This window comes from Acinonyx jubatus, chromosome X (assembly GCF_027475565.1).
Source record: "Acinonyx jubatus isolate Ajub_Pintada_27869175 chromosome X, VMU_Ajub_asm_v1.0, whole genome shotgun sequence".
In the NCBI taxonomy this organism is placed as follows: domain Eukaryota; kingdom Metazoa; phylum Chordata; class Mammalia; order Carnivora; family Felidae; genus Acinonyx; species Acinonyx jubatus.
The window spans coordinates 64,288,696-64,354,277 of record NC_069389.1 but is presented as its reverse complement, the minus strand read 5'-3'; the positions used below and the strand labels follow the sequence as shown (position 1 = coordinate 64,354,277).

At 35.7% G+C, this 65,582-nt stretch overlaps 1 protein-coding gene and 1 long non-coding RNA gene across 2 annotated transcripts; one reads left to right on the top strand and one right to left on the bottom strand.

Moving 5' to 3' along the window:
- Positions 1–18,852: 18,852 nt before the first annotated feature.
- LOC128311410 (uncharacterized) lies at positions 18,853–43,076 on the bottom strand. Its single transcript, XR_008289790.1, has 4 exons — positions 42,883–43,076; positions 41,676–41,750; positions 33,474–33,544; positions 18,853–19,024 (listed from the first exon to the last, which is right to left on the bottom strand). It is a non-coding gene; the product is annotated as an uncharacterized LOC128311410 (long non-coding RNA).
- HMGN5 (high mobility group nucleosome binding domain 5) lies at positions 42,403–56,156 on the top strand. The gene is made up of 6 exons (XM_053201418.1): positions 42,403–42,585; positions 44,482–44,511; positions 45,056–45,085; positions 45,364–45,417; positions 47,642–47,770; positions 55,207–56,156. Exons 1-6 carry the CDS (start codon positions 42,571–42,573, stop codon positions 55,933–55,935), a joined length of 987 nt encoding a protein of 328 aa, XP_053057393.1. The 5' UTR covers positions 42,403–42,570; the 3' UTR covers positions 55,936–56,156.
- Positions 56,157–65,582: the final 9,426 nt, after the last annotated feature.

Sequence of the window (65,582 nt, the reverse complement as noted above, 5' to 3'; positions counted from 1 at the left end):
AAGGAAATCAAAGGCATCAAAATTGGCAAAGATGAATTTAAGCTTTCACTTTTTGCAGATGACAGGATATTAGACATGGAAAATCCGATAGACTCCACAAAAGTCTGCTAGAACTGATACATGAATTTAGCAAAGTTGCAGGATACAAAATCAACATACAGAAACCGTTGCATTCTTATACACTAATAATGAAGCCAGAGAAAGACAAATAAAGACTGATCCTATTCACAATTGCACCAAGAAGCATAAAATACCTAGGAATAAACCTAACCAAAGATGTACAAGATCTGTATGCTGAAAACTATAGAAAGGTTATGAAGGAAATTGAAGAAGGTAAAGAAATGGAAAAACATTCCATGCTCATGGATTAGAAGAATAAATATTGTCAAAATGTCAATACTACCCAAAGCTATCTACCCATTCAATGCAATCCCAATAAAAATAGCACCAGCATTCTTCTCAAAACTAGAACAAGCAATCCTAAAATTCATATGGAACCACAAAAGGCCCCGAATAGCCAAAGTAATTTTGAAGCAGAAGACCAAAGCAGGAGGCATCAGAATCCCAGACTTTAGCCTCTACTACAAAGCTGTAATCATCAAGACAACATGGTATTGGCACAAAAACAGACACATAGACCAATAGGATAGAATAGAAACCCCAGAACTAGACCCACAAATGTACGGCCAACTCATCTTTGACAAAGCAGGAAAGAACATCCAATGGAAAAAAGACAGTCTCTTTAACAAATGGTGCTGGGAGAACTGGACAGCAACATGCAGAAGATTGAAACCAGACCACTTTCTCACACCATTCACAAGAATAAACTCAAAATGGATAAAGGACCTGAATGTGAGACAGGAAACCATCAAAACCCTAGAAGAGAAAGCAGGAAAAGACCTCTCTGACCTCAGCCGCAGCAATTTCTTACTTGACACTTCCCCAAATGCAAGGGAACTAAAAGCAAAAATGAACTATTGGGACCTCATGAAGATAAAAAGCTTCTGTACAGCAAAGGAAACAACCAACAAAAGTAAAAGGCAACCAACAGAATGGGAAAAGATATTTGCAAATGACATATCGGACAAAGGGCTAGTATCCAAAATCTATAAAGAGCTCAACAAACTCCACACCTGAAAAACAAATAACCCAGTGAAGAAATGGGCAGAAAACATGAGTAGACACTTCTCTAAAGAAGACATCCAGATGGCCAACAGGCACATGAAATGATGCTCAACGTCGCTCCTCCTCAGGGAAATACAAATCAAAACCACACTCAGATATCACCTCGTGCCAGTCCGAGTGGCCAAAATGAACAAATCAGGAGACTATAGATGCTGGAGAGGATGTGGAGAAACCAGAACCCTCTTGCACTGTTGGTAGGAATGCAAATTGGTGCAGCCACTCTGGAAAAGAGTGTGGAGGTTCCTCAAAAAATTAAAAATAGACCTACCCTATGACCCAGCAATAGCACTGCTAGGAATTTACCCAAGGGATACAGGAGTACTGATGTATAGGGGCACTTGTACCCCAATGTTTATAGCAGCACTCTCAACAATAACCAAATTATGGAAAGAGCCTAAATGTCCATCAACTGATGAATGGATAAAGAAATTGTGGTTTATATACACAATGGAATACTACGTGGCAATGAGAAAGAATGAAATATGGCCCTTTGTAGCAACGTGGATGGAACTGGAGAGTGTGATGCTAAGTGAAATAAGCCATATAGAGAAAGAAAGATACCATATGTTTTCACTCTTATGTGGATCCTGAGAAACTTAACAGAAACCCATGGGGGAGGGGAAGGAAAAAAAAAAGAGGTTAGAGTGGGAGAGAGCCAAAGCATAAGAGACTCTTCAAAACTGATAACAAACTGAGGGTTGATGGGGGGTGGGAGGGAGGGGAGGGTGGGTAATGGGTATTGAGGATGGCACCTTTTGGGATGAGCACTGGGTGTTGTATGGAATCTAATTTGACAATAAATTTCATATATTGAAAATAAAATAAAATAAAATAAAATAAAATAAAATAAAATAAAATAAAATAAAATAAAATAAAGTAAAATAAAATAAAATAAAATGAAATAAAATAAAATATAGTGAAGCAAATGAAAATGAAAGCACAACACTCCAAACAGTTTGAGATGCAGCAAAACCAGTCCTAAGCGGAAAATACATTGCAATTAAGGCCTATCTCAAGAAGCAAGAAAGTTCCCTAATACACAACATAACCTTACACCTAAAGGAGCTAGGTTTTATTCCTGGGCTGCAGGGCTGGTTAAATATTCATAAATCAATCAACATGAAACATCACATCAACAGAAGAAATGATAAGAAACATATAATCCTGTCAATAGATGTAGAATGAGCATTTAACAAAATACAGCATCCTTTCTTAATAAAAACCTTCAAGAAAGTTGGAATAGAAGTAATATACCTCAAAGTCATAAAAGCCATATATGAAAGGCCCACAACTAATAACACCCTCAATGGGAAAAACTGGGAGCTTTCCCCCTGAGATCATGAACACAACAGGGATGTCCACTCTCACTACTGTTGTTTAACATAGCGTTGGAAGTCCTAGCCTCAGCAATCAGATAACAAAATAAAATAAAAGGCATCCAAATTGGCAAAGAAGAAGTCAAACTTTCACTCTTCACAGATGACATGATACTGTACATTGAAAACCTGAAAGACTCCACCAAAAAAACTGCTAGACCTGATACATGAATTCAGCAAAGTCGCAGGATTAAAATCAATGTACAGAAATTGGTTAAATTTCTATATCCAAGAATAAATCAAGAGAAAGAGATATCAGGAAATTGATCCCATTTACAATTGCAAGTAAAACCATAAAAATACCTGGGAATGAAACTAACCAAAGCAGTGAAAGATTTATATGCTGAAAACTATAGAAAGCTTATGAAAGAAATTGAAGAAGACACAAAGAAATGGAAAAATATCCCATGCTCATGGATTAGAAGAACAAATATTGTTAAAATGTTGATACTATCCAAAGCAATATATATATTCAATGCAATCCCTATCAAAATAACACTAGCATTCTTCTCAGAACTAGAAGAAACAACCCTAAAATTTATTTGGAACCAAAAAAGACCCGGATAGCCAAAGTAATGTTGAAATAGAAAACCAAAGCTGGAGGCATCACAATCCTAGACTTAACCTGTATTACAAAGCTGCAATCATCAATAAAGTATGGTACTGGCACAAAAACAGACACATAGATCAGTGGAATAAAACAGAGAATCCAGCAAGGGACCCACAAATATATGGCCAACTAATCTTCGACAAAGCAGGAAAGAATATCCAATGGGAAAAAAAAACAGTCTCTTTAGCAAATGGTCATGGGAGAACTGGACAGCAACATGCAGAAGAATGAACCTGGACCACTTTCTTATACAATACACAAAGATAAATTCAAAATGGATGAAAGACCTAAATGTGAGAGAGTAAACTATAAAAATCCTACAGGAGAAAACAGGCAGCAACCTCTTTGACCTTGGCCACAGCAATCTCTTACTTGACATGTCTCGGAAGGCAAGGGAAATAAAAGCAAAACTTAACCACTGGGATGTCATCAAGATAAAAAGCTTCTGCAAAGCAAAGGAAACAGTCAAGAAAACTAAAAGGCAACCTATGGAATGAATGAAGATATTTGCAAATCTTCTCAATCTTCTTCATGATATTTGTAAAATTACATATCAGATAACAGGTTAATATGCAAAATCTATAAAGAACTTAATAAAAACAAACACCCCCCTAAAAAAAACAAATAATGCAGTAAAGAAATGGGCAGAAGACATGAACAGACAATTTTCCAAAGAAGATATCCAGATAGCAGACACATGAAAAGATGCTCATCACTCATCATTAGGGAAATACAAATTAAAACCACAATGAGATACAATTTCACACCAATCAGAGTGGCTACAATTAACAACTCAGGAAACAACAGATGTTGGTGAGGATGTGGAAAAAGGGGAACACTCTTGCACTGTTGGTGGGAATGCAAAGTGGTGTAGCTGTTCTGGAAAACAGTGTGGAGGTTCCTCAAAAAATTGTGTGTATATATAACATATATATAATTGTGTATATATATGTATATGTATATATGTATACATATATACATGTACATATATGTATATATGTATATATATTGTGTATATATATATATATATACACACACACACACACCAATACATTGTACACATAATGGAATACTACTTGGTGATGAAAAAGAACGAAATCTTGCTATTTGCAACAACATGGATGGAACTGGAGGATATTATGCTAAGCAAAATAAGTCAGAGTAAGAAAAATATCACATGATTTCACTCATATGTCAAATTTGATAAACTTAACATATAATCATAGGGTAAGGGAGAAACTTCCCCTAAAAGACTTTTAAATATGAGAACAAACTGAGGGTCAATAGGGTGGGAAAAGAGTTCAATGTGCATTAAGGAGGGCACTTGTTGTGGTGACCACTGGGTGTTACATTTAAGTGATAAATCACTGGATTCTATTCCTGAAGCCAAGACTACACTCTATGTTAACTAACTTGAGAATAATAATAAAAATATATAAAGTGATTAGCGCAGGATATTACATTTAGGAAGTACCCAATAAATAGGGTATTAGTATCACACTAACTTGGCCCTAGGAAGTTGTTACTAGGTCCTTTTGTTTCCTTTAATAAGGAGGGAATTAGAAAAGTAATTTTTAGAAAGAAAGTTGAAAAGAGAAGTTTGGATGCATAAGAAATGTATTCCTCCTGGAGTGCCTGTGTGGCTTGGTTAAGTGCCCCACCTCGGCTCAGGTCATGATCTCACCGTTTGTGAGTTCAAGCCCCACATTGGGCTCTGTGTTGATAGCTCAGAGCCTGGAGCCTGCTTCAGATTGTGTCTCCCTGGCTCTCTGACACTCCCCCGCTCACACTCTGTCTTTCTCTCAAAAATAAACATGAAAAAATGTAAATTAAAAAAATTTTAAAAAGAAATGTATTCCTTCCAGTTGTGAAAGAAATGCCTGATGTACCAGAGATGTGACACAGGCTGATACTGTCAGAATGCCAGACTTCACATGACTTAAGACTTGAGCACACTTAGAGCACACTTATAACACAGAAAATTTAAGTACCTCCAGCAGGTTTAGAAAAAAGACTGGGATGCAAAATACTATGCCTTTTAGAAATTTGGCAGATAGATTGTATGGGGAACACAGGAAAATGTTAAAGAACATAATCTAGGGCAAGATAGACTTAACTTTGAGTCCCGACTCTGTAACTTAAGCTTTATCTGTAAAATGAGAATAATACTAATGACTATACCCGAATTGTGAAGATAATGTAACTACACAATTGGATAGACTAAATCTCAATATGCTGTATTAACTTTTAAAAAATATTATTTATTTATATTGTTTGGAATATGTAACACACAAAAATGAGTCAAAATAAGACAATAGGGACACCTGGGTGGCTCAGTTGATTAAGCATCGGACTTCGGCTCAGGTCATGATCTCACGGTTGGTAAGTTCGAGCCCAGTGTTGGGCTCTGTGCTGACAGCTTGGAGTCTGCTTTGGATTCTGTGTCTCCCCCTCTCACTGCCCCTCCCCCACCTGTGCTCTGACTCTCTGTATCTCTCTGAAAAAATAAACATTAAAAATTTCTTTTTAAAAAGGCAACAAATCAAGGTTTATATTGAAGAGTCCCATTTCTATCCCGCCCCCGTCTGCACCACTCTATCCTACTCCCTACAAGTAACTGCTTTTATTAGTTCTTGTGGATAATTTCCAGTGTTTCTCTATGTAAATACACAGAAATAAAGATACATATCATTATCACTTCCATCCTTTATTTATTTAAAATGTATTATACTCTTCCTTTTTTTTTTACTTTTTTTTTTTCACTTGACTATATATCCTGGAAATCTTCCCATATCAGTATATATAGAGAGGTTCCCTATTGTTTTTTAAAGATATAAATAGTACTCCATTGTATGGAAGTACCATAATTTACTTAACCAGTTCTTTAGTGATGGCTGTTTGGGTTATTTCCAATATTTTATTACTACACACAGTACACCAATAAATAGCTTTGTACACATATGCAGGTATATCTGTAAACATAAATTCTCATTAGGATTGCTGTGTCAAAAGATAAATTCACTTGTATTTTTGATAAATGTTACCAAATTATCCTCCATAGGCATTTTTCTACCAAAATAAATGAGAATGCTTATTTCCCAAAGCTGATCGGTGAAAATTCTTTCTCAGTGTAGCTTACTGCTTATTTTTTCCATTATTAGTTCTTGCCTGTGATATGAGCTGGAAATATTTTCCAACTTTTCATTACTTATTTTTAAATGTTTGTGATTTTTTTAAAGTCATTTAGAAGTAGTTATTTTTAAGTAGTTCACATTATCAATCTTTTCTTTTTTGGCTTCCATATTTTAAAAGGCATTTCCTATCCTTTGGTTATAAAAAAAAAATTCACCCATGTTTTCTTCTCATCCTCTTGTAGCTTTTTTTTTTAACATTTGGAGTTTATTCTGGGTGTTCAGTGTACATTATGTTCTGATAATCTCTTTGTACCTATCTCTTTGCTTTTTGCTGTAATTTTTAAAGCAAATTACAGACATCAAGTCTGTTCACTCCTAAATAATTCAGTATACATATCAAACTGATAGGACTTATTTTTCCATAAAACTAAAATGCCATTATCATACTCATCCAAATTAACAGTAATTCCTTCATATCCAGGATATATTAAACTTTTCCTGATTACTTCAAAGATGTCTATTTACAAACATTTATTTTTTTCTTTCATCAGTATCCAAATATGGGCCACATATCACATCTGGTTATTATGTCTCAAGTTTTTTTTTTTCAATCTACATCCCCCTGATTTTCTCTATATTATGTATATACATTTAAGGAGCAGAAACAGGAGAACCATAAGAGTGCAGTATCACTCTTTAAAAATGGATTTAGAGACTTCTCAAATACTTTTGAGAAAGAAACAGGATTTAAAGAAACAAATAGCATTTAGCTTTGCCCAGCATACTTAATTTTATCAAGGCATGCAATTCATAAAACATAACTTCTTTTTGATAAATCCAAGCTTTTTGCATTAATTTAGAATTCTTCAAACAGTTCCTTGTGAGTATACTTATCAGTTCTCATTTTATATACGTATTGTTATATTTGAAATATTTCCTAATGGGAAAACAAAATAATTTCAGTAATGTATCATAATTTGGGTACAATACGTACAATGACCCTGAAGCACTATGGCAGGAGTGTAGTGAGCAAGTGTTTAAGTAACTTGGAGATAAAGTGCAGAGAGGCAGATGTCAAACCATTCAGGGCTCTTTAAGGCCATTAAGGATTTTGTTTTTTTCTTGAGAACAAGTCATTGAAAAGTTTTAATTGTTTAGTTGTATACCATAAATTCCAGAAAACTCTGAATATTTCTATGTTGATTAACTAGCTCACACTAAAAATATATAAGGGGGGGTGCCTGGGTGGCTCAGTTGGTTAACTGTCCAATTCTTGATTTCAGCTCAGGTCATGATCTCATAGTTCATGAGATTGAGCCCTGCTGGTGCTGCAGAGCCTACTTGGGATTCTCTCCCTCTCTCTCTGCCCATCCTCTGTTCTCTCTCTCTCTCTCTCTCTCTCTCTCTCTCTCTCAAAATAAATACATAAACATTTAAAGATATATACAAAGAAATGTAAACTATTCAGCTGTCATACACCAACATGAGTTAGAACTCAGTAAATTATGTTGTCAGGTCTAGAAACATGCCATTGCATTTCTGTTTACATTCCCACCATTATTCAGAACTAAAACTGACCTGCCATCTGAGATATAAGAATTCAGGGTTCAAATTTTCTCCATTTGAAAAGAAAATAAATATTTGTAAAAACAGAAAATATTTAGTCACTAATTACCTTTTCAGAAGTTACTTCATTGTCATTTATTTTCCTGACTATTTACATAAAATGCGTGGACTTTTTTTGCAACAAAAGTTGCAATTTTACCACTTTTGGTTGGTCCATTTATAAAATCCCTATTTCTTATAAGCAGATCTCCAAAACGCATTTTATCAGTCACTTAATATTTTTACCAAATGGGACTAAAGTTACTTGTAATATACAAATTGGTTGTTAAAAGCAGATTCCTGAGTAATAACAATGTGCTATTCTTGTAACAGTGCTATATATTTTCCTATGCTCATTTCAATCTCTTAAAATCAACTTTCTTGGAAAACAGCATATTGTAGCAGAGGAAACATCATGTTTGAAGTCAATCAGAAGAATATCAAGATCCCAATTTTACCACATATTTGTAGTATGTGTTGGCCAAGTCACAGTCCCCATAAGTCTCAGTGTTTTTTTTTGAATCTGCATAATGGGAATAATAGTATCTAACAAGCAAAATTACTCTGAGAATTGAGTGAAATAATTTTTATAAAGCTTGTGGCACACACTAAATGCTCAATATAATTAGGATGCCTTATCATGATATTTAATATATTCTTAGTGGTAGATTTAGGGGATTTGAGATGTATTAGCATTTCTCAGTATGATATATATATATATATATATATATATATATATATATAATATATATATTATAGTTATATAACCAGTTAGCTGATAATATCTCATTTATAATTGCTACATATCATTGATATATTTCATTGGTAGTCTCTCATTGATAGTATTTGAGGGACTATTGATTTTACTCTTTATGCCCCTAGTGCATCCACTTACAATTTTACAAATTAGGCCATTAACATTACTAGGAAAAGTGATCTTGTCTTATTTTGCTTTAATTTCTTTTTTTTAAAAAGTTTATTTATATATTTTGAAAGAGAGATAGCATGAGCAGGGGAGGAGCAGCGAGAGAGAGAGACAATCCCAAGCAGGCTCCACACTGTCAGCATAGAGCCTGATGTGGGCCTCAAACTCACGAACTGTGAGATCATGACCTCAGCTGAAGCCAGATGCTTAATTGACTGAGTCACCCAGGCACCCTTTCTTTTCTTTTCCAAGATTGCTTTGGCTATTCAGGGTCTTTTGTGGTCCCATACAAATTTTAGAATTGTTTGTTCTATCTTTGTGAAAGATACTATTTTCATTTTGATGGGGATTGCATTAAGTGTGTAGATTGCTTTGGGCAATATAGACATTTTAACAGTATTTGTTCTTTGAATCTGTGAGCATGGGATGTTTTCCCATTTGTGTCCTCTTCAATTTCTTTCATAAGTGCTGTATAGTTTACAGAGTACAGATCTTTTATGTCTTTGTTTAGGTTTATTCCTAGGTATCTGATGGTCTCTAATGCAATTGTAAATGGAATAAATTCATGGATATCTATTTCTGCTGCTTCATTATTGGTGTATAGAAATGAGACAGATCTTTGTTGTTGATTTTATATCCTGTAAATTTGCTGAATTCTTGTGTCTGTTCTAGCAATTCTTTATGGAATCTTTCAGTTTTCTACATAGAAAGAGCATCATGACATCTGTGAATAGTGAAAATTTGATTTCTTCCTTGGTGATTTGGATACGTTTTATTTATAGATTTTTGTCTGATTGCTGAGACAAAAACTTCCAGCACTATGTTAAGTAGTACTGGTGACAGTGGACATCCCTGTCTTATTCCTGAACATAGAGGATAAGCTCTGCATTTTTACCCATTGAGGATTATATTAGCTGTAGGTCTTTCATATATGGTCTTTATGATGTTGAAGTATGTTCCATATATGCCTACTTTGTTAAGGGTTTTTATCAAGAATGGATTCTGTATTTTGTCAAAAATCTTTTCTTCATATAGAGAGGACAATATGGTTCTTATGCTTTCTTTTATTAATGTGGTGTATCACATTGATTGATTTGAAAATATTGAACCACACCTGCACCCAGGAATAAATCCCATTTTATTGTGGTGAATAATTCTTTTAATGTATTGTCAGATTCAATATGCTAGTCTCTTATTCAGAATTTTTGCATCCATGTTCATCAGGCATATTGGTCTGTAATTGTCCTTTTTACTGGGATCTTTGTCTGGTTTTGGAATCAAAGTAATGCTGGCCTCATTGAATGAGTATGGAAGTATTCCTTCCATTTCTATATTTTGGAACAGTTTGAGAATAGGTATTACATCTTCTTGTAATATCTGGTAGAATTCCTCTGGGTACCCATCTATCCCTGGACTTTTGTTTCTTGGGAGATTTTTTAATTACTGATTCAATTTCTTTGCTAGTTAAGTCTATTCAAATTATCTATTTATTCCTGTTTCTCTTGTGGTACCTTGTATGTTTCTAGGAATTTGCCAATTTCTTCCCCATTGCCCAGTCTGTTGCCATATAATATTCTCTCATAATTGCTTGTATTTCTGTGTATTTCTGTGATGTTGGCTGTGATCTCTCCTCTTTCACTCATGGTTTTATTTATTTGTATCCTTTCTATTTTCTTTTTGATAAGTCTGGATAGGGGGTTATCAATTTTATTAATTCCTTCAAAGAACCAGCTCTTACTTTTGTTGATCTGTTCTACTGTTTTTGTTTGTTTGTTTCTATATTACTTATTTCTCCTCCAATCTTTATTATTTCCCTTCTGCTGGCTTTAGGCTTTATTTGTTATTACTTTCTAGATCCTTTAGGTGTAAGGTTAGGCTATGTATTTGATATTTTTCCGATTTCTCAAAGTAGGCCTGTATTGTAATATACTTCTCTCCTAGGACTGTCTTTGCTGCATCCACAGGTTCTGGATGGTCATATTTTCATTTTCATTTGCTTCCATATATTTTTTTAATTTCTTCTTTAATTTTTGGGTTAACCTATTCACTGTTTAGTAAAATGTTCTTTAACCTCCACATATTTGTGGTTTTTCCAAATTTTTTCTTGTGATTGTCTTCAAGTTCACAGTGTTGTGATCTGAAAATATGCCCGGTATGATCTCAATCTTTTTGTACTTCTTGAGGCCTGATGTGTGACCCAGTATGTGACCTATCCTGGAGAACGTCCCATGAGCCCTTGAAAAGAATTTGTATTCTGTTGCTTTATGATGAAATGCTCTATATAAATCTCTTAATTCCATCTGGTCCAGTGTGTCATTCAAAGTCATTGTTTCCTTGTGATTTCCTGCTTAGATGATCTGCCTATTGATGTAGGTGGGGTGTTAAGTCCTCCACTATTATTGTATTATCAATGTTTCTTTGTGTTTGTTATTAATTAATTTATATATTTGGATCCTCCCACATGGGGGTGTAAATATTTACAATTTTTAGATCTTGTTGGGTAGATCCCTTAATTATGATACAGTTCCCTTCTTAATCTATTATAGGCTCTGTTTTAAATTCTAGTTTGTCTAATATAAATATGGCTACTTCAGCTTTCTTTTGATGTCCCTTAGCATAATAAATTATTCTCAATTTCCTCACTTTCAATTTGCAGGTGTCCTTTAGTCTAAAAGGAGTCTCTTGTAAGCAGCATATATTTTGGGTCTTTTTTATATATTTGGATGTACTATGTCTTTTCATTGGAACACTTAGCCCATTTATATTTAGAGTGATTATTAATAGATATGAATTTAGTGCTATTATATTACTTATAAAGTTGGTGTTTCTGGAGATATTTTATGTTCCTTTCTAGTCTTTTTTTCTTTTGGTTCTTCTTTCCCATTCTAAGAGGCCCCTTTAATATTTCTTCCAGGGCTGGTTTACTGTTCACCTACTCCTTCAGTTTTCATCTGGGAAACTCTTTAGCTCTCCTACTCTGAATGACTGCCTTGGTGGATAAAGTATTCTTGGCTGCATATTTTCCTTTTCAGCACATTGAATATATCATGCCACTCCCTTCTGGCCTACCAGGTTTCTGTGGGGATATCTGCTGCAAACTTTGTCATCCCTTGTAGGTTAAAGACTTTTTCCCCTTACTGCTTTCAGGATTCTTTCCTTGTCTGTGCATTATGTAAATTTACTATGACACATCTTGGTGTTAGCCAGTTTGTGTTGATTTTGATAGTAGCTTTCTGTACCTCTTGCATCTTGTCTATTTCCTTCCTCAGGTTAGGAAAGTTTTCATCTATAATTTGCTCAAATAAAATGTCTGTCCTTTTTCCTGTCTCTTCTGGAATTCCTGTGGTAGGAATGTTATGATTTATGGGTTAAGAGTTCTCTAAGTCTACATTCATGATCCAATATTTTTCTTTCCCTCTTCTTGTTTGCTTCATTATTGTCCATAATTTTATCTTCTATATCACTGATTTGTTCCTCTGCTTTTTCCATCCCTGTTGTCAATACACCCAATTGGCTTTGAATCTTGATTGTAGCATTTTATATTTTGTACTAGCTTTTAGTTTGTTTATATCTTCCTAGTGTCTGTATGCTTTTCTCAAGCCTAGTTAGTATCCATATGTTTATTCTTTTAAATTCTGGTTCAGGCATATTACTTATATCTGTTTTGATTAGGTCCCTGGTCATGACCTCTTCTTGTTCTTTCGTTTGGGATGAATTCCTATGCCTTGTTATTTTGCCTACACCTCTTTCTTCTGTGTGTTAGGAAAACCTGTTACATTTTCTGCTCCTGAGTGTGATGGTTATATTAAGAAGAGGTCATATACTCTCCAGAGCCTGGCACTTCAGGAAGTTCTTTTTGTGTATGCTGTGTGCACTCTGCTACTGTGTTTTGGTTGTTCTTTCCTTCCAATCAGTCCTCTACAAAGTTTCTTCTTGCCTGCAGTGGGAAGTATTTGGACCTGGTCCAGTGTGTGGTGGGTTTTAACAAGGTGTGTTTTGGCCTGTTTGTTAGAAAAGGCTAGATCTTGTATCCCCTAGAGCTGAAGCTTTGCAGCACTCTATAATCAGTAGACTTATGTGTGCGAGGGGTTTGTGCTGGTCTTCTGGGAGATGGACCTGCTACACCATTTCACAGGCTGACTTGCCCTTGTAAAGATGCCCCTGCAGGGTGCTATTGGGCAGGGCTTGGTGTAAGTGACTCCAGCTTCCACTGTGCGTGCTGTGTTGCTCACTGAATATATGTTTCCTTGCCCAGATTAGGGATGTTTCAGCTATAATTTCCTCAAATAAACTTACCTCTTTTTCCTACTGTTTTTCTTCTGGGACTCATTATATGAATGCTATTATGCACTATAGAGTCGCTAAGTTACCTACATCTGTATTTCTGATCCAATATTGTTCTTTCCCTCTTCTTTTCAACTTCATTACTTTACATAATTTTTATCTTCTATATCACTTATTCATTCCTCTGCTTCTTCCATCCTTGTGGTTATTATATCCAGTTGGCTTCCCATCTCAGTTATTGAATTTTTCATTTTGGCATGTCTAGTTTTCAACTCTTTTTTCTGTGTGCTTAGGGACTGCCTCATGTCTTCTATGCTTTTATTAAGCCCAGCTAGTATCCTTTTGATTGGTGTTTTAAATTCAGTTTCAGGCATATTATATGTATTTCAATTAGATCCCTAGCTGTGACCTTTTCTTATTCTTTCTTTGGGATGAAATCCACAGTCCTGGCATTTTGTCTAGATCTCTATCTTTTTCTCTGTGTTAAACACACCTGTTATGTTTCCTGATCCTGAGAGTAATTGCTCTAGGAAAAAGAGGTCATATACTGTCCAGGGCCTGGAACTTCAGGAAGTGTCTCTAGTGTATCATATGTGCACTCTGCTGCTGTGTTTTGGCTGCTCTTTCTCTTAGGTCAGTCTTCTGCAGAGTTCTTCCTTCCCTACAGGGCAGAATGTTTGGACCTTGGCAGAATTTGGCAAGTTTTAAGTATGTGTGCTCTGGTCTGCTTGTTAAAAGAAGGCCTGATGCTATTTCCACTAGAGCTGAAGCTTTGTAGAACTCTTGTCAGTAGATGTGGTGCATTCAGAGGGTTTGTGCTGGTCTTCTGGAAGAGAGGGCCACTCTGATGGTTCTCAGGCTCACTTTTGTAAGAAAAATAGCACCAGCAGAGCACGGTGGGGCAGGACTTGGTTTAAGTGGTTCAGGCAACCAGTGTGGCACTGTGCTGCTTACTGAAGTTAGTTTATGCTCAGGAATGGTGGCACGGGAAAGAAATGGCATAAGCCAACTCCCTTGTCCCTAGAGAGGGGAGTTTCTGCCCACCACTGTCTGGAAAGCCCCACCAGATGAGCCAACAATCACCCCTTATGTATCCCAGGTGTCCCTCAGATCATTGCCTTCACCCCGTATGTACCCCAGTCACCTATCCACTGGGCAGCACAACACACATTGGGCTCTATTGCAGGCAGGTCAGCTGAGTTTTAAAACTCCAAACTTTAGGGATCTGGCATGGCACCAACCTGTGCTGGTCCTCTGGATAAGGGTCTCGCCACTCTGTGAATGATTCAGCTTTTTTCAAGAATGGCAGTCACACAAGCACAGGGCATTGAGTTTAGAGTAAAGTACAGCAAAGAGCCAGTGTCTAGTTTAGCCACCCTCAGCAGGTGTCTCTGCATCTATGTTGAGGAGTGTTGGAGGGAAATGGCAGCAGCTGGCTCTTTTGTCCCTGGAGAGGCAATGCCACCTCTCTCAGATACGCTCCAAACAGGGGGTACCATCTCTCCCAGTGAATCCCAGAGGATCCTCAGATCATGCTGTCTGTCCCTAGGATATCTGTCCTCCTTCTCCACGGGAGCACTATAGTGCCCAGAGGGCTCCAAACCAGCCATGCTATGGACCTCTAAAACCAGTAGTTGAGCACAACTGGTTGTAAAACCTCATGAAAATCTGCCTGTCTCATTTTTCCAGTCAATGGCTTTGGGGAAGTGTTTTCCTTGTGCTATCCCCTGTGTGTTCCTTTCTTTCTTGTCTCTTGTCCATGACCAGCACTCCCTTCCCTCCACAGTACCTGTGATCCGTTTATCCTCCAAACCACATCTCTGTACTTCCTACCTTCCTCGAAGTACCCTCTTCTTTCCCTCTAGTGCAGTTTGTTCTGTCAGTCCTCAGATCAATTTCTTGGGTATTAAGAATGATTTAATATATATCTAGCTGTGTTTGAGGGAGGAGGCAAGTCTAGGGTCCTCCTACTACTTCATCATCTTAGCCCCTCCCTTAGGATATTTTTGAAACAGCAGATCATAGCCTATTAAGTAGTGAGATCAAATCATTGTGTCACAAATAGCATTTTTGTAAAATTATGTAGAATAGGGTGGAGAAAGGCATATAAGAACATAAGTCATTTAGAAAAAATAATTATTTTACGAAACTTTTGTTTCAATTACATATTTATGTGTGTGTGTGTATGTGTGTGTGTGTGTGTGTATATATATATATATATATACATATATATATATATATATATATATATATATATATATACATGCTTATGGATAGAGCCATAAAACCTATTTCAGACTGTGGATACTAGACACAAAAATATTTGTCATAGAAGTCACCAATCCTCTCATCTGGATGGAAATTTTCTTTCAGTGATCATGGTCTATATCTTTCCTTTACCCTGTAAATTGAAGCAACATGGATTTATGTAGCACAACATAGCTACTACAGATATTTCCTGGAGGCATGCACAAGTTTTCAGACACGTTTGCTAAAAGAGGGTATCAGGTACTCTGGTAATTCCAAATAGACCTATATTCCTCCATAGGGATAGTTTCCTTTTCTTATAGGTTGAATACCTGAGATGGCATATTTTTGTTGCTAATCATGTCCCTGTAGCATAGACTGAAACCTTTAAATTATAATCTAAAAAATTTACCACCCACTTATTTCTAGTAACATCTAATGTGAAAGTATTATTCAGTCTCTTATCTGAGATAAGCAAAAGGTTGGAGACAGTAAAAGCCAAGGCAAGGTATGGTATCCTAGGTATCAGTGCCAGCAATAATACAGAAATGACTATTTGGGATTTTGTTGCTCATGCAGTTGGGTTGGCTGAGGCCAAAAATGTGTAAACTGTTGGCTGGACTTCTTTGAGATTCTTCTTTTCACGATTCCCTCTTTAATAGCATCATCACAGAACTAGGGCTTTTCTAGATATCTGTTCAGATACACTATTCTCAGGTTGCTTGAGACATTAAATAGCTAGCATCCATGTTCTTCCAGTGTTTTGAAAAAGGCAATGCTGTCATTTAGAACCACCAATATTTCTAGGTAGTTCATATAATCCATCACCTTCCTATTAGATGTTATGAGGTGGCAGAGTCTTCTCTTTTTCTCTAAAGTACCCTCTTAAAACTTTACCTTCACCAATTATTGGGGTTTCATAATTCATGTTCTACAAATATTACTAAGTAATTTACTGGTTTCCTAATAAGCGATACTGACTTGTATTTGGTCATAATAACTGTGACTATGATAACACATGTCCATTCATAATTTTCAGACATTTTCTCATTATCATAATTGGTAAGGTATATGGACAGAAGGATTTCATGATTCCATTAGTTGATAGTTCTTCAATATGATTTCTGAGATAATTAATCTCTGATAAACCAAACCTCCTAGATCAATAGCTATCAATGGAGGAAAACTTTGTCACTCAGGGGACAATTAGAAATGTCTGAAGACATTTTTTTTTGTCAAAATGGTAGGTATGTCTTTTGGGTAGAGGGCAAGGGTGCTACTAAACATTATACAATGTCCATGGAAGTCCTTCCCCACCCAAAACACAGAATTATTTGTTCAAAATGTCAGTAGTGCCAATGTTGATGTTGAAAACTCCTGACCATGATGTTTGACCCTAACGTTTCCTTGAGTCATTCAAAGTTATAGTGAGCTATTTCCTTTATATACCCCTTCATTTACATAGATACTGTATCATAGCTTAAATTTCTATCTTCCTTCCCAACATTCTTCTTCTACATCTTAGAACTTGAATAGCTATCAAACTCAAAATTAAGTTAACTCAGACCTTAAACTTGGAATTTTCTAAGATGATAGGAAGAATAGAGATTGAGAGGTTTGTGGTTGTTGTTTTTTTCTTTTTTTCACTTGTCATACTTTTTTTTTAAAATTAAGTATGGTTGACACACACAATATTACATTATTTTAGGGGTACAGCATAGTGATTTGACAAGTTTATATGTTATGTTATGCTCACCACAAGTGTAGCTACCATCTGTCACCATACAATACTATTACAATATTGACTATATTCCTTAAATTTTGCCCTTTATTCCTGTGACTTATTAATTCCATAATTTCAATACTGTATCTTCTACTCACCTTTAACATTTTGTCCATCCTCCCACCCCACCCCCCACATACCCATCAGTTTGTTTTTGTATTTATAGGTCTGATTCTGCTTTTTGCTTATTTAATCATTTTTTTTTTTAGGTTTCACAGAGTTTTTTTGTTTCTGTTTATCTTTAATTCTGGTGAACTAGTGTGCATAAGAAATAGAGTTTTGTTTATTAAAACTGAAAACTGATATATCATCAGTCTGCTGTTGGAAATAATATACTAGGATTTAAAAAGACTAAAATTAGGCTCAATGAATGCCATGTACACAACAACAGTGTTAATTCAACTCATCTCAGTGGCTAATATGGAGGAAATATAATGACCTCAATTTTAAATATGATATTTTAAGGTGTCCATGGGTCACTCAAGCAGATGTGTCAAGTAGGTCATTAAATATATGGAATTGGAAGTAAAACTAGACATGTAGATGTTATCATTTCATAGATGGTAACTGAAGCCTTAGGAGTGTAATGTAACAGCTAAGGACATAATATAGACTTAGAAGAGGAAGTAGTCCATAACTATATTCTTACGCAATTCCAATGTTTAATGTCATATAAAGGAAAAATTCAGAGCCAATGATCTTTCCACTATATAAAGCTCTCCCAGAAAAAAGAAGAATTGATTTAATCATTTGATAAAATTTTATATTAAGTACCTATTATATGGAGGAACTATTGTAGGCTCTTGGATACATCAGTAAATAAAACTGAAAAAAATCTCAAACCTTAGGGGAGCTTATCTTATAGTTTCTTTATAAATAAACAGGGGTTCCAGAGGTGTTCCCTATTATAAAGCCAGTGGTTCTCTGAAAACCTCAATCCCCCATCTTCAATATTAGAAAGAAAAAACAGATGCCACCCTACTCTCCCATTTCCCCTAATCCACCTTTGTTCAATATTGCACATGACTTTAGCTTTCTGACAAAATTGCTGGTTGTTTTGAGGAAGTGAAATAGATAATGGGGCAATCCAGAAATTAGGCATTGACCTTGAGCAAAAGGAAAGAGAAAGAATATCACATAAAAAAAGAATGATAGGCATTCATAATGAAATAGCGAACATTATAGACCCAAGTTAAGATAAGTGGACAAAGAATTCTCAGTTCTTAGGTTGACAAAATATAACAAAGATAGGATAACATAGTTACACAGTATTGGAGGTAGTAAGAGTAAAGGGATGGGTCTGATTTGAAAATGCCATTTTCAAAGGCAAAATTAGAGGGAAGAGAAGTAAACTCAAACAATCATCTTTCTGATTGTATCTTTGCTCTTATTATCTTGGACTGAGCTTTACTTCCATCAGGCAACAAATTGATGTCAGTCAGACAACATAAAAATGCATTGAATTAAAATTTGATGATAAAACTTTAGACTTTCTCAGTGATTTTTAATATTGTTAAAATAATACATACAATAGTCTATTGATCATGTGTGCAACATAATGATTCAACATTTGTATACACTGTATACATTTCAAAAATGAATATTCTGTAGGATATGTTTTATAACAAAGGAAAAGTGCCACTTTTTAATTCATATACTAAAAGTTGTGCTTTTATCATAAATACACTTTTTAAACTCTTAAAACTGATAGCATTTCAAAAGTGAGTTAGATAATAACCATGAAAGCAAAATTATCCTAGAATCTTTGCTTACCACCTTGAACACTATTCGAATTCTCCCTCTACCTCAGGTCACCCTTGGTTCATCCTAAACGCAAGACCCTCCAGTTGGCACTCTCGCTGGAATCTCCACAACCTGAAGTATAAGACATGACGATAATTATATGAAACCCATAGCTCCAGAAGCACTACACATATGGACATAGATGATCTGACAGTAATCCTGAAGTTCTTCCATTAATTTTTTGGAGGAAAACAATTACAGAACTATTGGCTCTGTAATCAAAGGTCTTACTCTTATACATCAAGGCTCCATATCTACATAATTGTTTGAGTATCTAGAACCTTTTAAAAACAGTTTCTGATATCTGGGTCAGTTGATGAAGTCCTTTATATAACTCCATGAAAACTCAGGCCTCACACTTCTTATCAAGACAGAACATTTTAGATATCCTGCTGAAAGAATAATATAAAAATAGATCATTCTGTACACTCAAAAAAAGTCATGCCTTATGCCAAACCTATGTTAGATTAGCACCCTGGATGGTATGTGACTTCTTGCTTATGAGGAGATGCCAATACTTCCAGAGAAGGAAGCAGACACTGTGGAAGAGTTCCAGTTGCTGGAAAGGATACACTATGGAATAATGCTTCCCTGAACATAATATTTCAAAAAAGGTTTTCCACTCTTTCATGTGGAAAACTGATTTAGATAGCTAAGGCTGGAAGTTTGGACCTGTGTGTATAACTGAAAGGCTACCTGGACACTTAGATCCATCTCCTAGCCATCCTGGTTCAATCTATCACCAGAAATAACGAGTAAATGGACCTGCATGAAAAGTCAGCCATTTTATGTGTGCCAGGCCCACCAGCAAGAAATTCTGCAGCTATCTAATAATGATAAAAATCAGCCAGGTTATCTTCCTCTAGCTGTGTCTTATGTCAGGGAAATCTTGGCTGCCAATATAACCTACCTATAGACCCACATAATGACAGATTTCAGGGTAATGGGGAAATCATTAATGGTCCAGTAGGCCCAGATTCACTCCAAGCTTCAGCAAGACTTAACACATGTAATGGACATCTGCTACTGAGACCTATCATCCATTAGAACTTGTTAGGGTAGAAATTTATATAGGGCTAATCATACCAATGTTGGCATTTAAGCTCAAATGGTCTAGGCCCATAACTAAACTATCATCTGGAGCATCCTGAACTACTGCTGAGCTACTATTAGCATGTGTGCCTCCTGAAAATGTCAATAATCATAAACTTTCCAGGTGTGTCTGCTTTATCAATCACATGGACAGCCAGAGTGCCCAAGAAAAAGTCAATCTACAGAGAAGTCTTCTCAGAAGAAAGTGCAAGGGAGATACCTGTTAATTTACTTGTTGAATAGGGGTGCAGTGGTGCACTGCACTTGGGGGTGCAGTGGTAATCAAAACAGACAAAAATATTTTCCCTATGAGGCTTACATAATAGCTTGGAGGACAGAAAATAAGAAAAGAAATAAGTAAATTAAATAGCATATTAGAAACTAATAAGTGCTATGGAGATAAATAAAGAAAGAAGAAGGGTTATGGAGATTAGCTTTAAATGTGGTCATCAGAGAAGGTCTCCTTGGGAAAGTTATATTTAACTAAATATAGATAAATATAATATAGATAAATATATCTTCTTTGGGAAGAAACTAAAGAAGCAAACCATGTACAGACATACAATAGACACGCTGCAGGTATGGTTCCAGACCACTGCGATAAAATAAATATTGCAATAAAGCAAGTCAACTGAACTCTTTGGCTTCCAAGTGCATATAAAACTTATTTTTACACTATGCTGCAACCTATTAAGTGTGCAATAGTATTATGTCTAAAAAATATATGTCTTAATTTAAAAATACTTTACTGCTAAAATATGCTAACCATAATCTGAGCTTTCAGTAATAATCTTTTTGCCAGTGGAGGGTCTTGACTCAAAGTTGATGGCTGTTGACTGATCAGAATGGTGGTTGCTGAAGGCTGAGGACATGGCTGTGGCAATTTCTTAAAATAAGAAAACAAGTTTGCTCCATTGACTGACTCTTCCTTCCAAGAACTATTTCTCTATAGAATGTGATACTGTTTGATAGCATTTTACCCACTATAGAACTTTCTTCAAATTTGGAGTCAATCCTATCAAACCCTGTCCCTGTTTTATCAATTAAGTTGAGATAATATGTTAAATCCTTTGTTGTCATTTAAACAATATTTACAACATCTTCACCAGGAGTAGATTCTATGTCAAGAAACTACTTTATTTTCCCATCCATAAGAAGCAATTACTTATCCATTAAAGTTTTGTTAAGAAATTGCAGCCACTCAGTCATGTATTCATGCTTCACTTCTAATTTTAGTTCATTTGCTATTTCCACCATTTCTGCAGTTACTTCCTCCACTGAGGTTTTGAACCCCTCAAAATCATCCATAATGGTTGGAATCAACTTCTTCCAATCTCCTGTTAATGTTGGTATTTTGATCTCTTCCTATGAATCACAAGTATTCTTAATAATATCTAGAATGGTAAATCTTTTCCAGAAGGTTATCAATTAACTGCACAGATCCATCAAAGAAATTACTATCTAGGGAAGCTATAGCTTTACAAAATGTATTCCTTAAATAATAAAACTTAAAAGTTGAACTTACTCCTTCATCCATGAACTGCAGAATGGATGCTGTGACAGTAGACATGAAAAACAATTTTAATATCATTGTACATCTCCATCAGAGCTCTTGGATGACCAGGTGCATTGTCAATGGGCAGTCATATTTTGAAAGGTATCTTTTTCTCAGAAGTAGGTGTCAATAGTGGGCTTCAACATTCAGTAAACTATGTTGTCAACAAATGTGCTGTCATTCAGGCTTTGCTGTTCCATTTATAGAGCACAAGGAGAGTAGATTTAACATAATTTTTTAAAATGTCTAAGAGTTGGGGGGGGGGTAAATATCTAGTAGTACAATTGCTGGATTGTAGTATAGTTCTACTTTTAACTTTTCCAGGAACCCTTATTCTGTTTTCCAGAGTGTCTGCACCAGTTTGCACCCTACCAGCACTGAAAGAGGGTTCCCCTTTCCCAATTCACACCAATACTTGTGGTTTCTTGTGTTATTGATTTTACCCATTCTGACAGGAGTGAGGTGGTATCTCATTGTAGTTTGGATATTCATTTCCCTGATGATCAGTGATGTTGAGCATCTTTTCATGTGTCTGTTGGCCATCTGTAAGTCTTTTTGGGAAAAATATCTATTCATGTCTTCTACCCATTTCTTCACTGGATTATTTGTATTTTTGGTGTTGAGTTTGCTATGTTCTTTATAGATTTTTGATACCAATCTATTCTATATGTAATTTGAAAATACTTTCTCCCATTCTGTAAGTTGCCTCTTACTTTTTTGTTCATTACTTCCTTCTCTGTGCAGAAGCTTTTTATCTTGATGAGGTCGCAATAGTTCATTTTTTTCTTTTATTTCCCTTGCCTCTGGAGACATGTCAAGTAAGAAGTTGTTGCAGAAGGTCATACAGGTTGCTGCCTGTTTTCTCCTCTAGGATTTTGATGGTCTCCTGTCTCACACTTAGGTCTTTCATCCATTTTGAATTTATATTTGTGTATGGTGTAATAAAATGGTCCAGGTTCATTCTTCTGCATGTTGCTGTCCTGTTCTCCCAGCACCATTTGCTGAAGAGACTGTCTTTTTTCCATTGGATACTCATTCCTGCTTTCTTGATGATTAGTTGGCCATATACTTGTGGGTCCATTTCTGGGTTCTCTATTCTATTCCATTGATCTATGTGTCTGTTTTTGTGCTAATACCATACTGTCTTGAGAATTACAGCTTTGTAATAAAGGTCAAAGTCTGGAATTGTGATGCCTTCAACTTTGGTGTTCTTTTTCAACATTACTTTGGCTATTTGGGGTCTTTGGTGGTTTCATACAATTTTTAGAATTGTATGTTCTAGCTCTGTGAAGAATGCTGGTGATATTTTGATAATGATTGCACTGAATTTGTAGATTGCTTTGGATAGTATAGACATTTTAACAATATTTGTTCTTCCAATCCATGAGCATGGAATGGTTTTCCATTTCTTAGTGTGTTCTTCAATTTCTTTTATAAGCTTTCTATAGTTTTCAATATATATATATTTTACCCCTTTGGTTGGGTTTATTCCTAGGTATCTTATGGTTTTCGGTGCAATTGTATATGGGATCAATTCTGTGATTTCTTTTTCTGCTGCTTCATTATTCGTGTATAGAAATGCAACTGATTTCTGTACACTGATTTGATATCTAAGACTGCTAAATTCATGTATCAGTTCTAGAAGTTTTTGGTGAAATATTTCTGGTTTTCCATGTAGAGTATCATGTCCTCTGAAAGTGTAAATGTTTGACTCCTTCCTTTTCAATTTTTATTTCTTTATGTTGTCTGCTGAGGCTAGGAGTTCAAGTATGATGTGGAACAACTGTTGTGAGTATGGACAACCCTGTCATGTTCCTGAACTTACGGGGTAAGCTCTCAGGTTTTTCCCATTGAGGATGATATTAATTGTGGGGATTTGGCATATGGCCTTTATGATGTTGAGGTATAGTTCTTCTATCCCTACTTTCATGGGGGTTTTTACCAATAAAGGATACTTTATTTTGTCAAATGCTTTCCTGGTGTCTATTGAGAAGATCATATATTTCTTATCCTTTATTCTATTAATGTGGTGTATCACATTGATTGATTAGTGAATACCAAACTAGCCCTTCAGCACAGGAATGAATCCCACGTGATCATGGTGATGTTTTAATGTACTATTAGATTTGATTTGTTAGTATTTTGTTGAGAATATTTGCATACAAATTTATCAGGGATATTGGCCTGTAATTCTCCTTTTTGGTGGGGTCTTCAGTTTTGGAATCAAGGTGACTCATCAAATGAGTTTGGAAGATTTCTTTCCATTTATAGTTTTTGAAATAATTTTCAAAGATAGATATTAACTTTTCTTTAAATAGCTGATAGAATTCCCCTGGGAAGCCATCTGGCCCAGGAATCTTGTTTATTGGGAGATATTTGATTACTGATTCAATATCTTTGCTGGTTATGGGTCTGCTCAAATTATCTATTTTTTCCTATTTCAATTTTGGTAGTTTGTATATTTCTAAAAATTTGACCATTTCTTCCAGATTTCCCAGTTCGTTGGCATATAATTTTTCATTGTATTCTCTTATCAGTGTTTGTATTTCTGTGTTTTTGGTTGTGATCACATTCATTCAGGATTTTATCTATTTGGGTTCTTTCTCTTTTCTTTTTGGTAAGTCTGGATAGGGGTTTATCAATTTTGTTAATTCTTTCAAAGAACCAGACCTTAATTTCATGTTTTGTTCTGCTTTTTTGTTTTTTTCTATATAATTTATTTCTGCTCTAATCTTTATTATTTCCCTTCTTCTGTCTTTAGGCTTTATTTGCTGTGCCTTTTATAGCTCCTTTAGGCATAAGGTTATATTGTGTATTCAGGGCCTTTCATGTTTCTTGAAATGGGCCTGGATTGCAATATACTTCCAAAGACTGCCTTTGTGGCATCCCAAAGGGTTTGAATTGTCATGTTTTAATTTTCAGTTGCTTCCATGTACTTTTTTTTTTATCTCTTCTTCAATTTCCTGGTTAACCCATTCATTCTTTAGTAGGATGCTCTTTAACCTCCATGTATTTGAGGGCCTTCCACATTTTTCCTTGTGTTTGACTTCAAGTTTCATAGCATTGTTTTCTGAAAACATGCATGGTATGATCTTGATTTTTTGTACCTATTGAGGGCTGATTTGTGACCAATTATGTGATCTATTCTGGAGAATGTTCCATGTGCACTTGAGAAAAATGTGCATTCAGGTGTTTTAGGGTGAAATCTGAATATATGTTAAGTTCATCTGGTCCAGTGTGTGTCTCAAAGCCACTGTTTCCTTGTTGATTTTCTTAGATGATCTGGCCCTTGTTGTAAAGGAGGGGTATTAAAATCCCCTAGTATTATTGTATTATTATCAATGAGCTTCTTCATGTTTGTTATTAATAAACATATATTTGTGTGCTCCAATTTGGGCACATAAATATTTACAGTTGTTAGATCTTCTTGATGGATAGACCCCTTAATTATGATATAATGCCCTTCTTCACCTCTTGCTACAGTCTTTGTTTGCAAATCTAGTTTATATCAGGGCACATGGGTAGATCAGTTGGTTAAGCATTCGACTCTTGATTTCAGAAAAGAAGGGGTGCCTGGGTGACTCAGCCAATTAAGTGTATGACTTCGGCTCAGATCATGATCTCACGGTTGGTGAGTTTGAGTTGGTGTCAGCATTGGACTCTGTGCTGACAGGGCAGAGCTTGCTTGGTATTCTCTCACTCCCTCTCTCTCTGCTCCTTGCCTGTTTATGCACTCACTCTCACTCTCTTTTCAAAATAAATAAATATTTTTTAAAAATCTAGTTTATCTCATATAAGTATGGCTACTCCAGCTTTCTTTTGACATCCATTAGCATGATAGAAGTTTCTCCATCCCCTCACTTTCAATCTGCATGTGTCTTTAGGTCTGTAATAAGTCTTTTGTAGGCAGCATATAAATGGATCTTGGGTGTTTTTTTTTAATCCATTATGCTACCTTATGTCTTTTGTTTGGAGCATTTAGTCCATTTACATTCTGAGTGATTATTGAAAGATATGAATTTAGTGCCATTCTGTCACCTGTAGAGTTGGTGTTTCTGGTGATGTTATCTGGTCCTTTGTAGTCTTTGTTGCTTTGATCTTTATTTTTTTCCTCCAGAGAGTCCCCCTAAAAATTTCTTATAGGGCTGATTTAGTGATCATGAACCCCTTTAGTTAGTTTGTTTGTTTTTTGTCTTGGAAACTTTTTATCTCTTCCCCTATTCTGAATAACAGCCTTGCTGGATAAAGGATGCATGGCTGCATCTTTATCTGATTCAGCACGTTGAATATATTCTACCACTCCTTCCTTGCCTGCCAGATTTCAGTGAACAGGTCTGCTGCTAACCTTATATGTCTACCCTTGTAGCTTTAGAACTTTTTGTTCCTAACTGCTTTCAGAACCCTCTCTTCATCTTGTATTTTGCAAGTTTCACTATGATATGTCATGGTGTTGGTCTGTTATTGTTGATTTTGAGAGGAGTTCTCTGTGCCTCTTGGACTTGAATGTCTGTTCCCTTCCCCAGATTAAGGAAGCTTTCAGCTATAATTTGTTCAAATAAACCTTCTTCCCCATTTTCCCACTATTCTTCTATTGGGACTCCTATAATACAGATATTGTTTCATTTAATGGAATCACTAAGTTCCCTAAGTCTCCCCTCATGATCTAATACTTCTCTTCCCCTCTTTTCAGCTTAATTATTTTCCATAATTTTATCTTCTATATTAACCACCCTTTCCTATGCTTCTTCAATCCTCACTTTTACTATATACAGTCAGGTTTGCATCTGTTACAACATTTTTTTAATTTATGCCTGACTAGCTTTTAGGTCTTTGATCTCTGGAGCGAGGGTTTCTCTGGTGTCTTCTATGCTTTCCTCAAGCCTAGCTAGTAGTCTTATGACTGTTGTTTTAAATTCTTGTAAGATATATTGCTTATATCTTTTTTGAGCAAGTCCTTGGCTGTGATTTCTTCTTGACATTTTTTTTTTTATGGAGAATGCCTCCAACTTCTCATTTTGGTTAAGTTTCTGTCTTTTTTGTGTTTTAAAAGCTTGTTATGCTTCTTGCACCTGAGAGTAATGCTCTATTAAAAAGGGGTTATACACTGTCCAGGGCCTGGCATTTCAGTAAGTGTTTCTTGTGTATGCTGTGTGAACTCTGTTTTGTTTTGGCTACTCGTTTCTACTGTCACTCCTCTGCAGAGCCCCTCCTTGATTGCAGTGTGGAAGGTATGGAGCTTTATCTAGGTGTGCTTTGGTTTGTTGGTTAGAATAAGCCTGGAAAAAGGGGGGGAAGCCTAATCCCAAAAAAAGGTAAAAGTAAAGGGAATTAAAAAAACAGAGAATCAAAAAACTATAAGACTGATTCTAATTAAAAAGAAAGAAAAAAAATTGAAGTCTGATCCAAAAAGAAAAAGAGAAAATGAAATGAAACAAATAAGAAATTATATGCCTGATTCTAAAAGAAAAAAAGAAGAAAGGAGAAAAAAAGTAAGCCTCGTCCTATTCCCACCAGTACTGCAGGTGTCATTTTGAAGCACCTGGTTTTCAGTATACTTGGTGCATGTAAGGTGCTGCTTATGCTAGTCTTCTGGAAGAGAGGTCTGCTGTGTTGGCTCAGAGTCAGTCTTGCTCCAGTAAATAAGCAGTTGCCATGCTCAGGGGGTTTGGTTTAAGTGGGTCCCGCCTCCACTTGGGGTTGCTGTGCTGCTCTCTGAAGTCCCACCATGTTGGTGTTGGGGAGAAAATGGTGGCGCTCCAATCTCCCATCCCCAGACAGGGGATCTCATACCCCTGCTGTTTAGTCAGCTCTCACAGAAAAGCATGGATAGTCAGCTCACCCTGTGCCACTGCTCTCCTGCATTTTTTCTTTGGCACTCAGCTGGGATTCAAAACTTGAAGTCTTAAAGGACCCAGGACAATGCGGACCCTACCCACCTCTACTCAAGATTAGAGCCTCTTCACACTGTGTCTGAAGTCCTTTGTCCCAGAAAAACAGTCCCACGCCTACACAGTGCATGGTATCAATGGTGTAGCACCACTAAAAGCAGCAACAAGGTTATATTCCCTCTAGGTATGCCTCTGTGCCTGCTGATAAAAGGCCTCTTGTTGGAACCTACACGGTCTTGTGTCCTTGGAGAGGCAATATACCCTCTTCCAAAAGTACTCCAAGAAGGAGAATATTCTCCCCCGTGTACCCTGGAGATCCCTACAATGTGCTATGCACTCCTAGGCCAGCTCCCTACTTCTCCCCAGAGTGCACACCACAGCTCTGCTCCAGAGAAAGTCATGCACTTTCAAAATCCCCACTGTGTGCAAAAAAGCATGTGACATGCAGTACTTCTCTCTCTAGTCTGTAGTCTAGAGAGGTTTTCCTCTTGTGCAAAGTGATGCCACACTCACTCAACTCCTCTTTCTCTTCCTTTTGTCTCTCTTGGAAAGGGTTGCCTCCTCTTGATGGCACCACAGGTGTTCTCTGACCCAATTCACTTTCATGCACCTCACACCTGCCATGCTGTCTCCTTCCAACCCAACTCCTTCTGCCAGTCCTCAGATCGATTTCCTGGGCGTTTCAAGTGATCTGACCTCAATACAGCTGTGTTTGAGGGCTGAGGAAAGCTCAAGTTCCTACTACTTCTCTGCCATCTTAACTCCTCCCTGAACAAATACTTCTTTAAGATAAGTAACAAATATAGAATTATTAATAATTCTTTACTTGGGATGCCCATCTCTCCTATACTATTTTACCTCCTTAGTAAAGCCTTTTCTGATCTCCCCACTTTTATAAAGTGTTGGTTGCTTCTTATCCTGATTTCCATACTATTTTGAACATATATCAATTATATCACATTTCAGACTACATAGGTACACCTATGTCTGTACTAGATTGTGAGTTCCTCAAAAACCAGAATCAAATATTTGTATCCTCAGTGACTAATGCAGTGGCTGGGCTCTGAGAAGTGCTCTACGAATATCTGTGGAACAAATTACTGTGAATTATAGTTGGGCTAATAATAATTATATTCCACTAGCATTGATTTCGTAGCTATTTCACAGTTGGAGTCAAAATGGCACTATGTCCCAGGAAGAACTGAAAATTTAAAACTGTAAAACAGGAAATAAAACATAATTAACTTTCTATGTAACTAATTATATTAGCAAAAAAATTATGCTGAGATTTTGGTAATGAATTTCTGAACTAAGATTTAAAAGCATAAATACTTGATAAAATAAAAATTAAAAGAACTGAAATGTAATTAAAAGAGCATAGGCTCTGGAATCAAATTCACCTGAATTTGAATTCTGACTTCACAATTACTAGCTAGAAGTTTGGGTCAAGGTGGCATAGTAGTAGGGGACCCTATGCTTATCTTGTTTCTCAAACACAGCTAGATAAATATCAAATAATTCTGAATACCCAGGAAACCAATCTGAGGACAGAGAACAAACTACACAACTAGGGGGAGAATAGAGGCCACATTGAGGAAGGTAGGAGGTGTAGAGATGTGATTTGGGGGAGAAAAGAATTATGAATGCTACAGAGGTGAGGATGCTCTGATCAGAGAGAGAGAGAGAGAGAGAGAGAGAGAGAGAGAGACGGAGATCAGTGTGCAGGTGATTGCACAAGAAAAACACTTTCCCAAAACCATTGACTGGGAAAATGAGAAGGGCTGATTATTGCAAGTTTTTATAAGCAGTGGAGCTCAAAGTCTGACGTTCTTAGAAGTGTGCTGGGGTGGAGCTTGTGGGCATAGTGGTATTCTGGTGGAGAAGGAAGGAAGAAACCCGGGAGCAGAGTGTGGTCCGAGGATCCCTAGAGTCACACTGGGAGAGACAGTTACCCTTCCTGGAGTGCATTTTGGAGAGATGGCACTGCCTCTCAGGGGACAAAATTGCTGGCGGGTGCCTTTGAGCTGCCCCATTCATTAGCATAGACACAGAGGTACCTGCTGAGGGCAGGTAGCTTAGATGCCAGCTTTCTGTTGTGCTTCACCACAAATTCCAAGTCCCTGCATGTTTGTGTGATTGCCCTTCCAGCACAAAACAGCACCAGCCACAGCATGGTGAGATCTTCCTCCAGAGGATCAGCACAGGTCCACACCACACCAAGTCCCTCAAATTTGGAGTTTTGTAACCCACCCAGTGTGTCTGCGATAAAACACAGGAGCCCTGTGCTGCCGAGTGGGCAGATGGCTCAGACACAGACAGGGTGAAGGCAAGGATCTTGGGATCTCTGGGACACATGAAGGGAGATTATTCACTCTTCTGTGAGGGCTTCCTGAACAGTGGTGGGTAGAAATGCTCCTCTCTGGGTATGAGAGAGGGGGCTGACACCATTTTTATACCCTGACCAACAGCATGGATAGATTTCAGTGAGCAGCACAGCACCCACAGTGAAGGCTTCAGAATCTTACACCATGACCCATCCCCCTCTACTCGGCAGATGCTTTTTTAATAGATGCAGAAAAAAAATCATTTGACACAATACAGCATCTATTCTTGAAAAATACCCTCAATAAAGTAGGGGTAGAGGGAACATACCTCAACATCATAAAGGCAATCTATGAAAGACCCAGTGCTAATATCAACCTCAATGAGGAAAAAGTAAGAGGTTTTTCTCTATGGTCAGAACAAGACTGGGATGTCGACTCTCAAAATTGTTATTTAGTATAGTACTGAAAGACCCTCAGTAATCAGACAACAAAAGAAAATAAAAGTCATCCAAATTGGCAAGGAATAAGTCAAACTTTCACTATTCTCAGATGCGTTGATACTCCATGTAGAAAGACTCCACCAAAAATTGCTAGAACTGATGAATTCAGTAAAATCGCAGGATACAAAATCAACATACAGAAATCTGTTGCATCTCTATACACCAATAATGAAGACACAGAAATTTCAGGAATCAATCCCATTTTCAATTGTACCAAAAAACCATAAGAAGTATAGGAATAAACCTAACCAAAGAGGTAAAAGATCTATATTCTGAAAACTATAAAAGACTTATGAAAGAAATTTATGTTGACAAAAAGAGGGTAGCCTGGGTGGCTCGGTCAGTTAAGTATCTGACTTTGGCTCCAGTCATCATCTCATGGCTTATGAATTTGAGCTTCACATCAGGCTCTGTGCTGACAACTCAGAGCCTGGAACCTGCTTCAGATTCTGCATCTCTGTCTCTCTCTGCCCCTTCCTTGCTCACACTCTGTATCTCTCTCTCTCTCTCTCTCTCTCTCTCTCTCTCTCAATATAAACATTTTTAAAAATTTCAAGATGACACAATGAAATGGACAAACATTCCATGCTCATGGACTGGATGAATAAATCGTTAAAATGTCTCTACTACCCAAAGCAATCTACACATTTAATGCAATCCCCATCAATATACCACTAGCATTGAGAGACCTGGCTAGCTCCATCAATGGAGCAAATGACTCTTCATCTTAGGGTTGTGAGTTTCACCCCCACATTGGATGTAGAGTTTACTTAAAAATAAAAATCTTTTTGGGGTGCCTGGGTGGCTCAGTCAGTTAAGCATCCAACTTCAGCTGAGTTTATGATCTTGCAGTTTGTGGGTTCGAGCCCCACATCGGGCTTTGTGCTGACAGCTCAGAGCCTGGAGCTTGCTTTGGATTCTGTGTCTCCCTCTCTCTCTGTTCCTCCCCTGCTCACACTCTGTCTCTCTGTCTCTCTCAAAATAAATAAAATATTAAAATAAAATTTTAATAAAGTTAAAATATTTTTAAAAGCTATTGAGAGACACTACAATTAAAAAAGTTACCACCAGAATTTTTCACAGAGCCAGAATAAGCAATCCTAAAATCTGTATGGAATCCCAAAGGACCCCAAATAGCCAAAGCAATCTTGAAAAAGAAAAGCAAAACTGAAGGCATCACAATTCTGGACCTCAAGCTATATTACAAAACTGTATTCATCAAGATAGTATGGTACTTGCACAAAAACAGAAACACAAATCAATGGAAAAGAATAGAAAACCCAGAAATGGATCCACAACTATAGGGTCAACTAATCTTCGACAGAGCAGGAAAGAATATTCAATGGAAAAAAGACAGTCTCTTCAACAAATCGTGTTGGGGAAACTGGGCAGCAACATGTAGCAGAATGAAACTATACCACTTTCTTATACCATACTCAAAAATAAATTCATAATTGATTAAAGACCTAAATGTGAGACAGCACACTATCAAAATCCTAGAATAAAATACAGGCAGCAACCTCTTCGACCGTGGCCATAGTAACTTCTTACTAGACACATCGCTGGAGGTAAGGGAAACAAAAGCAAACATGAACTACTAGGACTTCATGAAGATAAAAAGATTCTGCACAGCAAGGAAAACAATCAACAAAACTAAAAGGCAACCAATGTAATGGGAGAAGATATTTGCAAATGACATATCAGATAAAGGGTTACTATCCAAAAACTATAAAGAACTTATCAAACTTAACACCCCAAAAACAAATAACCCAGTGAAGAAATTAGCAGAAGACATGAATAGACATTTTCCCAAAGAAGACATATAGGTGGTTAAGAGACACGGGAAAAGACACTCAGCATCACTTTTTATCAGGGAACTACAAATCAAAACCACAATGAGATACCACCTAACACTTGTCAGCATGGACAAAATTAACAACGCAGGAAGCAATAGATGTTAGAGAGTATAAGGATAAAGGGGAACCCACTTACACTGTTTTTCGGAATGCAAACTGGTGCAGCCACTCTGGAAAACAGTATGGAGTTTCCTCAAAAAGTTAATCATAGAAACTCCCTAAAACCCAGCATTTGCACCAGTAGGTATTTACTAAAAAAACACAAAAGTATTAATTGGAAGGGGCACATGCACCCTCGTGTTTATAGCCGCATTATCAACAATAGCCAAAATGGAAAGAGCCCAAATATCCATCTACTGATGAACGGATAATGAAGCAGTGCTATGTATATATGATGGAATATTACTTTGCCATGAAAAAGAATGATATCTTGGGGCGTCTGGGTGGTTCTGTTGTTTAAGCATCTGACTCTTGATCTCGGCTCTGGTCATGATCTCATGGTTTGTGCAATCGAGCCCCATGTCGGGCTCTGAACTGGCAGAGCAGAGCCTGCTTGGGATTCTCTCTCTCTCTCTCTGTCCCTCCCCTGCTGCCTGTCTCTCTCTAAAAATAAGTAAACTTAAAAAAAAGAATGATATCTTGCCATTTGTAATGATGTGGATGGAGCTAGATTATATTATGCTAAGCGAAATAAGTCAGTGAGAGAAAGGCAAATACCATATGATTTCACTCAAATGTGGAACTTAAGAGACAGAACTGATGAACATAGGGGAAAGAATTAAAAAATGAGAGGGAGGCAAACCACAAGAAATTACCAACTATAGAGAAAAACAGGTTTGCTGGAGGGGAGGTAGGTGGGGAATGGGCTAAATGTGTGATGGCTATTAAAGTACTTGTAATGAACACCTCCCATTGTATGTAAGTGATGAATCACTAAATTCTACTCCTAAAACCAATATTACACTTTTTGTTAACTAGCTAGAATTTAAATAAAAATTTGCAACAAAAACAAAGAAACAAATTATGACTGAAAAAACAATTATTAGCTATATCATTTGTAAAATAATCACCAGAAGTAACTCATATAACACGTAAATAGTTCCTAATACATAGTAAGCTTCCAATAAATGGTAGCTGTTCTTACTAATTTAATCTGGAGAAAACAGGGAATATTTTACTAATAATCACCAAATAGTGGCTCTGTGAAGGTCTGACCCAAGAGAAAAATATAAAAAGTCCATTTCCTCCTCTTTTCTCACTCCCATTCTCACCCCAAACTCTCCCATGAAAGCATTATGATCATTACCTTCCTTATGCCAAGAACCAATCTAAAACATAGCTGTTCTCTCTTTCTGAAGTTCCTGGTAAAGATCTTCCCTACAGAAGAAAATAAATCATTTTGTAATTCACACTTTTCTGATGGCAAGCATATTAATTGTTTAGAATTAAAAAGCTTTTTTATCAAATTTCTACTGGGTTAGACTAAATCACAATACTGTCAAGCCAGGAAAGTAATTAAGCAGAGAAGGTACACTGAGTCAGTATACTTTGTTGGAAAAATTACAGGCCAAAAGTTGAAATCGGAAACTTGATTTCTGTTCTTAACTTTGCTAATAACTTAGAAATCTTAGGTGAGTTGTTTTATTACTCTAGGTCTCAACTTCCTCACTTGTAGATGATAAATTCTATGGTGAAACAACTGGCCCAAATTTTGGGAAAAAAATAAAAAAGCTGTATCCCAACTCACTTCTTAAATGTATAAAGTCCAGACAACTGCACAAATATTTTACTATAAAAAGTGAAACTACATAATTTCCAGAGAGAAGTGTTAAAACATATGTTTATAATTTTGGAAGGAGGAAGTTCTTCTAAAAGAAAACACAAACAAGAAGTCATAAATAAAAAGTGATACAGCTACATAAAAACTTAAATCCTCTTTTGGAAAAATATACTTCTGTAAACATTTCAAAAGATGAAAGAGAAAAATCACATAGAAAAATAACGCTCATGGGGCACCTACATGGCTAAATTGGTTGGGCGATATCTTGGGGCAAGTGACCTCGATTTCTGCTCGGGTCATGATCTCACAGTTTCTGGGTTTAAGCCCTGCATCAGGCTCCATGCTATTAGCACAGAGCCTGCTTTGATTCTCTCTCTCTCTTGAAATAAATAAATAAACTTTAAAAAAAGGCTTTATAAAAAGAAAACTAAAGGTTATGTTCAAATAATTCACAGAGGGGCGCCTGGGTGGCACAGTCGGTTAAGTGTCCGACTTCAGCCAGGTCACGATCTTGCGGTTCCTGAGTTTGAGCCCCGCGTCGGGCTCTGGGCTGATGGCTCAGAGCCTGGAGCCTGTTTCCGATTCTGTGTCTCCCTCTCTCTCTGCCCCTCCCCCGTTCATGCTCTGTCTCTCTCTGTCCCAAAAATAAATAAACGTTGAAAAAAAAATTTAAAAAAAAACACAAATAATTCACAGAAAAAGAATACAAATGGCCATCAAACATATAAAAAAGTTGTTCAACTTCCTCACAATTAAAGACATATACATCAAAAGGAGATATTTTAGTCTATCCAACTGGTAAAAAATAATATATTTTAAAATACTAAATGCTGGTCAAGGCAAGGGAAGTGAACATTCTTCGGTGTTGGTGAGAGTGTAAAGTGGTGCTGCTCTCCAGTGCTAATTCTTGCTACAAGTCTCCAAAGCACTTTGTTTCAATCCTTCTCAGAGATACCCCTCTTCCAGTATTCCTAGTATCTGATTTGGCATCCTACAGACACATTTTAATCTGGAACACTGTGTGCAAATATGTACATTGGTCTTGCTAACCCATCCCCTATCACCTCCTCTGCCTTGAGGAAAGTTCAAAGTCTCCTTCAGTGTGGCTCCTTTCCTCTCTTCTACTCTTTGGGATCTCTTCCTTTCTGATAAGCAAGTTCCAAAAATTTTAAGAACCTAGCCAGTGAAATTCTCAAAGCATAACCATTAGCAACTGAGAAGAAGAAACACAAAGATTTGGATAATTCTTGAAATGGAAACAGAATACAAATTAATATATAAAGGAATTATCCTGCCACAGTTATTTAGTCATTTATTTAAGTAATTTCCACACCCAATGTGGGGCTCAAACTCATTAACCTCAAGATCAAGAGTTATATGCTCTTCTGACTGAGCTAGCCAGGTGCCCCTTGCCACAGTTATTTTAAAGATAAAATTAAAATGGCTAAAATGTAATAGGATACTACTTTCTATGGGCAAAAGTTATCATAAACTTACAAAATAATATTTCTATTTTCAAGAGCTACAAAAATAATATTTTTCACAGAACAAGTCATACCTCATGAACTAAAATAGCATGTATTGTATTACTTTTTAAAAATCTTCAATGTTGGGGCACCTGGGAGGCTCAGTCAGTTAAGCATCAGACTTGGGCTCAAGTCATGATCTCACAGTTCATAGTTCAAGCCCTGCATCGGGCCCTGTGCTGACAGCTCAGAGCCCGGAGCCTGCTTCAGATTCTGTGACTCCCTCTCTCTCTCTACCCCTCCCCCGCTCATGCTCTGTCTCTGTCTCTCAAAGATAAATAAACATTACATTTTTAAAAAATCTTCAATGTGGACTTTTTCCAGGAGAAATTAAGTGATGAATGGCAATTAATCTCATAATAAATTTAGAAGTGAATTAGAATATGAAAACAAAAGGAGACAGAAGGAATAATTCTATTTTCCCTTCAGTTTGAATCAGCAATGAATTCATATATGAAATAGTCTAAACAATATAAACTATTTAATGAACATATTTAAAAATATTTTCTAGTTTGTATTTGGACAACACAACTCTGAAAGCAAGGGAAAATGTTCCAAAAATATATTTAGTTTATAGGAAATAATGAAAATATGTAAATGTAGATTTATACTATTATCATTAAAATGTATAAGAACTGAACATGCCCATTTGCTTGAATGGTTACTCACTTGAATAGAAAATATAATTTTCCAGTTTTAAATGTGTGGGAAATGAATGAAGTATTGTCAGCTATTTAACAAATTGATTATAGATTGACTTAATAAAAAGAGGATAGGCATATGCACCCCAATGTTTACAGCAGTGTTATCAACAATAGCCGAATTATAGAAAGAGGCCAAACGTCCATCAACTGATGAATGAATAAAGAAAATGTGGTGTGTGTACACACACACACACACACACACACACACACACATACATACAGTGGAATATTACTCACCAATTCCAAAGAATGAAATCTTGCCATTTTCAATGATATGAATGGAGGTAGAGAGTGTTATTCTAAGTGAAATAAGTCAGTCAGAGAAAGACAAATATCATATGATTTCACTCATGTGTGGAATTTAAGAAACAAAACAGAGGAACATAGGGGAAGGGAAGGAAAAATAAGATAAAAACACAGAGGGAGACAAACCATAAGAGACTCTTAAAAACAGAAAACAAAGTGAGGGTTGCTGGAGGGGAAGAGGGTTGGGGTATGGGCTAAATGGGTGATGGACATTAGGGCACTTGTTGGGATGAGCAGTGGGTGTTGTATATAAGTAACGAGTCACTAAGTTCTACTTCTGAAGCCAATACTACATTCTATGTTAACTAACTTGAATTTATAAGAATAAAGAGAATAGAAACAAACAAACAAAAAGAATGATTCTTTCAAAATGAAGTAAGGTAAGTAAGAAATAAGTAAATGTTTTCCACCATGTCCTTAGAATTTAAGAACACAAGAGATGTGTATGAATGATCTCCCAAAAAATGACTCTTAAGAGATATTTCTTAATGGATCTCCTCCAGGGGAACTTCTTTTCTGTCTTCCTCCCTGCACTCTTGCTTTGCTGTGTACTCGAAGGTATTATCAGACTTAATACCATTATTGTACAGCTGTTTGTTCATTTATCCTCTTAATGGAATATGCAGTTAGTGAGAACAACAGCATACATTGACAATTTCCCAAAACAAAATCTACTTGAGTTCTACTACTTCATCAGAATATTTGTATGTACAGTTTGAAGATTGAAGCAAACTAGTTTTAACTTTTTTATCACACTTTAGCTATGTTTAAATATGTGTAGATATTTATTTCAAGCAATTTACAATAAATTAAAAAATTTGGAGGTTATATGGTGCTTATTATAAAATAAGCTGATATGTAAGGCTCTAAGTGAGTGGATGAAAGCCTAAAACAGAGAGTAGGGGAAAAATCTCTAGTATGATGCAAAGTTAAGAGAATCCAGCATTTAACTTTAGCCTCTTATTAAAATGGTATCAGTTTACTATATCAAATATTTTTATTAGTGAGGAAGTTGGTTTCTTACACACAACATATTTGATAGGTTGCCACTATTTTCTCAGTGAAGGGTGATTGTTTGTAATCAACGCTCATTGATGGGACAGCTGAACTATACCAGAAAACTGATTTATCTTTTCTTGAAAATAGGCTGTAGTCTCATGTGGGCAATATGTGGCATTTATCAAATATTTTTTATTATTTTCTAATAAATTCTTGCTATAAATGTAACCAGCATTAGTGAGCTTTCTAAGGAGACAGAAAAAGCCTGAAGCATTAAAGCAATTAAAATATAAAAAGCCAAAATATAATTGTTTTAAAGATGCCATTGTCTTAGTGTACCATAATATTCACACAAGTTGTAGAAGTCTCCCAAACTACATCTTAGTAGTTTATTAGCCATGGACTAATATTTATGCTTCTATAAGATAAGGCTGATGGTAGGAGCACCTGGGTGATTCAATTGGTTAAGCCTCTGACTCCTGGTTTCCACTCAGGTCATGATCTCACGGTCAGTGGAATAGAGTCCCATGTCTGGTTAGGATTCTCTCTCTCTCCCTCTTCCTCTGTTCCTCCCCTGCTCCCACTCTGTCACACTTTCTCTCTCAAAATAAATAAAAACTTTAACAAAAGATCAGGCTGATGGTAAAATATTAGAAAAAATAAGATTTTAAAACTCTTATATTTCATGCAAAAATACAAATTAAGTTTAATAGAATTTAGTAAATTTAAAGGAAACATAAGTCCTTATAGCTAAAGTAAAAAACTTTGGAACTCTTTTCAAGTAAATGAGGACACTTATGAGAAATGGAAAATTTTCAAATAACTTTTAGCCAACAGAAATACTTTCAAGTAAAATTACAGATGAGCTAAAAGTTATTCCAGAGTTTCAGCTAAGTGCTGTAATCAATCCAAGCAATTCCTCAGATCAATCTTCAACATGACTCAAAAATAAGTGCATTGATGTATTTGGCTCACTGTAGACTTACCATTTATTTTGCTCTTTGAAAATACCAACCAACAATATATTTAAAACAGAATTTTGGGGCATCTGGGTGGCTCAGTCGGGTAAGCGTCAGACTTTGGCTCAGGTCATGATCTCACTGTTCCTGGGTTTGAGCCCCATGTCGGGCTCTGTGCTGACAGCTCAGAGCCTGGAGCCTGCTAAGGATTCTGTGTCTCCCTCTCTCTCTGCCCCTCCCCTGCTCATGCTCTGTCTCTCTCAAAAATAAACATTTACAAAAATTAATAAATAATAAAACACAGAATTTTAATTACATACTAAAAGTCTTACATCATTATTTGTTAGCAATAGTAGGTAGTTTTCTGATTTTTTCATTTTTTGTAAATATAATGGAAACAATAATGGTAATGGATGATGCCAAAATCAAAGATAATTTAATAGATAAAAGCAAATATCTTTTTACTAATCAATCAGTATTTTTGAGATCCCATTGCACATAAAGCAGTGCATACAGAAATACTTCTAATTATGTAACATATATATCATTCTAAACTATAAACAGGACATTTGAAGACCTCTTTTATCTTAACTGCCTAGCACCCCTTTTCTCATAAATACATAATCTTAATATTCTCTTTTGGATTATCTTTCTCTGTTTAATGTTGGTTTCTTTCCTCTATAATTTTTCATATCTTTCTGTGTCTTTTCCCAATGGTTACCCAGTGGACATGCTAAAGTTTCTGTAGGTTTTTAGAGTGCTTGTAGGTATACTTAATACTCAGGGGAAATTAGAGAGTCCAGTGGAGAGTTGTCTAACAATCAACCTTTATAGTCAATAAACAATTGTAAAAGAGAAATAAGCCAATTTAATTTTAGAAAAACTGAGCCAAAAAAAGTCTTAATTTGACAATTATACAAAGATTAAAGCCTTACTTAAAAATAATTTATCAATTTTAGAAAAATAGTTTTTAAAGTTAGTAAATTCATAGAAACTATGTAGAATATGATGTGCTGAGAAAATATTCAGGCAAGGCGAAATAAGTATATAAAATTTTAAATCAATGTGAAATTTTAGGACTGAATGGTTGGGGAAAATCAGGTTTGCTTGTGTCATATGAGTGGTACAATTTAAATTCTATTACATAATAAGAAAGCAGGATCTTTTAGGGCAGAAATGATTGGAGAAGGCTTTTGTCAAAGGGGTAATATTAGATTTGAATCTGAGCAGTTTTGGTAGACATTTGATAGGCAAAGATATAACAGAATGGGTCTGTAGTACGAGATAATAATACAGCAAATGAAGAGTCTAGGGCAGGTTGGTTTGTATAAAAGGCCACCTGATTAATGATTAGAAAGAACATGGTATGTGGTAGGTCAAGAATTAGAGAACTATGTCACAATTAGAATATTTTTTATGCATGCATGACTATTTTTTCAATCTGATAAGACATAAATCACAGTTGCAACAAGTCAGACAGCAAGGAAGAAAAACTGACCAAAAAAACAAAAATGCTGACAAACTTAAGAGGTATCTTAGATCTCACTGACTACACATTTGCGCTTTGCCTCAAAACTAAGCCTGACTTCCCAAGTCTTCACATGATCATTTGTTTCAGTCCACTTGGACTAGGCATTCTTTTCCCTAACAAGTACAAATATTTCCTGTATCTGCATTTGCTGTTAACAGTCTATTCAACAGTTCAGGGCCAAGTCAAATACCACCTTCTCAACAAAAATTTTCTCCAATGATCTGCCCTAAATGATAGTTCCCCTCTGTTATAATATCAAACTTAGATTGTACCACTCATATGATAAAGCAACCTTGATTTATAAATATGCATGCAACTGCTTGCTCTATTTTAAAAATTATAAAAATCCTAAGGGTAGAAACTATGTAATTTAACTTTGCATGCCAGAGAGTTTTGTCTTTTTACAGGTTAGTCTACAAAACCAAAATCCAATTCACAAAATAATGCTAAATACGAATTTGTTGAGTTAATGTGTTCCAGTGTTGCCACATTTTTCATTCCCTTCATGTTTTTTTTTTCTTATCCTTTTGAGGCAATCCTCATTTTGTACCCAATTTTTATACTTACATTCTAACTCGTGGAACATAAAATGATTGAAAAATATCTAAGCTCGCTCAGTAATGTTTTCACCATAAGGGCAAAAAGAGGCCTCTAGAGGATCTAAGCATGATTCCAATAACTGTGGGCAAAGGAAGCAATATAAATGTCTTCTTAATTTACTTACTTGAATCAGAATACAATGAGATTGGAGAAGGGAAGTTGACTTGTAATCAAACAGTCTTATACTACTGGATCTGTTTAATTCCACAGTATAGATGGCTGGGGAAGAATGGGCAAAAATTTAAATGATGGGTTCTTCTGTTAGGCCATATTTTAGTTTGAGGGGATGCTTATGTATTATGTAACAGCTATGAATATTAAATTTTTAAACTGGTAATTCCAATTTTTTAGTACACATGAACACAAATGAAACTCCCCCTTTAGGTAGTTGTGCAAAATATTAATTTCCTTTTTAAATTAACCTTCCAGAATAAGGATTTGGGCTGTCGTTGGAGCACTTTTAAACCCAATTACATGTTACAACAACCAAAGTAAGGTACTCTGAGAAAGGGCTTCAGGACCTGGAATCTCCATTTCTACCCACAATTATCCTCAAGTACAGTAGTCGCCAATTCCCATCCCCACTCCCACAACCTTTAGGTCTCAGGAACTAACTTTGGAAGGCAGATAGAAGTCTCTTTTAGACGAGAAATCCACCTAAGGATGGGTTAAACTATGGTGAGGCTAAGGAGACACTATCCTTCGGCATAAAATGTAAGAACTCCAAAACTCAACAATGAAGATAAATACTTAATGCACTATTTTAAATATCTAAATTAATGTACCAAAGTCCATGATGAACAAAATATCAAAATTTTTCAAAAAGGATCCTACCCTGTGCTTGCATGACTCACCTCAATCGCCTCACCCTAATCTGAGTTTGGGGCCCATCCTTAAATTTTGTGGCACTGATGAGTGCCTTTTAATCACCTGATCCTAGTCCAGGCTCTGAGTCCTAAACACATTTTTGCATGGCACCTTCCTGAGTCCCTTCACTAAATGCTACCTTTGGATTCAAAATCCCTTGTATCAGCACTTTAACCCTGGATAGACCTTTGTTACTACAAACTTAACTCGAGGTCCTATTCTTGGTGTATGCTTACCAAGTGGGATATCAGGTGTCTGTGCCCTCAGGCTCTTCTGCTCTTCCAGCTCTCAGTTTTCTTTCAACTCTTCACCTGCAGGAGACGCAACATTTTGGCACCCTCCTCACATTTTAGCACCCTCCTCATGCCAGGACCACAATACTGCTTTGGCAGAAAGTTCCCACAACCAGAGAAACAGCTTCAGTCTTCTCTACTTTCTGAATCAATACTGCCCCCCCCCCCCCCCCCCCCCCCCCGCCCCGCAGTTCATCTCCATCCTCCTCCTGCCAGAGGTAGAATGTGAAGACTGGAGCCTATACTAAACCCGGTCTCAAAAACCCTTTATCCCTGGCAATAAGTAAAAGTGGTGGTTTTGGAGACTGTGGAGAAAGCAACTGCTGTGACTTTCGCCTGTTATTACAACATAAAAGAAAAACAAAATGAAGACAACTCTGGCTTTCCCGCCAGTCTTAAGCTTGAGCATTTTGCATTTATCAAGTCCATGTGCTCCTCCACCACACCAGCGGTCTGAAAAGGCAGCCTTAACAGGGCGTCTGGCGTCTGTGGACCACGCCCCTGGGCAGATCAGCTTTCTTTATTGGTCTCACTGCCTGTCATTCAAATCTGGCTCCCACTCCAGCTAACCATTCACGTAGTTTGGTTGCGTCTTGGTGCGTTTAATGTTGCCAATAACGAGGTGTGTTTTTTGTTGTTGTTGTTGTTTTTGTTTTTTTTTTTTGTTTTGTGGTTTTTTTGTTTTGTTTTGTTTTGTTTTGTTTTTTTGTTTTGCCGAGTACAGGTTGTGCTGCAATTAGTTCATTGAAAACTCAGTTGCTCTCTGAGCGCTTGGGCAGAGACTGCTTTCGGCTTTTTTTCTGCTAATTGTTAAGATCTCCTGTAGAGAGCTGCAACAATGCCCAAAAGAAAGGTAAGTGAAATAGGAAGATAGAAGGGGGATTAGAGACTGAAATACATATTTCCTAATCCGTAGAGGTTTTAGAAAGCATTTTGGCTTCTAGTTCGATTTTGTGATGTACTGAATGGAAGGGGGAAAGAAAGGCAAAGAATGATCAGTGTAAGATTAAGGATGGTCTTGAATGCAACTAGTAGTTCACTTTCGGCTTGTTTTGTTTAAGGGAAATAATCGTTTAAGAGGTGTCTCCATGCTGAAACAGCCATAGCCTTGTGCTGTCGCTTCCTACCCCACCTCCCTTCCTCCGCTTACCCTGTTGGAGAACACTTCTCTTAACCACACTTCCAGGCACCAGTTTCCTCCTCAGCCTCCGGCTTTTCTCCGGGAACCTTCGCGTTTGGGGTAACGAAAGCCACGGCTTTCTCCCGTATTTGCCTTTGTTCTTCCCATTTTCTTTTTCCTCTTCCCTCCTCCACTTCTTGTCATGCCAGATGGCTATGCAATGGTAATCCTGTGCCATTAGGCGGCGCAGACTTCAAACTGTCTTAAAGAAGGAGAGAACCACCTCTGCAATTAGCAACTTTAGGGCTATGAGATCTGGAGTTCTCCAAACTCTTTGTGTAAAGGTGGAGAGATGGCAAGAGAACTGCGTAAGATAAAAACTACTGCTGATGTTGCGGTAGCGTGGATTTATTCACTTTTAGACATGCAGAATTGATTTGAGATATTCAAGGGCTACAGGTACTCTGCAAACCGTCATTTCAAAAATTGTGACTCCTCTCTTGGACAAGAGATAAATTTACTACCAGTGTTTGTTTGAATGTTTGTTTCTTGTTTTGGGAAGGGGGGTGTCCCTTAGTAGTGAAATTGAACGCTGTTTCATTGCTTCATAAAATTGGAAAACACTGTGCTGATGTAAAGCAGTGTGATTGTTTTGATATTATTCCTATTTATCCGGCCACCTTCCCTATTTCTAAAACATAGGAATAAGACCGAAATTCCCCTGTGCTCTGGGGCTGTATGAATCATGTAATAGCTTGATAATTCCCAGACTAAAGGGCTGCTCAAATACAAAAAGCAATGGTTTTTAGTAACCATCCCATTTCCTGAGATTCCCTCCGCTGAGCTTTTCTAGGCTTGTGCAATGGGTCGTGCTATTTTACAGATCTGACAGCAACCTTGTAGCAGGTAGTGGCGGGAAGTTTTAAAGTCCATGGCCAGCTCCTCGGAATAACGCATTGAACGTTGCAGGGGTTCCCTCCATAAAAGAAAAAGAGAGAAGGAAGGAAGGAAGGACCAAAAGGAAGGAAAGAAAGAAAGGGAAAGAAGAAAGAGAAAGAAAGAAAGAAAGAAAGAAAGAAAGAAAGAAAGAAAGAAAGAAAGAAAGAGAAAGAAAGAAAACAAAGAGAAAGCAAGCAAGCATCAAAACATTGTGGGGGTTGTAGTTTTTGTATGAAGGACTTGGAAAGATTAATCCAGCCAGTAGAGAGGATCAGATAAATACAATTGCATATAAAACATAAGGCAAAACACAGGGAAATTGCAGGAAGTTCCTCCTTCATTCTGCCCACCCCCACACTTTTTTTGGCTTTAACACTGGCTACAGCAGGTGGATTTTAAAATTTAAAAGGTTTGTTTGTAGGAGATGCAATTTACACAAAAGGATGGAATTGATTATTAGTTGTGTGAATTTATGTCTTGAGAATGCATTTGCATCTTGGTGTACATTTGCACATTAGCGGACAGCAGTATGTAGCATGCTACTAGGAAATAACACGTGGCTACTTGAGCTGGAATCCAGGAAAAAAGTCATAAGGGGTTATGTTACAACTGTAATCCATATGCAATATTTTCTAATCTATGTGTTTATATCGATGACCTTATTCCTGTGTGGTTTTCTCCTCTGTATAGGCTGCCAGTCAAGATGGTACCAGGCAGGAGGTGAGTTTTTTTAGTTTTAGAATATTACTGAAAAAATCCACTTGTGTTATGAATTTGAGACACACAAGCAGCTAAAAATAGATGCTGATTTGTATATTTGTACCATATGAGTATGAATATGGTATGCTAGTGAGCTCTTTCAGAAATATAGCAGGTATTGAAAATTACAAACTTCTTGGAATTTAGGACCTTATGCTTGTTAAGATCTGGAGAGAGTTTCTTCCTTTTAAGCAAAAAAAAAATCTTTGTCAGTTTGCAAGAAGGGGCTATATTCTTATTTCTAAATATGCTCCTTGTTATTAGCCATTGTGTTCATTTAGCTTAGCATTTGAAGTTTAATTTGAGATATTTTTCTTTAGCTGTATAAACGGTCCAGGGAAGGGAAAATAAAAATTTATATTTCTACTATATATTCTACTCAAGTTTACAACTGCCTCTTTAAAAACAATGCTCATGTAGTGTTGCACTAAATATTTTCACAATATAAATAATTCTAGTTTTGTGTGTCTATAATTCTATTAACTATTTTTTTTTTTACTTATAGCCAAAAAGAAGATCAGCCAGACTGTCTGCTGTAAGTGGTCTTTTTAAAACGCTTCTCATGTATTGTAAAATGTACTTTTAAAATTCAGAGAATCCTACACAATACTACCTATTTAATACAAGATTTATTTAGGATGTTGTCGTAAAAAATTTCACACTAAGGGCATGTTTGTTTGTTTGTTTTTCCTAGTGCTTGGTCCGAACTATACCCATTTATTTAAATTAAGAGGTTGGATTTCATTATTAGTAATCTGTCTTCAATTATGATTTTTTCCTCCCCCCAACCATGACTTGTGTTTTTTGATGCAGATGCCCGTGCCCATGACACCAGAGTTGAAGCCCAAAAGAACATCTATTACAAAGGTAAATATTCAACAGGCAATGTTGACAGAAGATTACTCTTCTTTAGAAATAATTTTTTTGGAGGGGCGCCTAGGTGAGGTGGCTGTCGGTGAAGAATCTGACTTCGGCTCAGGTCATGATCTCAGGGTTCATGGGCTTGAGCCCTGCATCAGGCTGTATGCTGATAGCTCAGACCCTGGAGCCTGCTTTGAATTCTGTGTCTCCCTCTCTCTCTGCCCCTCCCCCACTCACTCGCACATGCTCTCTCTCACTCTCTCTCTCTCAAAACTAAACATTAAAAAACATTTAAAAATAATGTTTTTGGAAAGGCATACAGCTGATCATTTTGCTTTCTTTATTTTCTGTTTAGCTAGTAATATATTATACCATATGGTGCATGTAAACTTTTTGAGTAAGGAATATTTGTTCACGTTCTGTGATTGTCTACCGTATTTTGACATTTTTATTAGGAAGAAACAAAATAAAATTTTAGTTGGGTAGACTTGTAAAATATATATGCCTTTGACATCATATAGTCACAACACCAATATTGCTGGAAAAACAAAAGGTGTAAACTGTAGTAACCAAAATAATGCTTTGTAATAATAGTAGTAACTAGCATTTGATAATACTTTACAGTTTGCAAAGTGTTTTCACATAAATTATTTTTAAATAAACACAATTGATATTCTATACTCTAATGTTATGGCTAATGACATTAGAAATAGAAATAGCCTCAATATTAAGTTCGTTTCTCCATGTTACTTACTTACTTACTTACTTACTTATTTATTTATTTATTTATTTATAAATGTGTGCAAATATAATACTAGTAATTTTTTAAACTGCTTTATTGAGGTATGACTGATATTTTAGAGATTGGTTAACTTCCTAAAATCATAAATGGTTAAAGCTAGGAGGAACATTAAAATCCTCAAATCCCATCATTTTGTGATTGGAGAAACTGTAAATTACAGGCATATTTATAAATCGCTTTGAATTATTTGATTAAAAGATACTGTTGGGGCCGCCTGGACTGTTCAGTTGGTTGAGCATTCAACTCTTGATTTTGGCTGGCGTTATGAGCCATGGGTTCGAGCCCTGCATCAGCTCCACGCTAAGTGTGGAGGCTGCTTGGGATTCTCTTTCTCTCCCTCTGCCCCTCTCCCTGCTTGCATACTTTCTCTCTCAAAAATAAAAAGAAAGATACTGTTAAAACTAGGGCAAGTGAAGTTTTAGTAACAAGTAACAACAGGAGAGAAAAGTTTAAAAAAAATTTTTTTTCTGTTTAACATTTCAAGGTCACTATTCTATAAAATTGGGTACTCAATTTATAGGCTATTAAGATAGTAAACACTTTATTTCCATTAAAATTAGAAGATAATGCTATAATAAAACAAATACTATATAATCCTGGACTTTAAAATGCATTATTATACTTGACTCTCTGTTTTTCATGTGTTAAAATAGTAATAATATATCTGTATTATATTTTATAGTTTCTAAAGCAATTTCACATATATTTTACCATTTGTTCCTAATAACACCCCTATGAGGTAGGTGGAATTACTCTTTTTTACATATAAAAAACATGCACAAAAAGATTTATACTTTTGCTCAAGATGACATCAAGTAAGTATCAGATCCAAAATTCAAACACAGGTTTTCTGGCCTCTTCACCCAGTGCTCTTTACTCACATAGGCAAAGAGCTTTCTTGGTAAAGCAATCATGATTCAAGTCATTTCAAAACTTGTAGAACGTATATTGAATCACCTATGTCCCCAGGAAATCTCTTTAAAATATATGTAAAGTGATGCCCTTGCTAGTGTTTCTCTTAATTATTAGCCACTGGAGGCTTTGCAATAAACAAAACCCTGTTGCTAATTATTAGACATGACAGATAAACTGGCCCCCTCTAGTCAAAAAGAGTTAATTTATAAAAATCTAATCTGGTGCAGGCAATTAGCTTCCAGTGGTCAATGGTCAGTATTCTAACTTGTTGCTTCTCATCTAAAAGAAAATGTATTTGATTTATATCAGAAGAATATTATTCATTTTTAATGCTGCTTTGGGTTTACAATGGAGGTAAAAGTGTCGAGTGATGATTTTATTGATATTAAGTTTATATGGATATTGTAATCTTTTTATAAATCGTTACAGCAGCTGATAAAATAACCTGGGCCATTTAATTAACACACCACTTAAGTTGTATATTTGTTTTTATTATTCTGTGTTGCTGGACAGAAAATGAAGACAGAACATGATACGATGGAAAAAAACACAGATACAAGTTCCAAAGTAATAGCTGAAAACAAGAAAGAAGTCGTTAAAGAAGAATATAGTGATAAAAATGGAGAAGCCAAAATTATGGAGGTATTTTAAATATTAACAGATTTATCCATTTGAAAGATCAACAATGGGTACAACTGAAGGAAATCTTGTTTGACTTGTAGTTTAAAAGTTGAGAAACATGAAATGAGTAGTGGTTCTATACTGTGTTAGTCCATTCCAGCTGCCATAACAAATACCACAGACTAGGTAGCTTATAAATAACATAAATTTATTTCTTATAGTTCTGGAGGCTGAGAAGTCCAAGATCAAGGCACCAGCATTTTTGGTGTCTGGTGAGGACCTGCTTTCTGTTTTATACACAGCAGTCTCCTTGCTGTGTCCTGACATGACAGAAAGGGTGAGAGACATCTCTGGGGTCTCTTTTGTAAGGACACTAATCTCATCCATAAGGGCTCTTCCCTCATGACCTAATCACTTCTCATAGGCCCTACCTTCAGGTAGGGGATTAGGTTTCATCATATAAATTATGGAGAACACAAATATTCAGTTTATGACATATAATAGTATTGAAGGGGAAAATAAGAAAATGAATTTAAAATACAAGAGTTTACAGGTATAAGTAGTGAGAATATTGGGTTTGCATTGCTATTGGTAGAATAATGACAGTGATCATGACTTAGTAATAATAAAATGACTTTTATTAAATAGCGAGCAATCCTTTATTCATTTTGTTGGCAAATGGTCTATTTATAAATCCCTTTGCAAGATCATATGATTCTTTTCCCCTTGCAGATTGCAAAACAAATTATTATGTAAATGTTTCTTACAGGTCTTTATTTGCATATTTAATGCATACCATAGTTTTTGATACTGCAGTAAAACACTGAAAATGGGATATAGTGCCAAATATACAAACCAAAGCTGTGCAAATAGGGAAAAAATTTTTGTAAGTGATCCTATGCTATATGGTGAAAGACTTTTATTTCTTATTTACATTATTTTTTGTTTAAATTTAGTTAGTTAACATACAGTGTAATACTAGTTTCAGGTATAGAATTTAGTGAATCATCACTTACATACAACACCCAATGCTCATCACAAGTGCCCTCCTTAATACCCGTCACCCATTTAACCCATCCCTACACCAACCTTCCCTCCAGCAAACATCAGTTTGTTCTCTGTAGTTAAAAGTCTGTTTTCTGATTTGGCTCTCTTTTCTTTTGTTCCCCTATGTTCATCTGTTTTGTTTCTTAAATTACACACATGAGTGAAATCATGTTGTATTTATCTTTTTCTGACTGACTTATTTCACTTAGCATAAGGCTCTTTAGCTCTCTCTAGCTCCATCCATGTCTTCACAAATGACAAGATTTCAATCCTTTTTATGGCTGAATAGTATTCCATTGTATGGATGTATATATATGTATATATGTATGTGTATGTGTGTGTGTGTGTATATATATATATATACACCACATCTTATATATCCATTTATCAGATGGTGGACATTTGGACTCTTCCCATAATTTGGCTATTGTTGATAATGCTATAAATATTGGGGTGCATGTATCCCTTCAAATGACTATTTTTGTATCCTTTGAGTAAATGCCTAGTAGTACAATTGGTGGAACATAGGGTAGTTCAATTTTTAACTTTTTCAGGAAGCTACATACTATTTTCCAGAGTGACTCCTCCACTTTGCATTCCAACCAACAGTGCAAGAGGGTTCCCCTTTCTCCACATCCTTGCCAACACCTGTCATTTCCTATATTGTTAATTTTAGCTGTTGAGACTGGTGTGAGGTGATATCTTATTGTAGTTCTGATTTGTATTTTTCTCATGATGAGTGATATTGAGCATCTTTTCATGTGTCTATTAGCCATCTGGATGTCTTCTTTGGGAAAATGTCTATTCATATCTTCTGCCCACTTTTTAACTGGATTATTTGAGTGTTGAGTTTGATAAGTTCTTTATAGATTTTGGATACTAACACTTTATCAGATATGTCATTTGCAAATATCTTCTCCCATTTCATTGGTGGCCTTTTAGTTTTGTTGTTTGTTTCCTTTCCTGTGCAGAGGCTTTTTATCTTGATGAAGTCCTGATAGTTTATTTTTGCTATTGTTTCCCTTGCCTCAGGAGATATATCTAATAAGAAGGTGCTATGGGAAATGTCAAAGAGGTTGCTATATGTGTTATCCTCTAGGATTTTGATAGTTTCCTTTTTCAAATTTAGGTCTTTTATCCATTTTGAATTTATTTTTCCGTATGGTGTAAGAAAGTGGTCCAGTTCCATTCTTTTGCGTGTTGCTGTCCATTTTTCCCAACACCATTTGTTGAAGAGACTGTCTTTTTCCCATTGCATATTCTTTCCTGCTTTGTCAATGATTAATTGACCATACAGTTTTTGGTTCATTTCTAGGTTTTCTATTCTGTTCAATTGATCTATGTGTCCATTTTTGTGCCAGTACCATACTGTTTTGATCACTACAGCTTTGTAATGTAACTTGAAGTCTGGAATTGTGATGTTTCCAGATTTACTTTTCTAAGGTTGCCTTGGGTATTTGGGAACTTTTGTGGTTCTATACAAATTTTAGAATGGTTTAGCTCTGTGAAAATGCTGGTGGTATTTTGGTAGGAATTGCATTCAATGTGTAGATTGCTTTGGGTAGTATAGACATTTTAGCAATATTGGTTCTTATAATCCATGAGCATGGAATATTTTTCCATTTCTTTGTGTCATCTTCAATATCTTTCATAAATTTTTTACAGTTTTCAGAATAGAGATCTTTTACCTCTTTGGTTAGGTTTATTCCTAGGTATCTTATTGTATTCAGTGTAATTGTAAATGGGATTGATTCCTTGATTTCTCTTTCTGCTGCTTCATTATTGGTGTATAGAAATGCAACCTATTTCTCTACACAATTTTGTATCCAGTAACTTTATGGATTCATGTATCCATTCTATCAATTTTTGGTGGAGCCTTTGGGTTTTCACTGTGTACAATATTATGTCAACTGAAAAAATTGAAAGTTGGCCTTCTTCCTTGATGATTTGGATGCATTTATTTCTTTGTGTTTTCTGATTGCTGAGGCTAGGACTTCCAGTACTATGTTAAATAATAGTGGTGAGAATGGATATCCATGTCTTGTTCCTGACTATAGAGGAAAAGCTCTGTTTTTCCCCATTAAGGGTAATGTTAGCTGAGTTTTGTATATGGCCCTTATGATGTTGAGGTGTGCTCCCTCTATCCCTACTTTGATGTGGGTTTTTATCATGAATGGATTTTGTACTTTTTCAAATGCTTTTTCTTCATCTATTGAGAGGATCATAAGATTCTTTTCTTTTAGTAATGTGTTGTATCACATTGATTCATTTGCAAATATTGAACCACCCTTGCAACCCAGGAATAAATCCCATTTGATTGTGGAGAATGATTTTGTCAATGTATTGTTGGATTTGGTTTGCTAGTATTTTATTGAGAATTTTTGCATCCATGTTCAGCTATTGCCCTGTAGTTGTTGTTGTTGTTGTTGTTGTTGTGTGTGTATATGTTTACGGAATTCTTACCTGGTTTTGGTATCAGGGTAATGCTGGTTTCATAGAATTAATTTAGAAGTTTACTTTCCATTTCTATTTTTTTGGAATTGTTTAAGAAGAATATATATTAACTTTTCCTTAAATGTTTGTTAGAATTCCCCTGTGAAGCCATCTGGCTCTAGACTTTTGTTTGTTGGGAGATTTTTGATTACTGATTTGATTTCTTTGGTGGTTATAAGTCTCTTCAAATTTTCTATTTCTTTCTGTTCAGTTTTGGTAGTTTATGGTTCTAGGAATGTATCCATTTCTTCCAGATTCTCTGATTTGGTAACATATAGATTTTTTTTATAATATTCTCCTATAATTCTATTTCTGTGGTGCTGACTGTTATTTCTCCTCTCTCATTTGTGATTTTATTTATTTGTGCCTTTTCTCTTTTCTTTTTGATAAGTCCTGCTAGGGGTTTATCAATTTTATTAATTTTTCCAAAGAAATCAGCTCCTGGTTTTTGTTTGTTTTTTCTATATCATTTATTTCTTCTCTAATCTTTATTATTTCCCTTCTTTTGCTGCTTTTAGGGTTTGTTTGTTGTTCTTTTTCTAGCTTCTTTAGGTATAAGGTTAGGTTGTTTATTTTAGATTTTTCTTGCTTCTTGAGGTAAGCCTATATTGTTATATATACTTCCCTCTTATGATTGCTTTTGCTGCATCCCAAAAGGTTGGACCATTGTGTTTTCATTTTCATTTGTTTCCATGTATTTTTAAATTCCTCTTTGATTTCCTGGTTAACCCATCATTCTTTAGTAGGATGGTCTTTAACCTCCATGTATTTGTGGACTTTCTGAATTTTTTCTTGTGATTGACTTCAAGTTTCATAGTACTGTGGTCAGGAAATATGCATGGTATGATCTCAGTCTGTTTGTACTTGCTGAGGTCTGAGTTTTGACCTAGTATGAGACCTCTTCTGGAGAATGTCCCATGTTCACTCGAAAAGAATGTGTATTCTGTTGCTTTAGAATGAAATATTCTGAATGTATCTGTTAAGTCTATCTGGTCCAGTATGTCTTTCAAAACTATTGTTTCCATGTTTATTTTCTGTTTAGATGATCTGTCCATTGATGTACTTGGGGTTTTTAAAGTACCCTATTATTATTGTATTATTGTCAGTAAATTCATTTATGTTTGTTATTGTTTTATATATTTGGGTGCCTCTATGTTGGGTGCATAAATATTTATAATTGTTAGATCTTCTTTCTGGATAGTCCCCTTTATTATGATATAGTGCCCTTCTTTATCTCTTGTTACAGTCATTGGTTTAAAATCTAGTCGTTCTGATATAAGTATTGCCACTCCAGCTTTGTTTTGATGTCCATTTGAAAGACAAATGTTTCTCCATCCCCTCACTTTTAGTCTGCATGTGTCTTTAGGTCTAAAATGAGTTTCTTGTAGGCAGCATCTAGTTTGGGCTTGTATTTTTATCCATTCTGACACCCTGTGTCTTTTGATTGGAACATTTAGTCCATTTCCATCCAAATTAATTGTTGATAGGTATGTATTTAGTGCAATTTTATTACTTGTTTTGTCATTGTTTCTGGAGATTCTCTCTGTTCATTTCTAGTCTTTGTTGCTTTCAGTCTTTCCTTCCCACTCAGAGTCCCCTGTAATATTTCTTGTAAAACTTTTTTAGTGGTCACCAACTCCTTTAGGTTTTTGTTGTGTTTTGTTTTGTTGTTGTTGTTGTTGTTTTTGTTTGTTTGTTTGTTTTTGTCTGGGAACCTCTTTATCTCTCCTATCCTGAATGATAGACATGCTGGATAGAATATGCTTGGCAGTAGATTTTTACCATTCAGTACATTGAATCTATCATGCCACTCCCTTCTGGCTTGCCAAGTTTCTGTGGAACCTTATTGGTCTTACCTTGTACTTTATGGACTTCTTTTGTCTTGCTGCTTTTAGAATTTTTATTGTTGTTGTTTATCACCATATTTTGTATATGTAACTACCATATGTCTTTGTGTTGGCCTGCTTTTGTCAATTTTGATGGGAGTTCTCTTTGCCTCTTGTATTTGGACGAATATTCCCTTCCCAAGATTAGGGAAGTTTTCAGCTGTATTTCCTCAAGTAAACTTCCTACCCCTTTTCTCTCTTGTTCCTGTGGGATGCGTATGATAGGAATGCTATTATGTTTGATGGGGTCACTGAGTTCTCTAAGCCTACTCTCATGATCCAAAATTTTTCTTCTCTGTTTTGTTCAGCTTCATTATTTTCCATATTTCCATCTTCTATATCACTTATTTGTTCCTCTGCCTCTTCCATCTTCTGGTCATTACAATCCAGTCTGTTTTGAATCTCAGTTATTGCAATTTTCATTTTGGCTGGATTGTTTTTTAGCTCTTTTATCTCTGTGACAAGTGCCTCCCTAATATCTTCCATGCTTTTTTCAAGACCAGCTAGTATCCTTACGATTGTTGCTTTAAATTCTGGATCAAGCATATTACTTATGTTTGTTACAATTAGATCCCTGGCCATGACCTATTCTTGTTATTTCTTTAGGGATGAATTCCTCCATCTTGGAATTTTTCTAGGTCTCTATCTTCTTCTCTGTGTTAGAAAAGCCAGTTATGTTTCCTGCTCCTGAGAGTAATGGCTTTATGAAGAAGAGGTTGTATAATGTTCAGGGCCTGGCTCTTCAGGAAGTGTCTCTGTTGTGTGCTGCATGCGCTCTGCTGCTGTATTTGGCTGCTCTATCCTTCAGGTCAGTCATTTATAAGGGTTGTTCTTGCCTGCAGTGGGAAGTGTTTGGACCTTGGCCAGAGGGTTGCAAATTTTAACTAGGTGTGCTCTGGTCTGTTTATTAAGAGACCTGATGCTATTTCCACTAGAACTGAAGCTTTGCAGAAATCTATGGTAAATAGAAGTGGTGTGTGTGGGAGGTTGTGCTAGTCTTATGAGGAAGGGGCCCACTGCACTGGTCCTTAGGCACACTTGCCTGAGAAATGCAGTACCAGCAGAGTGCAGGGTGTTAGGACTTGGTGTAAATAGGTAAGGCAGCCAGTGTTGTTCCTGTGCTGTCTACTGAGGTAGGTTTATGCTGAGGGGCAGGGGAGGGAAATGGCGCCAGCCCATTCCTCTGTACCTAGGACCTCTAAATCTCTAGTCTTTGAGCCCCACTGGTGGCCAAAACACAAAAATCAGCCTCTTTCATTTTCCCAGCCAATGGCTTTGGGTAAGCATTCTCCTTGTGCATTTTCCTGTGTGTTCCACTCTCTCTCAACTTTCTGTGCAACCACAGATCTCTCCCTTCCACAGCACCTGTGATCCATTTCACCCCCAAACCACATCTCCATACTTTCTGCCTTCCTTGATGTGGCCTCTTCTCTCCCTCTAGTTGTGTAGTTTGTTCTATCAACCCTCAGGTCAATTTCTTGGGTATTCAGAATCATTTGATAGTTATCTAGCTGTATTTGAGGGATGAGGCAAACCTATTATCTGCCTACTATTCTACATCTTAGCTCTTCCCCACAGCCTACCCAGTCAAAGAGTTTTCAAGTAACTTTTACAAAGAAAACCTAAATCTCACCATTATAGAAACAAAATATTATTTCCTCAAAAGAATGCATTTTATTTACTCACTGAGAATTGCTGATATAGAATATATGTCATTTTCCATATTTACTGTTTCCCATATTTGTAATGAAAATTATTTATATGAATATATTTTCCTGAATTTATTGTTCCAAATATCCATTTCTACATATGTGTGTGGAATTATTTTAGTTAATTATATCTCTTAGGATGTTTTCCTTATATTTTCATATTTGGGAGGTGTTTTTCACAGTAAAATTACTTTCTTATAAATGGAGATCATTTTTTTTATAAAAGAATAATTATAAAACAGCTATAACTCTGTATAAATACTTAAGGAGAACAATTCCAAATTTATAAATATAATCTTGTTTATTTCTTGTCTATATATAGGCACCAGCTCCTGAAAAAGAACTTGAGGAAATGAACGAAGAAAAAAATGAAGATGTTGAAGAAGAGGGAGTAGAAAAGAATGAAGCAGTGTCACCAGCAAGAAAAGAAGACGAGAGATATCAGAAAGGAGATGGAGAAGATCAATACAAAAAAGAAGAGAAAGGAGAAGATGGGCAAGAGAACAAAGATGGAAAAGGAAAAGAAGATAGAAAAGAGGATGAAGATAGGAAAGAAAAAGAAGAGGGAAAGGAGGAAGACAAAAAAGAGAAAGGATATGAAAAAAGAGGTGAAGATGGAAAAGGGAAAGAAGATAGCAAAGGGAAAGAAGAAGAAAGAGAGAAAGGATATGAAAAAGTGGATGAAGATGGAAAGGGGAAAGGAGAAGATAGCAAAGAATTGGAATGTGAAAAAGACAAAGGAGAAGAAAAACTGAGAGAAGAAAGAAAAAAGAATGAAGATGAAAAGGAGAATAAAGGTGGAAAAGAGGATGAAATTGGAAATGAAGAGGAAGATGGAAATAAGCAAGAAGGTAGAAAAGAGAAAGGAGAAGATGGAAAGGAGGGCAAAGATGGCAAAGAGGAAGATGAAACAGAAGAAAATGGAAAGGGAGATGGGAAAGATGGAAGAGATGGAAAGGAAAATAAGAAGGCTAAATTGGGAAAGGAAGTAGCTGATAAAGAAGAGGCCAAAAAAGATGAAAAAAAAGGAGAATCTCAGAATATTGTTTAAAGCTTCCCTATATAGTTTCATAATTTGGTAATATGTGCCTCCATGTTGTAATGTTAATAGAGGTGAATATTTTTATCAAATATTTTATAAACACAACTTTTCTTTAGCATCAATGTAATTTCAGAACATCTTCATGCTGATTATTCATCACAAAGTAGCTAACATGAAACTTTTTACATTTTGTGATTATAATAGTGGAATATATAAAAATATTCTTTCAACTTTTTGAGTGACTTTCCTTTTGTGTAAGTTATGTATTAAATCTGTGAATTTTAATTTTACTTATATGTGATCAAGTCACAATGTGGGGATATCATGAAAGATTGTTACAACATTCTTATGGTTCTCTAGGTTGTTTTTATAAAAAAAAAAAGTGAACTATTTTCTGTAATGCAAAGAGTTAGAATTCTTTCCCAAATATAATTTTATTATCAGCTTGTGAACAAATAAAATTGTAATTCCATTTTAAAAAGATTTACACATTTTTTTTTCAAAAGGGCAGTTCTGATTACACGTGTATCCACAAAATTTTACTGGGTTGATCTTAATAAAAATTCTCTTCAAAAATAATTGTAGTTTTTAATCTCTAAAAATGTAGTTAGTGAAATATTATAGCATTTAATTTTTTATATTGTGATATTCATAAAAGAATTTAAAAGTTTTTTTGCACTGAGATAAAATTAACATGAAATTTACCATTTTAACCATTTCCAATTCAGTGGTTTTTAGTACATTCACAATGTTGTGTGATTACCACCACTACCTAATTCCAGAACATTTCACCCAAATAAAAACCAAAGTGCCAATTAGTAATCTTTATATTCTCAACTCCCTCTCACCTGTCCCTGGTAGCCACTAATTTTTAAGTTTCTTTCTCTATAGATTTGCCTATTCTAGATATTTCATAAAAATAGAATCATGCAACGTGTGGCCTTTGTGTCTGGCTTCTTTAACTTAGGATAATGTTTTCAGGTTCATTGATGTTGTAGCATGTATCATTACTTCATTTCTTTTTATGGCTGAATAATATATTACATTGATATACTACATTATTTCTTGATGAACATTTGAGTTGTTTCTATGTTTTGTCAATTATGTATAATGCCGTTATGAATATCCATGTACATGTTTTTGTGTATATATATATTCTCCTAGGTATACATTCTAGAAGTAGAGTCACTGGACCAAATAGTCATGCTATAACTTTTTGAGGGTCTTCCAGACTGTTTTCCAAAGTGGCTTCAGCATTATATATTCTCACCAGCAATATAGGAGGGTTCTAATTTCTCCACTTTCTTGTCAATACTTCTTATAATCTATATTTCATTATGTAACCATCCTAGTGGGGTGATTTGGAGGTGATTAAAATCATGGTGATTTTGATACGCATTTCCATAATGATGTTGAGCATCTTCCCATGTGCTTATCAGCCATTTGTGTATCTTTGGAGAAATGTCTAACAAATCCTTTGCTCATTTTCACTTGGGTTGTCTTTTTAGTATTGTGTTGTAAGATGTGTACATATTTTATATACAAGTGCCTTATCAGTTATAATATTTGCAAAAATTTTCTCCCATTCTATGGGTTGTCTTTTCATTTTCTTGATAGTGTCCTTTGATGCACAAAAGTTTTTAATTTTGATTTACATGTAATTTACCTTTTCTTTCATTGCTTGTGTTTTGTGTGGCATATCTAAGAATCTGGAGCCAAACCCAGGTCACAAAGACATACATCCATATATCTTAAGAGTTTTATAGTTTAACTCTTACATTTAAGTCTCTGATATATTTTGTGTTAAATTTTCTACATGGTGTGAAGTAGGGGTCCAACTTTATTAATTTACATGTGGTCATCCATTTGTTCAAGCACCATTTCTTGAAACACTATTTCCCTATTGAATGGTCTTAGCACTCTTCAAAAATGAAAGGACATAGATGTATGGATTTATTTCTGCACCCTCAAGTCTATACCATTAATGCATATGTCTGTATGTCAGTACCATACCTTTGATTACTGTAGCATTGTAGTAATTTTTGACATCAGAGAGTATGTGTCCTCCAATTTTGTTCTTGGTTGTTCAGGGACCCTTATAATTCCATATAAGTTTTAGGATCAGTTAGTCCATTTCGCCAAAGAAAAGGCAGTTGAAATTTTGCTTAAGGATCACAATAAATATACAGATAAGTTTTGAGAATATTGCCATACCAAGAAAATTTTCTTTCAGTACATTAACACAGGATGTCTTCTTATTTATTTAGGGTAGCTTTCATTTCTTTCAGCAATATTTTGCAGTGCTTTGTGTACCAGTCTTATACCTCCTTTATTAAATTTATTCCTAAGTGTTTTATTTTTGATGCTGTAAATGGATTTCTTATTTCCATTTTGGATTGTTCATTGCTACTGCCTAGACACAACTGAGTTTTGAATATTAATCTTGTATCCAATTTTGCTGAACTAGTTTATTAGATTTGGTAGGTATTTTGTGGATTCTTCAGAGGTTTTTTTCTTTTTTTTTTTTTAATTTGTATCCTGCAACTTTGCTGAATTCATGTATCAGTTCTAGCAGACTTTTGGTGGAGTCTGTCGGGTTTTCCATATAGAGTATCATGTCATCTGTGAAAAGTGAAAGTTTGACTTTATCTTTGCCAATTTTGATGACTTTGATTTCATTTTGTTCTCTGATTGCTGATACTAGGACTTCCAACACTATGTTATACAACAGCGGTGAGAGTGGACATCCCTGTCGTGTTCCTGATCTCAGGGGGAAAGCTCTCAGTTTTTCCCCATTGAGGGTGTTATTAGCTGTGGGCTTTTCATAAATGGCTTTGATGATGTTTAAGTATGTTCCTTCTATCCCAACTTTCTTGAGGGTTTTTATTAAGAAAGGATGCTGAATTTTGTCAAATGCTTTTTCTGCATCTATTGACAGGATCATGTTTCTTATCTTTTCTTTTATTAATGTGATGTATCATTGATTTGTGAATATTGAACCAGCTCTGCATCCCAGGAATGAACCCCACTTGATCATGGTGAATCATTCTTTTTATATGCTGTTGAATTCGATTTGCTAGTTTCTTATTGAGAATTTTTGCATCCACATTCATCAGGGATATTGGCCTGTAGTTCTCTTTTTTTGTTGGGTCTCTGTCTGGTTTGGGAATCAAAGGAATGCTGGCTTCATAGAATGAGTCCAGAAGTGTTCCTTCCCTTTCTATTTTTTGGAACAGTTTGAGAAGGACAGGTACTATCTCTATTTTTAAAAAAATTAAGTTTATATATTTATTTTTAGAGAAGAGAGAGTGAGCAGGGGAGGGGCAGAGAGAGAGAGAGAATCCCAAGCAGACTCTGCGCTGTCAGCACAGAGCCTGACGCAGGGCTCAAACTCATAAACCGTGAGATTGTGACCTGAGGTGAAACCAAGAGTCAGATTCTTTTTATTTCTTTTTTTAATTTTTTTAATGTTTATTTTTGAGAGCGACAGAGACAGAATGCGAGTGGGTTAGGGGCAGAGAGAGAGAGGGAGACACAGAATCCGAAGCAGGCTCCAGGCTCCAAGCTGTCAGCACAGAGCCGGATGCGGGGCTCGAACTCACGAGCTGTGAGATCATGACCTGAGCCAAAGTCAGACGCTCAATGGACTGAGCCACCCAGGCGCCCCCAAGAGTCAGATTCTTAATCAACTGAGCCACCCAGGTGCCCCCAGAGTTTTCTATTCATAAGATCATGTCATTTGTAAATAAAGATCATTTTACTTCTTTCCAATGTGGATGTCTTTTTCCCTTTTTTCTCTTGCTTGATTTCCTTGGTTTTAAAAAGACTCCATGAATATTAAGAATAAAAAAGGAAGTAGGTAAATCCAGAAGTCCAGCTTCCAAAGCATACAATTCTGACTCTTTCCCAGAGCTGGGAAACCTTTTCATACCATTTCATACCATGTCTCAAAATTTACTAAAATGCTACAGTAATCAAAACTGACCTAAAAGGGCTGGTTAAATTTCTAAGCACATTGTCTATAACCTCCCACTTCCTAGCCAAATTCTGCAGCCACAGAAAATGTACTGTCATAACTTCCAATATAACAACTGGTTTTTTAAATACCTTAGTCCCTTTCATTTCCAAGGCTAAAATAAAAGGAACAATGCTTGTTTTCTCTTAAAAAACACATTCCAAGTGATGGGTAGAAATATGGTAATGAGTAATCTTAACTTTTCATGTGAAATTCTACCCTCTACATAAAGCAGTTAGCCATCTTCACCTTACAACATTATTTTTTAACTATATATCATTCATATTACAAGAATGTCAAAGTATACCACAGAGGACCATTCTTTCACACTATGAAACTAAACACTTCTCCAGGACTTGTATTATTTTTTGATATTTTCATTGGATCCTACATTCCTTTACCATAAAAACTTTGATACACACAATTTCTCTTCTAAACATTTCAAAAATAGTAAGTTGTGAAGGGGAGAGTGGAATAGAGGAGTGTTAATTTAAAAAAAAAGTATACCATCACTATAAGTGAAAGTGGATATAAATTATAAATCTATACCAGAACAATACTTAGTAAAATTATGGAGAAATGGACAAAGGTATACAAAAATCTTTAGGGAATACCACAGAGAAAAGTTGTTTAAGAAATTTACTTGGAGTTTCCTTAGTAATATGAAGTATCCTTTATTAACTATCTCATTGGCAATGCTAGTTTTTGGTAATATACTGATTCATCACAATAATTGATTTTCTGAGTATATAGTGTTGAAGTTTTAATAAAAATTCTGTCATGACTTTAAAGTGTTTGCCCTATTAATAAGCATGTTTTTGGCTAGTTATAGCATGTCTCAGGATAAAAATTTTTAATGTGAATAACCTTTGAAATCATTTTCTAACTAGATGGTAAGGTATAATTCAGTTTATTGCTGTACCTTGATAAAAAGAATAACTATACATAATACTTCAGGGTATATCTACTACATAAAACAAAGCCTGCCCTCAGTGTTTCTCTCTAATAACACCTAAAATGTTTCAAGCTGAACATTATTAATCCTTATAAAAGTCCCATGTTTAAGATGGTGTCAGCAAAAGGAGACATAGAGCTAGGGCATGTCAGAGTTGGAGTCCAATCACATAATAAACCATAATATAGTAAGTATTATTGATGACCTACTAAGATCACACAAATAAATATTGACACCATTTTAAAGGTTAAGGTTTTTTTTTAATTTTATTTTTTATTTTTTAAAATTTACATCCAAATTAGCATATAGTGAAACAATGATTTCAGGAGTAGACTCCTTAATGCCCCTTACCCATTTAGCCCATCTCCCCTCCCACAACCCCTCCAGTAACCCTCCATTTGTTCTCCATATTTATGAGTCTCTTCTGTTTTGTCCCCCTCCCTGTTTTTATATTATTTTTGTTTCCCTTCCCTTATGTTCATCTGTTTTGTATCTTAAAGTCCTCATATGAGTGAAGTCATATGATATTTGTCTTTCTCTGATTGACTAATTTCACTTAGCATAATACCCTCTAGTTCCATCCACGTAGTTGCAAATGGCAATATTTCATTCTTTTTGACTGCCGAGTAATACTCCATTGTATAGATAAACAACATCTTCTTTATCCATTCATCCATCGATGGACATTTGGGCTTTTTCCATACTTTGGCTATTGTTGATAGTGCTGCTATAAACATGGGGGTGCATGTGTCCCTTCAAAACAGCACACTTGTATCCCGTGGATAAATGCCTAGTAGTTCAATTGCTGGGTCATAGGGTAGTTCTGTTTTTAGTTTTTTGAGGAACCTCCATACTGTTTTCCAGAGTGGCTGCAGAAACTTACATTCCCACCAACAATGCAAAAGAGATCCTCTTTCTCCGCATCCTCGCCACCATCCGTTGTTACCTGAGTTGTTAATGTTAGCCATTCTGACAGGTGTAAAGTTGTATCTCATTGTAGTTTTGATTTGTATTTCCCTGATGATGAGTGATGTGGAGTATTTTTTCATGTATTGGTTGGCCATCTGGATGTCTTCTTTGGGGAAGTGTCTATTCATGTCTTTTGCCCATTTCTTCACTGGATTAATTGTTTTTTGGGTGTTGAGTTTGATAAGTTCTTTATAGTTATTGTATAGTAACCCTTTATCTGATATGTCATTTGCAAATATCTTCTCCCATTCTGTCGGTTGCCTTTTAGTTTTGCTGATTGTTTCCTTCACTGTTCATAAGATATTTATTTTGATGAGGTCCTAGTAGTTCATTTTAAAGGTTAGGTTTTGAAAATCCTCAAATAGTAATGTTTTGGTCCTAAAATAAATATTTTTATTCAAGGTACTATTTCAAAAATTTTCCAAAATTAAAAAACAGAATTGTTGAAACAAGTTGGTTAACATATAAGGAACAGAGAAAAAGTCCAAAATCAGCTTCAGTTTAGAACCTCCTGTGCTGAAATGAAATTAAGTTAAATCTAAACCATGATAGAAGGTAAATGACTTATGTAAAGGTGATTTTTCAGAATACAGAAAAGGATTTTTAATGTAATAACTACTCAATAGATATGATTTTTATCTTAAAATACATGAATTCAAGACAATTACATACTTTTAATAATGATACACTTGCCTCCCATGAATAGTCCCAAGGCAATGGTCTTTCAGATTATACTGACGTCCTTAAATTGGAAAATGGTAAGTAGACAAAAGTCTGATTTTGTATGGAGTAATAACCATTTTCTCTAACATATTATCTCTCTAACTTAGAGCTATTCATTCTTATTGTTTATTACAGACTTTGAAAATCTTTTTTTTGAAATTTGTTTTTCTCATATTCTTTTATTTTAATTTTTCAAAAAATGTATACTTATTTTTGACAGAGACAGAGTTCGAGTGGGGGAAGGGCAGAGAGAGAGGGAGACACAGAATCCAAAGCAGGCTCCAGGCTCTGAGCTGTCAGCACAGAGCCTAATGTGGGGCTCGAACTCACAAACCATGAGGTCATGACCTGAGCCGAAGTCAGACACTTAACCGACTGAGCCACCCAGGCGCCCCAAAATTTGTTTTTCTCATGAACACTTTCTTACATATTTATATCAAGTATCACATAAAAGTGTAGATCAAGATGGTTTTCCTGTGTTTCAAAGAGTCAAACATTAAATCTAGAAAAATTAAATATCCTTTAAGAAACAAAACAATGATTTAGTATATGTTATCTGATAACACATGCATTTAATCTTTTAGCAACTATATTATGCAGTCCAGGCTTTGTGAAATTTACTAAATAATATAAATGAACCCCAATGTTTATAGAAATTGAATATTACAGATCATATAAGGGAAAGGATGTGTGTGTGTGCGTGTGTCTATGAGTGTGTGTGTTTCCAGAGGAGAGAGAAAGGAGTAATTACAAAGTGAGATGGATGATTTTGAAATATCTTAGTATTAGTGGTTTAAAAGGCTATTTTTTTCATACAGATTAGGCACTCTGACCAAGGGTTAAATAAATCTTCAAATATTTAGCACATATAAAAGTGTTTACTATGTGCCAAGCACTTTCTTAAGCATTTTTTATATATTACACATACATGTAAAAAACACATTTACATATAATAAACCTATGAGACAGGTATTATTGTTATTATTTTCACTTTATAGATAAGGAAACAAAAGCACAAAGTTCAATAGTTTAGTTTACTTGTATAAAATTCATAATTTCTAGGATTTGAACTAGGTTATGCTGTCTCTAAAACAGAAGTAACCCACAGGCCAATTTTGCCCAATAGAATTTTTGTTTTGATTTGTAAAAATACAAATCAAATGAGAAATGACAAGTACTAACCAGTGTTGCAATTTAGATTCTTTAATTCATTTAATCAATAAATATTTCTTGAGTACCTACTATGTACCAACTAGGTACTGTTACATCTGTGAAGAAAATAGAGATTTCCTTTGCTCTCATTGATCTTATTTTCCAGCAGAAGAAATCAATATATTTTTAATTACATAAATAATTAAATGATTACAACTTTTTAAATGTGATTACAACTTTTTTAATGTCATAGAGGAATAGTAAGGTAGCTAAAAGACAATATGAAAGAGAAGAATAGTGAGGTAACTAAAATACTGAAGCTAGCATTTGTAGCAGGTTAGAGGTGCTAATTTTCATGTAATATAGTGTCTAATTCATTCACCCAGACATATGAGTTCATTGAACTCAGCTGTGAGATTCTCACCTGAGGTTTTCTGGGCCTGGAAAACTATGTATTACTTCTGCTGCATTTTGTTAGTCAAAAGAAACCAAAGTTCAGCCCAAATCCAAGAGAAAGAAAATAAACAATGTAACAAATACAGGGAGGCATAGTTTATTGCAGAGCCGTATTTGGAGATTAGCTACCATGAATCTCAGTTCTCTTGTTCTCTGTTTACAGAATCCCTACATCAATGTTGGATCTTCCAGATTAATCGCCAACTATAAAATATCTTTTCTCTTAGTTTTTTCTCTTTTTTTCATCTTTCCGGGATTGTTCTTATATTCAATATGTCTATTTAATTTTATTTAAAAAAATGTTTATTTATTTTTGAGAGAGAGACAGCGTACAAGCTGGGGAGGGGCAAAGAGAGACGGAAACACAGAATTCGAAGCAGGCTCCAGCCTCTGAGCTGTCAGCATAGAGCTTGACACGAAGCTCAAACCCAGGAGCTGTGAGAGCATGACCTGAGTCAAAGTCAGACGGTTAACCAACTCAGCCACCCCAGGAGACTCTGTCTATTGAATTTTATATTTCTTTTTTTATTTTTAATTTCCATCAGCTCTTTTTGCTTTTCTTTTTGTCATATCAGGCTATGCTTTTTTCTTAATGTAACATTTTTCTCTCCTTTGTCTTCCAGGATCAATATTACAACAATTTACTGCTTTTCTTTTTGTTTGGTTTGTTTTAAATTTTCTTCTATTCCCTGGATTGCTACACTTCCTCCAATGTCCTCCGTCTCCATTTTATCCCCTTTTTGATTTGTTTTGGTAACTGCCTTTAATGTTAGTTGTCCCTCCAATTCCAGGTGATTTAAGACATTTAACACTTATATTTTAGAATGAGACACTAAAAAGCTTATTGGGTGGAGCTTCGCAACTAACAGCATCATTAGCTGATGTGTAGGAATCTCACCATTTTATGAGCAGCATCTACCAATGTCATTCTCTATGAGCCTTTTCTCTTCAGTTAGTGAGTTTCTTTAGAGAGGAACCATTCAAACTCCTGTATGAATATATAAGCTTGACTACAGATATTCTGAAAACCCAACATACATGAGGATCTGTGAGCCTCTGAGTTAGTCAGGGTTCTCCAGAGAGACAGAACCAATAAAAGATAGATAAATTAGATACATCATTGATTGATACATAGATAGATAGATGATAGATTAGATAGATTTATTGTAAGAAATTAACTTACATAATTATGGAAACTGGCACATCTAAATCTGTAGTGTGGGCCAGCAGGCTCAAAATCTAGGAGCGTCAACATTTCAGTTCCAGTCTGAGGCCAGCAGCCTAGAAAACCGGTAAAGCCAATGGTGCAGATGTAAGTAGTCAGCTAGAGAATTACTTCTTTTCTCAGGGAAATCAGTCTTTTTGTCATATCCAGGCCTTCAACTA

Excerpts from the sequence above, each read along its gene's own strand:
- HMGN5 (XM_053201418.1), top strand. Across the intron at positions 45,086-45,363 it reads GATCAGCCAGACTGTCTGCT|ATGCCCGTGCCCATGACACC; the intron begins GTAAGTGGTCTT and ends TTTTTGATGCAG. Across the intron at positions 47,771-55,206 it reads GAGAAGCCAAAATTATGGAG|GCACCAGCTCCTGAAAAAGA; the intron begins GTATTTTAAATA and ends GTCTATATATAG.